Below are 72,089 nucleotides of genomic sequence, written 5' to 3'. Positions count from 1 at the left end.
GAGTGCGGGAGGAAAACTAAGTTCTCGGAGAAATTCCACGCAGGTCACGGGGAGAGCGTACAAACTCTGCACAGACAAGCACCCGTAGCCAGGATCAAACCTGGGTCTCTGGCGCTGTATGCGCCGTGAAGCAATAAGGCAGCAACTCTACCGCAATAAAACGTTCATTCAAATTTGAAGATGTTGCCAGATTCGGGGGCCCGAACTATAGCGAGATATTGGGCAGGCTAGGACTTTATTCCTCAGGGAGCAGGAGGCTGAGGGGTATATAAAACCATGATGGGAAATGGTAAGGGTAAATGCACAGTCTTTTACGCTGAGTAGGGGAATCAAGAACCAGGGGACATAGGTTTAAGGTGAGAGTCAAACATTTAATAGGAAACTGAGGGGGGACTATTTCACCCAGAGGGGGATGGGTATATAAAATGAGCTGCCAAAGGAGGCAATTGAGGCAGTTACAGTAACAACATTTAAAAGACACTTGGACAGGTATATGGTTAGGAAAGGTTTTGAGGAATATGGGCCAAATGTAGGCTAATGGGAGTAGTTTGGATGGGGCTTCTTGGTTAGCATGGGCAATTTGGACCGAAGGACCGGGTTCCCTGCTACATGACTCCACAACTACAAAAATGGACAAATGAAACACCTCTCAAATTTTTCAAACATTATTTCACAGTTTATATAAGTAAAAGTCTCTTTAAATGGGCAAAGTTGGTTCAGGCTGGGTTCTGACATTTGATTTTGATTGCTTTCACACTTTCTCTTGGCTTTGAAAGGCCAAATGTATTTGCTATATAGAAATGTGAGTGATTGCTGTTCGTATGTGACTAAGCCCTACGAGTCAATGTTGTTTTAGACTGAAACCAAATTTCATGAAGTAACACAGGAGATGTTACAGAAACTCTGCAAGTACTACAATGTGAATTTAGTCAAAAGTATATTTGTTTGCTCACTTCACCTTTACCAACAACTAAACAAGGCAGATTCTTGAAAAGGGATAGAATAACCTTACTTTGCTGATAAATAGACTATTTGGAGCTTAGTTTAGTTTAGAGATACAGCCTGGAAACAGGCCCTTCGGCCCAACGGGTCCGCGCCAACCAATGATTACCCGTACGCTAGTGCTATCCTACCCACATATGTGCAATTGTACCAGAGGCCAATTAACCTACAATCCTGCACGTTTTTGGAATGTGGGAGGAAACCGGAGCACCCGGAGAAAACCCACGTGGTCACAGGGGAGACGTACAAACTCGACATTGGCAGCACCCGTAGTCAGGATCGAACCCGGGTCTTTGGAGATGTGAGGCAGCAACTCTACTGCTGTGCTACCGTGTCACCAGTGATGAACCAGATTAATATTCATGCTCTAGAACACATGTTGTGGCTCAGAAAACAAAAGAGGATGTGAATAGGAGGCGAGAGGGGAGGGGAGAGTTGGCTATTCCATATTGTTCTACAGAAAATGAAAACAACATCAATGATTGAAAACCTCTTAATATTAGGAAAATACCTGCCAATTTAGGCACTGCTAAGCTCTAAAAACGATATGATAAACTCCTGTTTTAGTAGTTGTCTGATGGATAAGTATAAATCTATTACATCCACTCGAGACTGCAGAAGTAACTTTAATTTAATGTTTTAGCATGAAGATGGTACCTCTAGCTTGGAAACATCCAATAGTACTGTCTTGGAATGTTAGTCTGGATCTATGTACTGTACTCCCTGTACACACATGACTGTGGGGCCAGGTTCAGCTCCAACTCCATCATCAAGTTTGCTGACGACACTGTGGTGGTGGGCCTGATCTCCGATAACGAGGAGAAGGCCTACCGGGAGGAGGTGGCTGATCTGGCACTCTGGTGTCAGGACAACAGCCTCCTCTTGAATGTCACAAAAACTAAGGAGTTGATTGTAGACTTTAGAAGGGCTCAACATCCGAGGACGTACACGCCACTGGAGGTAAATGGGATTACTGTGGATAGGGTGAGCAGCTTTAAATACCTGGGAGTCCACATCACAGAGGATCTGACATGGTCAACACACATTGCCGCACTGGTGAGTAAGGCAAGGCAGCGCCTTTACCACCTCAGACAGTTGAGGAAATTCAGAGTCTCTCTGAGGATCCTTCAGTGCTTCTACTCTGGGGCTGTAGAAAGCATCTTGTCCGGAAACATCACAATCTGGTTTGAGAATAGCTCTGCCCAGGACAGGAAGGCTCTGCGGAGAGTAGTGCGTTCGGCTGAACGCACTATGGGAACTACACTCGCCCCCCTGCAGGACCTATACATCAGGAGGTGCAGATCCAGAGCCAGCAACATTATGGGGGACCCCTACCACCCCAGCAATGGACTGTTCCAGCTGCTACGGTCAGGCAAACGCCTCCGCTGTCACGCTGTGAAAACAGAGAGGATGAGACGGAGTTTCTTCCCACAGGCCATCAGGGCTGTTAACTCTCATATCACCAGGGACTAATTTAATTTACTGTATTAATTTATTTTTTGTGTTCTATTCTGTTTTGTAGTTTTAGCACAATCCGCAGGCATTGCCACTTTCATTTCACCGCACATCTTGTATGTGTATGTGACAAATAAACTTGACTTGACTTGATGGAAATATAAATCAGGTGATTTCTGTAGCTGGCAGCTCAATAACAATTCTGCATGATGCGTGTTTTCATAACATGATTCTTCATAACAAGCAAGTGATGAATTAGGAAACGTTATCTACGTTCAGCAGGTCAAATTAGTTATAATACATTGCATGTTGCAAAACATGGCTAATAAAGTATGATTGTGACTGTGATTGTGATTGTGATAATACTATTTTGATCAGGAACTAGAAAACCATTTAAAAGTTACTTTGGAAATTGACAAGCAGAAAGAAAAGTGTCTTGAATTTAAACAGCATAGAGTGAAAAAAAAGATTCCATGTAACGTCCTTGCAGTAATCGGACACCATTGTCTCTTAAGAAATCAGATGCTACTTTAACCGTGGGTGGCCATAGAAATTGACAAGCAATCGCTTCTGTGGTTACCTTCGCAATGATAATCAACATACAATTAGTTCAAGTTCAAGCTCAAGATCAAGTGTATTGTCATGTGCACAAGTTTGGTGAGGTTCAGTGCAATGAAAAATCTTTCTTGCAGCAGCAACACTGACACATGGACTCAGGCAAACATACCAAATACAAATTACAGATAAAGTATACATAAATTACATATAAGATTCTACAAGAAAGAAGGCTGTGCAAAAAGCCAGATGTTAGTGTAAGAACGTAATTAGAAATAAATACAAGTCCATAGTAATGCAAGATGTGGGCTACAGTTTTCCCATTGTCGAGCTGGGATTTGGGTTGTGTTGAAGAAGCTGATATACGTAGGAAAGTGGCTGTTCCTGAACCTGGTGGTGTGGGACTCGGCAGGCTCGTGCACCTCCTGGGCGGGAAGGACCGTGGGCGGCACGGTAGCGCAGTGGTAGAGTTGCTGCCTTACAGCGAATGCAGCGCCGGAGACTCAGGTTCGATCCTGACTACGGGCGCCGTCTGTACGGGGTTTGTACGGTCTCCCCGTGACCTGCGTGGGTTTTCTCCGAGATCTTCGGTTTCCTCCCACACTCCAAAGACGTACAGGTATGTAGGTTAATTGGCTGGGCAAATGTTTTTTTTTTAATTGTCCCTAGTGTGTGTAGGATAGTGTTAATGTGCGGGGATCGCTGGTCGGCGCGGACCCGGTGGGCTGAAGGGCCTGTTTCCGCGCGGTTTCTCTAGATCTAGAAAAAAATCCTGCCCAATGGATGGTGGGATCCTTGATAGATGCAGCCTTCTGGAGGCATTGATTCAGGTAGATACTTTCAGTAGTGGAGAAGGCTGTACCCATGATGAATCGGGTTGGCCACCACTTTCTGCAACCTCAGGTGTTTCTGTACATTGAAATTGTCAAACCCAGGCCATGAGACAACCAGTCAGGATGCTTTCTACAGTACATCTGTAACAGTCTGTTAGAGTATTTTCAATGCAACATTTCCAATTAAGTTCAGTTAATGAAAATGTCCTGTACTTTGTTCCTATTTTTAAAAATTAAAATTAATACTCAGTCATAGGCATTAGTGGGAAGAGTAGATTGTTGTGTAAAGTTCTGAAAATTACTAGGCAATAAAATTACTAGGCTAATTACTAGCAGGGTCTCGACCTGAAACGTCACCCATTCCTTTTCTCCAGAGTTGCTGCCTGACCCGCTGAGTTACTCCAACTTTTTGCGTCTATCTTCAGTATTAACCAGCATCAGCAGTTCCTTCCCACACAGGCTAATATTTATAGATGAAGAACTCTATCTTTCCAGACAGGTGAAGAACGCAAGTTTTTTGTTTACATTTCCTAATTTAACAATTAAGCAAGTTTTTTTTTTTAACAATCCCCAAACTTTCTTCAGTCTTGTGGGGCTTGAGTGGCAATGAATTCCACAGATTCACCAACCTCAGACTAAATAAATTCCTCCCCATCTCCTGTCTAAAGATACATCCTTTTATTCTGAGGCGATCCAATGAGAGCTAGATAGAGCTCTTAAGGATAGCGGAGTCAGGGGGTATGGGGAGAAGGCAGGAACGGGGTACTGATTGAGAATGATCAGCCATGATCATATTGAATGGCGGTGCTGGCTTGAAGGGCCAAATGGCCTCCTCCTGCACCTATAGTCTATTGTCTATTGCCTCTGGTCTTTGACTCTCCCACTGGTGAAAACCCTTTCCACATTCACTCTTTCCATGTGTTTGGTGAATTTCAATGAGGTCCCCCCCCTCATCCTTCTAAACTCCAGCAAGTACAGGCCCAGTGCCTTCAGACGCTCATCTTATGTTAAACCAATCATCCCTGCGATCATGCTTGTAAACAAGGAGAGAGACGTAAATTAAGAAAGGAAAAAAAAGACGATCCTCAGCTTTGACGTGTTGCCACAATGATGTCTCAAGGTTGCACCTGTTGGGAGAAGCACAGATAATGAAAGAAAATTAGTGGTGAGGAATCAATCTTGAATCTTCTGGTTGGAATTTCAAGGCCTGTCTTCAGAAATCTATTGTAATTCTGATTTAACGCTTGATATCCATTAACTCACATTAGACCCTCCATATGTTGTTTTCCAGCCAAACTGCATGGATGATATTCACATCCGTTTTAAGTGAAATCGATGTCAACCTTTAATTAATACGAATGAATTAAAGCCCGCACCAAAATTAACCTTGACTCCTGCACATCTTCTTAAACTTAAATATATTGCTTGCAATAAACTTTTAACTGACCTTATTTGGGTGCTAAACAGGTTTCAACTAGCACTCCTCTTACCTTGTTAGTCTCTGTAGTTTGTTGTTGTCAAGACAACCCAGAGGTTTGAACATCAAGATTTCTCCTCTTGACATCTCATTTTCTCAGAAAATCTGTTTTAGTCAAGGAATGAAGTGGTAATTATGTGGTCACAGTCAGTTATTGGGTTTTCAGCAATGCCATTAAGTATTAATCTGTTAAAGGTATTTATCTCTTTTCTTTAAAAAGAAATAGAAAAGTGTCAACCTCCGTTTAAGACCTGCCAGCGCCAGATTAAAGTGAACACAACGAGTTTCTCTGATTTAAACTAAAGCTGACAAAAGCAAATCAATTGTCAAATGGAGATACTTAACACTAGATTAGAATGCAACAGTTAGCACCAACTGTAGATTGCACAGAACACAAAAGTTGGAAAATAATGAAAATGGCAGGCAGAAACAAATTAGCTGATAATAGTGGGAGAGTGTAGGACATAGCCAGGAGGTCATAGCCTCAGAATTAAAGAACGTTCTTTTAGGAAGGAGATGAGAAGGAATTTCTTTAGTCAGAGGGTGGTGAATCTATGGAATTCTTTGCCTCAGAAGGCTGTGGAGGCAAAGTCAGCGGATAGACTTAAGGCAGAGATAGATAGATTCTTGATTAGTATGGGTATCAGAGGTTATGGGGAGAAGGCAGGAGAATGGGGTTAGGAGGGAGAGATAGATCAGCCATGATTGAATGGCACCCTTACCAATCACGTATTTATCAATCTCCACTTTAAAATACCCAATGACTTGGCCTCCATTGCCAACTGCAGCATAATGTCCTGGTGAGATGCTGTGTAGTTGATTACCATCTACCATTTTTATATAGACTATAATTATTATTCCTGTCAATTGGAAGGTGGCTATGTGAGTCCACCTTTGTAGAACAGAAAATGCTGGAAATAGTCAACTGGTCAAGCAGAATCTGTGGATGGAGTTAATGATTCTGATCCGGTTCTCTGCGCAAGAAATCCACCTGCAGCTTTTTGATTTTTTTCCCCTCTACTTTTGTATTCAATACCATTTGCACTAAAAAAAAAAAATCAATTTGTTTTCCCAATTAATTACCGAAGCCGCATTCGAGTGATTTGCTAAACATGCACTGGATCCCACTCCGTCTCTCAGCTCTGCACATCGAGGTAATACGCCTCTCTATTTGTTCTTACCAAAATGGATAATTCCACATTTTTTCTCATTGCGCTCGAGCTTCCAGTTCTTTGGCTGTTCAGAACCCTTTATAACCTCCTCATGCCTGCTTCACAAGTCACTGCCGTCCGTGCCTTTGTGATATCGGAAAAATTAGCAACAGGGCCTTTGAAGTCTTCATGAAATCATTGATATAAATGACAAAATATTGAGGCCCACGCACTGATTTCCCAGCTTAACTACCTCTCAGTTTCAAAGCGGAACTACAAAGGCAAAAGTCTAAAAGTCCTGCAGCAATAACATTTGATTGTTAGAGTTTTTGAAGTCGTTCTTCAGAATTTGATGGATAGAATAGACATGCTGTTTCCTGCATCAAGGCAGATGCATCCATATTTTCCAGGGTGTCATCGCAAAGACAAAACAAACCAATCTATCCTGTCTCTCCTCATAGCTGAACTGCTGCTGCCCCGGCAACATCCTGGTAATCTCCCTCTGCATCCTCTCCCATTCAATCATGTTCTTCCCTTATTCTGGGAATCAGAACTGATACTTTATATAGTTGTACCATTACCTCTCTGCTCTTATGTTTGCACCAAAAAAAATGTGCCTTGGCCAACGGAGACAATTAATTCCACATTTAGCAGCGTATCTACCTGTTCTGTCTCAAAACATTCGTTGATATGCTCATGAAGAAGGTGCCCGTGTTCCTCAGCAAGACTTGAGGGCATAGCTTTACGGTCAGAGGGGGAAAGTTTAAACAAAATTGGGGCAGCACGGTAGCACAGTGGTAGATTTGCTGCCTTTCAGCCTCAGACTGATTACAGGTGCTGTCTGTATGGGGTTTGTACGTTCTCCCTGTGATCACCTAGGTTTTCTCCGGGTGCTCTGGTTTCCTCCTCACATTCCAAAGACGAACAGGTATGTCGGTTAATTGGCTTCGGTAAGTTGTAAAATTGTCCGTAGTGTGTGTGGGATAGTGTTGGTATACGGGATGGTTGTGGGTTGGCACAGGCACAGTGGGCCAAAGGGTCTGTTTCCACGCTGTATCTCTAAAGTCTAAAGAAATGAGCAGGGCGTTTTTTACACCGAGAATGGTGAGTGCCTGGCATGCATTGCCAGGGCTTGTGCTGTAGATAGGTATGATAGTGGTATTTAAAAGGCTTTTAGATGGAGGGAAATGGATCCCATACAGGTAGAGCAGCTTGGTTTAACATAGCGTAGACATTGTGGGCTGAAGGGCCTATTCCTGTGCTGTCCTGTTCTATGTTCTATCTTCTATGTTCTGACCCGTGTTAAGGATTTCTGATTTTTGCATTATTTGAATTTGTTTTTTTGTAATAAACAAAGTTGAGTGCTATTTGAAGGCTCCCTCATTTTAGGAAAATCCCATCTTCATTTATGCAGAGGTAAGTGCCACTGATGTGGCAGCTGCTGTCATCGATGCCTTCCCTGTCCGGCCTCACCTGAAGAGGTTACTCATGGATTGCAACTAATACTGTCACCACAGGGGCCACCACACATCAGATGCTGGGTGATGGAGGACGCGCTCCCTGTTAGTTTAGAGCACACTTTTAGTTTTCGCTAAGTTTCAGAGAACCTGCCGCCGAGTTCCTGATTTCAGCAGAGTGTCCAATCAAACAACAAAACAGTACAATGTGTTCCGAATTCTAACAAGGCCCTGTCATGCCAATTGTACGTTGCACCTTTGAGCATCACTTTATATCAGTAAGGGTGGAAACAAACATTACACAAAGCATGAGAGATGAGTCTGATCTCAAAGACACTACGGGATACCCTAACATGAAAAGTGCATGGGAGCTGGTCTATTTTCATGATGGGACAAGTTACCCAGGAAACAATTTCCAGTGCAAACTATTTCAGAGCATTGGGTCTGTAACTCGGTTCACTGACCTCTGCCTGTCTTCATGTATTATTCCAATGAGATCTCATGATAATTACTGCAGACTTTAGTTCAGGGAAAGAATAAATAACAGCAGCTCTGACGGTCTGAAGGTAAAGTACAGAAATGTCTACATTTTATTGAATTATTGTTAAAAGCTGATGCAGAACATTCAAAGTCAAAGCCAATTTTAACAGTACTCAGTTATTACCCTCAGGGCCAAGAGCTAGTTTTCTGCTCGAATAACCCTTTAAAAAGTTGGTGACAAAATATGTTTTTTTCATCTCACTTCTCGCTGCGACAATTACTTCCATTCCCTTTGAGGTTTGCTGTGTCCAGTCACCTCTGACTTTTGTCAATTATTGTTCATTTCAGGCCTGGGGCTTTGGAGATTCTTACAGCATATGATTTATGATGAAGAAACACAGTTGGTGACCTTTTGTAAGTCAGTGCCACTCTCTCCCATGCAACAATGAGCTTTCTTGCAGCAATTTTGAAATGGAAAGTTGTAGGGGGTCACCTGGTGCCCGTTTATGGATGCGCTTAAGTGAGCAGTGATTTTTGTTTTCTGTGGTTAGGTTATTCTTGCTGTTGGGTTGTTTATTGTTTATGAATTTCTCTTTACTATGAAATAAGATGGCTGAAAATGGCGGCGCTGCCCTAGCAGCTGCGGCTTACCTGCGGTCCGTTTGTCTTATAAGAAAATAACTGCAGATGCTGGTACAAATCGATTTATTCACAAAATGCTGGAGTAACTCAGCAGGTCAGGCAACATCTCGGGAGAGAAGGAATGGGTGACGTTTCGGGTCGAGACCCTTCTTCAGACTGATTTGTGTTTGTCTTTGTGTTTTTATTGTTTTTTGTCTTAATTGTAGTGTTTAGATGTGATGTAATGTTTTTTGTGGTTGTGTACTATGTGTGTGTGGGGGGGGGGAACTGTAAAATTGTACATTTGTCTCTTCCGAACAGAGACCCGACCTTTTTTTTATGGGTCGTGTCTCCGTTCCCGCTGCGGCCTACCATCGGCCAAACACCTGGAGCTGGCGGCCTCCAGCTGGGACCACCTGGGCTCTGGTTTGCAGAGCCCGCGGACTGGACTTACCATCTGCGGAGCCGGCTGTCTTCGGAGGCTGTGGTGGCGCTGTGGGAGTGGCTGCGACTCGCCTTCGGAGGCTTCGGCGCGGGTCGTGTGGATGCCGACATCGGGAGCTCCGGCAGCGGCAGCGTGTTCGCCTGCCCCAGATTGCAGGGCTTAGGTTGGCCCGCTGCGGACCTTTCACCGTCCGGCGCGGCCTGGAACGTGGCAACTACAACAGCCTGACCGCGGGAGAAGATGGCAGGGAAAGAGAAATGACCTTCTGGCCTTCCATCACAGTGAGGAGGTGACTGGAGGAGACTCACTGTGATGGATGTTTCTTCTTTGTTTGTTTTGTGTTGGTTTGTGGTTGTGTAATTGCTTATTTTATTGCTCTTACTGTTGGACTGTGGGTGACGAAATCTCGTCCAAAAGACTTGTTTTTTGGATGACAATAAAGGTAATTCTGATTCTGATTCTGATAAGCTTTTCACTGTACCTTGGTAGAACAATCCTACCAACAATTAGAGAGCTGTCCTGAGCCTCTGAGCAACAATCTGCCTCATTGAAGACCCTCAGACTATCTTTAATTGAACTTTACTGTACGTTATCTTGCACTAAACGTTATTCTCTTTATCATGTGTCTGTACACTGTGGATGGCTCGAATGGAATCATAATCTTTCCACTGACTGGTTAGCATGCAAAAAAATGCTTTTCACTGTACCTCGGTACACTTGATAATAAACTACACTAAACTGACCACATGACAATAATCAACCTAGACCTGAACCAGGCAGGATTCCATGTGTTACTGGACATTGGAATAAGGATGTGACTGCAGCCCATTTTTAAAAGTCAGAATATTCATAAGAATTCTGTCCTAGGCTCTTCAAAAAAGATAACAAAAGCACAAGAACAAAATAAATAGAATGAGAAGTCAGCCACTGGGCTCCTCATATGTGGCCCAAACTCCAATATAATCACAAGTGGTCTATACTGGCATCAACTCCTCTTCATGGGTAGTTCCCCAGAACCTGTCATTCACTGGTCTTTTAAATATTCATCCATCTACACCTCAAATACGTCTAATGATTTCTCCACACTCAGGTGCAGGCAAGTGCTAGGAATGACCCTGATCTTGCAGTTACGTCCCGTAAAAAGAGGTGAGAGAGGGGCAGCTGGAACCAGGGGACATCGCAGGAACCAGGTGAAGTTGGGGATGAGTGGCAGAAAGTTCCACATCACCTTCCACCATCTGACCACAAACTCGCTCCCTTGCCTGGCTCTATGCACCCATCCTCCATCAAGACCAGAGGGAAAAGAGGCAACGTTTTCACGGAGATGGTGGTGCACACGCGGAACGAGCCGCCGGTGGAAGTAGTGGATGTAATTATGACATTTATAAGATACTTGGACAAGTACATGGACAGGAAAGGTTTGTTCGGATATGGAGCAGGCAGGGGCAAAGGAGACTAACTAGAACTTTCAGTGAGATACAGTTAATCCACTGTTGGCCAAAGCATCACTTTCCCCATCACTCCCCACACCCTTTGACTCCTGAATACAAAAAGATATTGATGGACATGCAGGCAGATTTGACAACAGTGCTTCCCATTAGACCTCAGCGATGGAACTAACTGTACTCACACAAACAACCAAACATCTTGAAGACAGAAGAAGTTGCAGTATTTCACAAGATCATCAATCCTTCAGGAGCTGATTGGAGCAAGGAGCAAATTAGTCACTTTCCAAACCTCATGGCAGTATTGTTATTGATTGGTTGATTGATTGATTGATTGATTGATTGATTGATTGGTTGATTGGTTGATTGATTATCATATCATATCATATCATCATATCATATATATACAGCCGGAAACAGGCCTTTTCGGCCCTCCAAGTCCGTGCCGCCCAGCGATCTCCGCACATTAACACTATCCTACACCCACTAGGGACAATTTTTTACATTTACCCAGCCAATTAACCTACATACCTGTACGTCTTTGGAGTGTGGGAGGAAACCGAAGATCTCGGAGAAAACCCACGCAGGTCACGGGGAGAACGTACAAACTCCTTACAGTGCAGCACCCATAGTCAGGATCGAACCTGAGTCTCCGGCGCTGCATTCGCTGTAAAGCAGCAACTCTACCGCTGCGCTACAGGCCCTTTGGCCCAACGAGTCCTTGCCTAGTTACTAGCACCAGTTCTATGCTCATATTAGTTCCATGTTATCCCACTTTTGCATCCACTCCCCACGCACTAGGGGCAATTTACAGAGGCCAATTAGCCCACAAACCTGCATGCCTTTGGGATACGGGTGGAAACCAGAGCACCTGGAGGAAAGCCACGTGGTCACTGAAAGAAAATGCAAATTCCACTCAAAGAGCACCTGTGGTCAGGACTAAACCAGAATCTCTGGCACTGTGAGGCAGCAGGTCTACCAGATGCATAGACTATGTGGGCTGAAGGACCTTTTCCCATGCTGTATCTCTAAACTAAACTAAACTAAAAATATTCAGATAGGAACTTGAAACACCAGACATAGAAGAGACTACTGGAAAATGGGATTAGTATAGATGGACACTTGGTGGTCAAATGGACCTGGTGGGCCTGTTTCTGTGCTATTTCACCCCAGGACTCCATGCCTTTATGTTCATTCAAAAGATGTTGTTTGTTGGACATCATTGACGCATTTGAAACCTATATTTGCTTTCTCTAACGGAGACACCATGCTGTGAGCAACAGATTGCAAACAAGTAAAGAGAGTGCAATGTTACATATTTCAATGAGATCACCTGGAATTCTTCCAAACTCTGGTGAGTATCAGATCAACCTCCTCCACCATACTCTTCATTTACTTAGGAAGCAACTTTGTGAACCTTCTCTGCCTACCGTTCAGTTAGAGGCACATCGAGGACCAGAGGACATAGGTTTAAGGTGAAGGGGAAAAGATTTAATAGGGATCTGAAGGGTAACCTTTTCACACAAAGGGTGGTGGGTGTATGGAACCAGCTGCCAAAGGAGGTAGTTGAGGCTGGGACTATCCCAACGTTTAAGTTACAGCTAGACCGGTACACGGATAGGACAGGTTTGGAGGGATATGGACCAAACGCGAGCGGGTGGGACTAGCGTAGATGGGGCATGTTGGCTGATGTGGGCAAATTGGGCCGAAGGGCCTATTTCCACGCTGTATCACTCGATGACACTATGACTCTATCCATCCTTGAATACAGAGACCAGGATTTCATGCAGCACTCCTGCTCTTGGAAAAATGTGTCAGAACTTCTTCCCACTAATACCACATGCCCTTTGCAATAAAGGTCAACATTTCATTTGCCTTTGCAATTTACTGGCTGGTTTTGCGTTCCGCCCTCTGTGCTTCATGTATTAGAACTCTTGCATCTCATGGGATGACATACGTTTTACTCCCTTTTTACTTAAATAACAATTTTCTTTCTCACTCTTCCTTCCAAAATGGACAGCCTCACATTTCCCCACATTATAATTCAATTGCTTTCCCACTTACTTCGTGAATGAATGAATGAATGAATGAATGAATGAATGAATACGTTTATTGGCCAAGTATGCATGTACAAGGAATGTGCCTTGGTGCTCCGCTCACAAATGACAACACAAACATAGTTAACAATTAAGAATAAAGCATAACCACATCAAAACAATAAGGATACAACATTACGGTCTAAACATGTGGGTGAAAATAAACCAAGCAAAAAAGAGACTACAGACTTTGGTTATTGAGTAGAACTACTACCCCTGGAAAAAAGAAAAAAGGATGGATAGAGTCATAGTGTCATCTATCTAAATCCTCATTCTCTGGGTCCTCCTCACAACTTACTAACTCACTTCCAATTGGCCATCCCACATCTGCAGCATAACACGCACTAACACCATCCATCCTGCAGATAGACATAAATTGCTGGAGTAACTCAACAGGTCAGACAGGAACTGTGGAGAAAATGGATAAGTGACATTTCGGGTCGGAACCCTTCTTCAGGCTTCTGACTTCAAACCCTTCTTCAGACTGAAGAAGGGTTCCAACCTAAAACATCACCCATCTGTTTTCTCCAGAGATGCAGCCTGACTCATTGAGTTACTCCAGCATTTTGTGTCTATCTTTGATGTAAACCAGCATCTGCAGTTGTCATTACATCGTTTCCTCTCTTTTTTTTAAGGTTCTGACAAAAGAACTTTGATCTGAAACAATAATATCTTATTTCACTTTCCACAGGTGCCGCCTGACTTATTGAGTGCTTCCTGCATTTTCTGTTTCTTATTACTGAACACAGCACCCAAACATGTTACAAATGTAAATTGTAGATAGTTGAAGTCTAGTATTGATCCCTTTGGATTATCCCTTCAGTTGCAGATTCCCAATCCAAAGAAATGACATATTTATCCCAACCCATAGTTTCCTGGAACAGCGTCTCATATTTTGCTTGGGCAGCGTACAGCCAAGTGGTATGATTATTGAATTTCTCTAACTTCTGCATTCCCTCTCTCTCTGTCCCTCCCCTACCCGTTACACCAGCTTCTCGTTTTCACCCAACAAACAGCTAACAATGGCCTGTTTCCTTTATCATTGTTACTTTTTTGCATATCTTTCATTCATTGTTTTTTAATCTCTCTACATCATCGTCAACGTCTCTAGTTTCTCTTTTGCCTGACTGAAGAAGGGTCTCGACCCGAAACATCACCCATTCCTTCTCTCCAGAGATGCTGCCTGTCCCGCTGAGTTACTCCAGCTTTTTGTGTCTATCTTCGGTTTAAACCAGCATCTGCAATTCCTTCCTACATTTTTTCTGTTGATTAATCACTTCCTTATCCATGCTTCCCCATCTTACCCACAGCTCCATGCATTCTTATCTTCCACAGTAAGCATTATATGGCATCTCATCAAATGCCATCTTGAAAGGCAAATATCCTACATCTACTGGTTCCATCTTCAAGGAGCTCACGACAATTCATCAACCCAGGTTTCCAGATGTGTTTCTCAGTGTAATTTAAACTAATAATGTGCCACATCCATCAGGTACCATGTGAGTATATGGTAGACACTGGATGATATTGACCCATATGACTCGCACTATGGACACCAGTAAATGGGCAGTGAGGTACAACGTTGGTACTTAAACTTAGGCTTTAGAGATGCAGCGCGGAAACAAGCCATTCGGCCCACCAAGTCTGTGCTGATCAATGAGCACCTCGTACACTAGCACTATCCCACACACTAGGGACAATTTAAATTTTATTCATCAATGTCAATTATAAACCTGTACGTCTTTGGAGTGTGGGAGGAAACCAGAGCACCCGGAGAAAATCCACATGGTCACAGGGGGAATGTACAAACTCCGTACAGACAGCACCCATCGTCTGTATCGATCCCAGGTCTCTGGCGCTGTAAGGCAGCTGCCCCACTGTGCCACCCCAACATTACAATGTTGACAAAAAAAGGCAGAGTTCCCAGCAATTTTTTCCCAATCACCATGCCTTAAATAGGTTATCTGATCATGCTGTATGCAACTTGGTTTCTGCATTCTGACACGACAGTGACTGCACTTAATTAACACATTTTGTTGCCTGGAAACGGCTTTATGATAACCTGGGGGGTTGTATCTTTCTCAGGGAGGGGATTGTACACTCATGTTTAGAGTTAATGCACAAGCTGTATGGTTACAAAACACGCAGCTAAATCTGTAATCTTTATTGACATCCTGCTTTGTAAAAAAACAATAAACTGCCGGAGGAACTCAGCAGGTCAGGCAGCATCTGTGGAGGGAAATGGACAGACAATGTTTTGGTTCAGGACACTTAGTGTCATAAAGTCACACAGCTCTAAAACAGGCCCTTCACCCAACTTGTCCATGCCGACCAAGATGCCACATCTAAGCTAGTCTCATTTAAAGTGTTTAGCGCATATTTCTCTAAACCTTTCATATCCATGTGTCTATCTGCATGTCTTTTAAACATTGTTATTGAACCTGCCCCAACTAATTCTTCTGGCAGCTCCTTCCAATTACCCACCATCTTTTGTACACCCTCAGATTCCAATGAACTCTTTCCCCTCTCAATTTAAACCTATGCCGTTTAGTTCTTGATTCCCAGACTCTGGGTAAAAGACTCTGTACATTCACCCTATCTATTCCCCTCATGATTTTATACACTTTTACCAGATCACCCTCAGCCCTCTAAAGAATAAAGTCCTAGTCTGCCCAACCTCTCCCTATAGCGCAGGCCCTTGAGTCCTGACAACATCCTCGTAAATCTTCTCTGCACACTTTCCAGCTTAATGGCATCCTTAAGGCTGACGGAGTAGAGGGGAGAAAGCTGGTAGAAAGAGGTGAGGGTAAGGGATGAGGCAGGTGCTGATAGGTAATATGTGGATCCACCTATCACTCACTAGATCTTGTCCTGCTTCTTCCCATTACGTCTTTGCGCCAGATATTTCCGATGAAGGGTATCAACCCAAAAGGTCGTCTGTCAATTTCTTTCCTTGCTTGACCCCCAAGTTCTACCAGCAATTTGGGCTTGTTTTTTTCCCTCAAGATTCCTGCATGTGGAGTTTATTGTGTCTTCAATTTAATTAGCTATGTGTAAGCAGTGAGTCACTGTTCTTGACAGCGATTTAAAATTTTAATGCAAGCCTGCCAAATGCGCAGATGACATCTAACAAGGTATTCCGAGGTAACTCAGAAATTAGTTGATTATTTTAACAAGGTATGTATGTGGATGAAACAATGGGAGATGAACCCTCAGAGCAGGTAAAACATTGAAGGCAAATGCCTCTCCTTACATGGGAGGAAGGTATGTGTTTCTGCTTCTGCAAATGTTGGAGTGTAACTACTTTCGGCCAGAACTATTAGAAAACTTTCACGACGACTCAAAGTTAGAAACTCAGTCAGACTGAGATCCTGAGGAGCTCTCTCATCATTTCTTTCTTTATTAGGGTGAATTTTAAAGATTTTTAAGAGTGAAATCATCAAAGCATCCAAGTTGGAGGTCGTGCATCCAAACTCCAACTTGCACGACCTCCAACTTGGATGCTTTGATGATTTCACTCTGAATCAGTGGTAACAGGAAATCAGGGCACAAAGACTGTAGAAGCAACAGCTGACAGGTTAATGCATTACCTACTGTTACTTCACCTGTACGTCAGGGATGTGAGGACTGGGGCAATTCAACGATTCAGGAAACATCTCTATTCTCCAGCAAATCACACAAAGTGAGCCAACTTCAAACTAGGCCTCTGTTTAAAGGGAGAAGTTACTTTTGTGTCCTTTAATGATTCGATGTCCTAAACGTGGGTTGGAGGTCTAAATCATTACATGGAAACTTATTTTATCACATGCTACATGTCACGTTCTCCTCACATTATGCCTACTTTGAAAAAGGTCTCCTCCATGAAGAAGTGATCTGACCTGGGTTTGCCAACTGTCCCGTATTAGCCGAGACATCCCATATTTTGGGCTAAATTGGTCTGTCCCATATGGGACTGTCCTTGTCCCAAATTAGGGCGGGGGGCACTGTAGGCCCGGACGGTGTAGGTCTGGAGGTCGCTGGTCCAGAGGCCGCTATAGGTCCGGACAGTGTGGGTCCGGACAGTGTGGGCCCAGACAGTGTGGGCCCGGAGGCCGCTATAGGTCCGGACAGTGTGGGTCCGGACAGTGTGGGTCCGAACGGTGTAGGTCCGGAGGCCCGGGCGCCGCCGAACAGAGGTTGCGTAGCAACCCACCTCCCGTTCCGGGTGGACGCCATTGGTGGAGCGGGAGCACGTGGCCGCTGCCTGCATGAGGTCACTTGGGGCGCGGGGTGGTGATGTCACCATGTCCCTTATTTGGGAGTGAGATAGTTGGCACCCCTAACCTGACCTGAAACGTCATTCAGAGATGGTGACTGCCCTCTGGAGCTGTATATTCTTGTTTCAAATTTGCAGCGAGCTGCAGTTTTCTGCTGATCAATTAGCCATCAGCTCCCTGACAGAAGGGCAAGGTGAAAATTGATCTGGTTTGAGGGATAAATATTTGCTAGGAAGTCAGGGAGAATGGTCGCTTGAATAGTACAGTTGTAGCAACCATAGAGAGTGGTCCTAGTCGTCGAACCCTCAGATTGGCCAGCAAGGTCACGTGTGGGTGCGACCGTAGGGATTGGTCCAGAGAGCGACATCGCTGATTGGACAGCGTTGTCATGTGCGCTTTTGGCGCCCGAAAAGAGTCAGTTGGGAGACGTCTTCGAAGAGGACAGTTAGTTTTAATTGTTGTCTGTAATCTTGTTAAGAAAACTTTGTAATCGAATATTGCTGTCGCAATAAACTTCTTCAACAAAGAACAAGTTTCCAGTCTCGCCATATTGGTGACCCCGACGTGATCTGGGCGATCACCGACCATGAATGAACACGACGCCCCGTTGTTGGCTGCTGCGCCTGGCACACCGGAGCTAAGCGCGGTCAGCGTTCACCTTCCGTCATTTTGGACACATCAACCACAATCTTGGTTTGTCCACACCGAAGCCCAGTTTCACTTAAGAAATATCTCGGCAGATGCGACGAAATACTACTACTTCGTCAGCGCTCTATCGCCGGAGACGACCACATGCGTGATGCGGTTCATCGTAAACCCTCCCGCGGAAGACAAGTACGAGGCCATGAAGGCACTGTTACTACGAACCTTCGGGTTCAATAGGCATGACCGAGCTAAGAAACTTCTGCACCTACCGGATCTTGGAGATCGGCTGCCGTCCGTTCTCATGGCTGAAATGTTAATGCTAGCAGGTGAACACACGGATTGCCTCATGTTCGAGCAGGCATTCCGAGAGAAGCTTCCCGAAGATGTCAAACTTATGCTCACGGATTGTTCTTTTAAGGACCCCGTGGCATATGCAGAAAAAGCTGATGCGCTCATGGTGTCCAAATCGAAAGGAAGCGTTTCGATCAACAAGGTCTCGACATCAGTGACCACGCCACAGCGACATCAAGATGGCGCCGCGTCTCCCGCCATTTCTCCAAAAGCCCGCCAAAAGGATCCGCACAAGCGCGGCTGGTGCTATTACCATCTACGATGGGGTGGAGAATCCCGCAACTGCCGCTCACCTTGTACCTTCTCGGGAAATGCATCGGCCGATCGTACATAGGGGCAGTTGCGATTGGCCAGAACCGACGCCTCTACGTCCGAGACCGATTCACGGACACAGAATTTTTGGTGGACACGGGAGCCATTGTCAGTATAGTACCGCCGACCGACCTTGAGACCAGATCGGGTAACAGGTCAACAACAGAGTTTTATTTGTCATTCGGTACCAAGGTACCGAACGAAACTACATAGCAGTCACACAAAAAAAAAGAACACAAGACACATGACCCCAACACAAACGTCCATCACAGTGACTCCAAACACCCCTTCACTGTGATGGAGGCAACAAAACTTCCACTCTCTTCCCCACGCCCACGGACAGACAGCTCGTCCCCGACCGACCCGCACAGTCCCCGCAAGGGGATGGAAGTCCCCGCGGCCGAGCCGCACCGGGCGCTGAAACGTCTCGCGGCCGAGCCGGGTGATGGAAGGCCCCGCGGCCGAGCCGTGCGCAGCTAAGTCCCGCGGCCGAGCCGCACCGGGCGATGGAAGGCCCTGCGGCCGAGCCGCACCGGGCGATGTTAAGTCCAGCGGCCGAGCCGCACCAGCGATGAAAAGTCCCGCGGCCGAGCCGCGCTGGGCGATGTTAGGCCCCGCGGCCGAGCCGCACCGGGCACTGTTAAGTCCAGCGGCCGAGCCGCACCGGGTGATGTAAAGTCTCGCGGCCGAGCCGCACCGGGCACTGTTAAGTCCAGCGGCCGAGCCGCACCGGGCGATGTTAGGTCCCGCGGCCGAGCCGCACCGGGCGATGGAAGGCCCCGCGGCCGAGCCGCACCGGGCGATGTTAGGCCCCGCGGCCGAGCCGCACCCCGCGCCGTGAGGAAGAGACCTAAAAGAGAAAGGTTTCCCCCACCCCCCCACCACCCCCCACACATACACAACCAAAAAAAAAAAAAACCATCCCAACACCGACACACAACAAAAAAAAAAGGAAAAAAGACGAACAGACTGCTAGCGAGCCGCAGCCGTTAGGCGCCGCCACTTCCACTTCAGGTCCTACCCTCATCGCGGTTAATGGCAGCCCCATCCGCACGTTTGGTACGCGGAAGATGTCCCTGGTTTTAGGCCTCCGCACATATGAATGGCCATTCATTATAGCAGACGTCAGCCAAGCGATCCTAGGCGCAGATTTTCTCTGGGCCTTTTCACTGGTCCCTGACGTCCGCAGTAACGACCTCCGACCCTCCGCCAGCGATGAGCCGGCAACTGAGTTCGGCTGAGCTGAAGTATAGCGCCTTTGACCGAGAGCTTCTGGCCCTCTATTTAGCTGTTCGTCATTTCAGGTATTTCCTTGAAGGCCGCCCATTTGTGGCCTTTACAGACCATAAACCATTAACTTTTGCTTTTTCCAAATTGTCCGACCCATGGTCGGCCCGCCAGCAGCGGCACCTGACTGCCATCTCCGAGTTTACCACCGATGTCCGTCATGTCGCTGGTAAGCTTAATGCCATTGCTGACGCCCTGTCTCGGCCTGCTTTTTCCCCCATTTCAGCGGTGGACTGCGAGGTGGATCCCCAGGAGCTTGCGGAGGCACAGCTTCTAGCGGATACTGCCTCGGCATACCAGTCCACCACTTTGGGGTTGAAGTTGGCTCAGGTAGCCTGCGGGCCGGAAGGCACAAAAGTCTGGTGTGATGTTTCCCTTCCCCGTCCCAGGCCGGTAGTGCCGCCCTCCCTTCAGCGCCGGGTTTTCGATGCCATTCACGGGCTGGCGCACCCGTCCATCCGCTCCACCTCTGCTTTAGTAGCCGCTCGGTTTGTGTGGCACGGCCTACGTAAACAGGTAGCTGTTTGGGCCCGTTCCTGCGTTCCCTGCCAGACCGCTAAAGTCCAACGCCATGTCCAGCCCCCGGTACAGGAGTTTGAGGTCCCAGCGGTCCATTTTTTCCACATTCACGTGGATTTAGTCGGGCCTTTGCCTTCCTCCCGGGGCTACACCCATCTCCTCACGGTGGTGGATCGGTTCACCCGGTGGCCAGAGGCTTTCCCATTGTCAGATACCTCTGCTGCCTCTTGTGCCAGGACTTTGGCCCTCCATTGGGTAGCACGTTTCGGGGTTCCGGCTGTTATTACCACCGACAGGGGGCCACAGTTCACTTCGACCCTCTGGGCCACGCTAGCAGAGCTGTACGGTTCCCGGTTACAAAACACTACAGCGTACCATCCCCAGGCTAATGGGCTTGTGGAGAGGTTCCACCGTCAACTCAAGGCGGCCCTCAGTGCGAGGCTAGAAGGCCCGGACTGGGTAGACCAACTTCCCTGGGTCCTTCTGGGCATCCGGACTGCTCCTAAGCAGGATCTCGGTGCTTCGTCCGCGGAGCTAGTATATGGCTCGCCACTTCGAGTACCCGGGGATTTGCTTCTGGACCCCTCCGGCCAGCTGCCTCCCGTCCCGTCGGTCTTGGCATCGCTCCGGGCACGCGTGGGTTCCCTGGCCCCAGTTCCGACTTCACGTCATGGGTGTCCCATGGTACACGAACCGCCTGCCCTGAAGGACTGTGAGTTTGTATTTCTGCGTAAGGATGCCCATCGTTCCCCGTTGCAGAGGGTCTATGAAGGGCCATTCCGGGTTTTGCGTAAGGGGACGGTTACCTTCACCTTAGACGTGGGCGGCAGGAGTGAGCTTGTCTCGGTGTCCAGGCTTAAACCTGCGCACTTGGATCCGGACCGCCCGGTCCTGGTCGGCCAACCACCTCGGAGAGGCAGGCCTCCGGCAGTTCCGATCAGTCCAGGACCCCCCGCACCGGCAGTTCCACCAAGTCTGGAAACGCCTGCTGTTTCAGGCTGCCCCTCTCCTTACTCGTTCTGGTCGCGAAATCCGGCTCCCTGCTAGGTACCGTACCTCGGGTTCTGGGGGGGGGGGGGGGGGGGGTCATGTAGCGACCATAGAGAGTGGTCCTAGTCGTCGAACCCTCAGATTGGCCAGCAATGTCACGTGTGGGTGCGACCGTAGGGATTGGTCCAGAGAGCGACACCGCTGATTGGACAGCGTTGTCATGTGCGCTTTTGGCGCCCGAAAAGAGTCAGTTGGGAGGACAGTTAGTTTTAATGGTTGTCTGTAATCTTGTTAAGAAACCTTTGTAATCGAATATTGCTGTCGCAATAAACTTCTTCAACAAAGAACAAGTTTCCAGTCTCGCCATACAGTGGATATTGTTACACCCATCGGTTGGGGCAATGTCTCAGTTTACCATCGACCATGAAAGGTGACACCTCCGACAATGTAGGACTCCCTTGTGCTGCACTGTAGGGTCAGTCTGGATTGCCTCTGGAATGGGGTTTGAGTGCTCGAATGCCTAACTCAGATGCAAGGGTGAGAAACTGAGCTGCAGCAAGATAAGCAGCGAAAAGTGGGTTCAATCCTGACTACGTGTGCTGTCTGTACAGAGTTTTGTATGTTCTCCCTGGGTCCACGTGGGTTTTCCCCGGGTGCTCCGGTTACCTCCCACACTCCATAGACGTACAGGAACTCCATGAACTTTCAGAATATTCAGGGAGGCAGCTTATTCCAACAAAGGTTTTTGAAACTTCAAACTGGCCTCATGTGTGTGAGTTAGTCAAACTACTTTTAAAAATAGCGCGAGATCAGAGATATCTGTAGTTTCTATGTTGTGGCGGTCAGACAACCTCAGCCACAACGTTACTGCGTTCAGCTGAGAGGAACTGTTCACTCATAGAAAAAAAACTTGGACTGGACCTACATAGAGGTAGAAGCAACCCTTTCAGACAGCCCAATCCATGCCGATCAACCACCCATTTACACTGTTGCCACCCATAGCAAATTTTATCCTACCCACACTCTCATCAATTACCCCCAGATTCAACCACTCACTTGCACGCAAGGGGCAATTTCAATGACATGGATTGGGTGAGCTGAAGGGGGAGTTTCCATCGACATGACTCAAAACAACCTAATAAAGCCACAGGTCTGGGATGTGGGAGGAAATTTGAGCACCTGGAGGTAAGGATTGAAGATTACCAGCTGCGCCAGTGAGCTTCGTAGAGACAGACAGGAGCTCGAATGGGACAGGAGTCGCAATCGGAGAAGTGAATTGGTCATTCGCTTCTCAGTGGGATTGCACTTGGATTGAGTCCTGAAACAGACATGAGTATAATGCAGATTTTAACTCACAGCAAGGAAGGGTGGAATGAAAAGAACCCAGATCCTTGTGTTCAGCTGCTCCATTAAGATTGTTGTAAGCTGTCAAATTGCAGTCACAAGTTATGGTTTTTTTTGTAAGTTACTCAGAATTCGGAGTCAACGCTCTACACAGTTGGTAATTAAAGTCCTGGCGGAGGACAGGAGCGATTCCGATCCTACACAGTCAGTTCACTTGCAAAAAGAAACCAAGTGTGGTTCTGGATGCAGATGAAAAATCCGCTACAGTATTCCGCTAACTTTTTTCCCTCCAGTTTTGTCGTGAATAATTATCCCTCATCAACATCACAAAACGCATCATCTAATCATTCTTACACAGCTGCTTGTGGTAGCTTGCTATCCACTAATCGGTTGCTGTATTTCCTACACATTTCTATCCTTTGATGCATCACTAATCAACAGTAGCTGATCACATTTCAGTGAGGCACAAGTTCATTTTCCCGCTGCGTGCTGCGTTCGTTACTCCAGCACTTTGTGTCTCTTTTTGTAAACCAGCATCTGCAGCTCCAAGTATTGCCTGTCATTTTCTGCTATAACAATGTCTACTGCACTTTTTGGTTATTACAGTGAAGGTGTTAACTCTGGAAACATTACTAATCAAACTTTCAAAAGTTTTAGAAGAAAACCCTTAAGTTTAGGTTTTACAGAGGGAATACCCAAATAGATTTATACAACTATTCTGTGCCTTCGTTCTGCCTCCTACCGTGGCTGCTGAGGATAGCAGTGAATTGTAACAATCCAAGTGGTTAATTCACCATGCTGCAAATGTACCGAGCACCACAATAATCTAACTATCCACACAAGTCATTTCAAATCAGCCTCAAAAGTATTTTCGGTGCACTAGTGTGATTGACAGCTGAAATGCAGGCAATCAGTAGTTATTAATTTAACCGAACAGGTTCAAAATCAAATCTGACATCCTATTAAGCTGCTGATGTAAGAGTATTGAGCAGAGAACTCGTCAACACTGGATGGCGAGTAGAATGAAAGAATATTAATGAGGAAGAACAAAGTTGTGTTGCCAAATATTAAAGAAAACAGTTTTAACTTGATGTTGTGAAACTTCTGTTTAGTTTTAAAAATGACCAGGGCTCTTTTTTTTTGTTGCTCCGTGATGATTAGGGCAGAGACAAAATATTTCCACTCTTCTCTGCATCTGGAAAGTTAATCAATTATTCCATGGCAGTGCCCAAGATTTGTTTTTGGAAAAACACGAAATGCCAGAGTAACTCAGTGGGTCAGGCAACATCACTGGAGGACCTGTGCCATAATCTGTACAATTTTGAAAGGTGGCATTCGATGCATGCACTATTCCCCAGGCTGCCAGCTGTAGTGCTCTGGGATATGATCATCAGGCCCTCCCTTCATGCCAGAGGATGAAGATAACCTCTTTGAAATCAAGAATCAAAAGAAACTGGGATAGGTGGAAGAATAGTGTTTCGACTGGATTTTGTGGTCAAGACGGTTCCCTGAGTTGAGCAGCAAGACTTTATGTGAGGTATGGGCTTTGAACAGTGTCCACAAAGCAAATATCAGTCATGAAAATACATTGCGAATCCTTGACAGGCCCTGATCTGCTGATAAACCTGATCTGCTACATGTTTAAACTATCAAGATATTTAAACTCTGATAAATCATTTAGAAACATAGAAAATAACTGCAGGAGTAGGCCATTCGGCCCTTCGAGCCTGCATCACCATTCAATATGATCATGGCTGATCATCCAGCTCAGTAACCTGTACCTGCCTTCTCTCCATAACCCCTGATCCCTTTAGCCACAAGGGCCACATCTAACTCCCTCTTAAATATAGCCAATGAACTGGCCTCAACTACCTTCTGTGGCAGAGAATTCCACAGACTCACCACTCTCTGTGTGAAGAAATGTTTTCTCATCTCGGTCCTAAAAGACTTCCCCCTTATCCTTAAGCTTTAACAGCAATCAATAAAACTGTAAATTATTACATTTAAAGGAAAATCAAAACTACCTACAAACAGTTTTAACTAATCTAAAGTATTAAAGCAAACACATACAATAGTTTCTTCAAGAATCAAGAGTACTTAATTGTCAGCACCAGGACAGGAGCAATACAATTCTTACTTGCTGCAGCTTTACAGACACGTTAAATACAACAACACAACAAATAATTTATTCCTAAATTTCTTCATGTCCTTTAAAATCAGCATTGGCACTGTATATGTAACTTTCAGTACAATGCCCAGAACTCATCAGTCGGTATGGAAGGAAATTTTAGCAGTTCTACATGAAACACAATGAAAATCCCAACAAAATACAGGCCAATAGTTCTATTTAAACAGAAGCTTTATTTTGGTTCAATGTAGACTATGGTAGTGCTGCCTCCCAGTGGTAAACCTGTGCCTTCCTTTAGCAGTCGATGAAGGCGAGACTTTACTTAGGTTGAAGCTGGAGCGAAGTATTGCGAAGGTCTTCCAGCTCTATTACGATTGTACTTAATCTTTGTCAATTATTTGTTTACCGTGGAATATGCCAGATCACCAATGATTAATAAACCAAATCAATTAATGCGAGATGTATTCTAAGCCACAATGCATTTTGTTTTCTTCCCTCCACGCGATGGATATTTCCTTCCGTTCTACACATTGCCTTACAGTAACAAATCTTACAACCTAGATTCCCGTTGCTGAATTTGTTCTCACGATCTCTTGGCACATCAAATAAATCTTTAATCAGAGGGTGGTGAATCTGTGGAATTCTTTACCACAGAAGGCTGTGGAGGCAGTCAGTGGATATATTCTTGTTTGGTATGGGTGTCAGAGGTTATGGGGAGAAGGCAGGAAAATGGGGTTAGGAGAGATAGATCAGCCATGATTGAATGGCAAAGTAGACTTGAGGGGCCAAATGGCCTAATTCTGCTCCTATCACTTATGATTTTAGAATAAATTAAATGTGTTTGCCCCTTCACCCTTAGCTTTATGTATTATCTACAGATTAATGTAACAAATTTAATTGTCAAAATTCTAGATTTTGCATAAAATGTAAGATTGCAGAGAATATAAAACAAATACAAAATCTCAAGCTCCCTACTTTAAGTCTGAAGGGTCCTGACCTGAAACGTCACCCATCCTTTTTCCCCCAGAGATGCCGCTTGATGGATTGAGTTGAATCAGCACATTGTGTCGATCTTAACAGTACTTGGGCACCAGCTATTCACAACAAATTTTTATTTTTATGAGGGAACTTGTTTACGTACAAGTTTGCAGACCACAAAAAGCTGGGACGAAGTGCGAGCTGTGGAGTGTGCAAAGTCTCCAATGTGATGTGGGCAAGTCGGGTGAATGAACAGATGGGTAAATTGATGGCAAATGAGGAGTTTAATGTGGATAAATGGGAGGTTATCCACTTTTATTCTAAAAATCAAAAGTTTATAAATTAAAGAGGTAAACTGGGAAAAGGCAGAGGCGCAAAAAGACCTTTATATGCCTGTGAGCTAGCGCACATACAATCAGATATAAAAATATAAATACACACATATACACACACATACATACTGGTAAATACACTTATACATACATATATACCCCTATATTTATTATATAGAGCAATAGATAGGGTAGATAGTCAGAACTATTTTTCCAGGGCGGAAGTATCCAACACAGGGGGCATAGCTCATAAGTTTAATGGAGCTGTTTGGGCAAGTTTTTTTTCTAGAGTAGTGGGGGCCTGGAACACCAGGGAGGCAGATATGATAATGGCGTTTAAGAGGCTTTTAGATAGGCACATGAAAGTGCAGGGAATAGAGGGATGTGGATCAAGTACAGGCAAATGGGATCAGATTAACGTGGCATCGTGTTCAGCACCAACATTGTGGGCAGCAGAGCTCGTTCCTGTGCTGCATTGCTCTATCCTCGGGTGCAGCAAGAGGCATCAGGATTGCAGATCTAGTATCTACTAAATGATCAGTTATTCTAGATAAACTAGATGATGATGTGCAAGTCAAAGTATAGTGCAACGGCACTAATACAAAGTCCACATTAGTTCAGTGCTGAGGGTGGGTTTGAGGAATGTTTCAAGAGCCTGATGGTTGATAGGGAAAACTGCTCTTGAAGCTGGAAGTAATGATCCTTAGGCTTGTACCTTCCTGACAGCAGCAGGGAGATGAGGGTGGTGTGGGTCTTTAATAATAGCAGCCTTCTTGAGGCAGCCCTTCTGTAGATCCCTTCAATGGTGGAGATGTCAATACCTGTGATGAATGGCAACGTCCACCACATTTGTTCTTGCTTCAATGATAACACATTAAAGAATGCTGAAAGAGCAGAGAATTGCAGCAGATGGGGGAAAGAAGACTAAGAGTGGGGCTGATCTGGAAATCCATCGCTTCCAATGGGTGCATGCAATAGTTGAGCACCGTGGAGCAGCTTGGTCTAACCTTTTGTCAGCTACGGCATAAGCTTATGCATTCCCCCATGGATGACATTGCCACATTGCTACATTGTCTGGGGTGTCAGGTGCAAAGTATATCAGGCTGCACGACATTACGAGTGAGAACTAATCTGGTTTTTAGCAGCAGGGGCTCCTTGCCCTTTTGGTAGCTTGAGTGGGAACAAAGCCACATAATTCAAAATGATCTACCTTGTACTCTTTTCAGAGTTACTGGCATTTGAAAGAGTAGTTATATATTGAGCAACATTGAGAATTATGTAATACTCCCATCTGCAGTTAGCACTTGTCAGTGATCATATTTCTTCAAACATTCAATGTGCATTACATTGTTTAATGTTCCTGATACACTCCTGCACCACAATAAATAAACAGTGTCTATAACTTTATTATGTGGGACAGAAAGGAAAACATCTCTCATGAGTGGCCTTGGGTGTGGAAGGGTCAATAGTACAAACTCAGTTTTAGGGCATATCAGTGAGTTTTCAACACCCAGTTTTTAGTTATCCAACTCGACAGCTTTACCCTGGAATTATAAATTTACAAAGTTCTTGCAATACTCAGGTCAGCATCCAGAGACCAGTCCAGTATCCAAAATAACATCTGTGCATTGCGAGAATGGATCAAAACCTACCTCCAATAACAAAAAGACCTGCGACTTCCTTCTGGTATCAATATCTTAATGTCATAATTGACCAGAAACCTAAATGAAATATAGAACCATGTCCTCAAGATCAAGCCAAGGCTAGATATTTTGCAACCGGCATTTCATTTCCCAACCTCTCAGTGCCTCGTCATATACGATAAAAGTCAGAATGTGATTTCTTCAGGAACTTACAAATCTCATAATTCTCATATTTCCTTTCTATCTTGAAGGCCAGTCTGCCCCATCAATAGGGTGCGAACTCAGAACATTTTATCCATCTCATTTCCCTGTAATCCATTCTCTAGATACTGCCTTAAAATACTCATTAAGCTGTTTACCATCAAAAATAAAGCAGCGCATGGTTAGTGCTACCACTGAATGTATGGTTACACGGCAGCGCAGCGGTAGAGTTGCTGCTTTACAGCGAATGCAGCGCCGGAGACTCAGGTTCGATCCTGACTACGGGTGCTGCACTGTAAGGAGTTTGTACGTTCTCCCCGTGACCTGCGTGGGTTTTCTCCGAGATCTTCGGTTTCCTCCCACACTCCAAAGACGTACAGGTATGTAGGTTAATTGGCTGGGTAAATGTAAAAAAAAATTGTCCCTAGTGGGTGTAGGATAGTGTTAATGTGCGGGGATCACTGGGCGGCACGGACTTGGTGGGCCGAAAAGGCCTGTTTCCGGCTGTATATATATGATATATGATATGATATGATACTACCACCGCAGGATGTACTGTACTTCCAACCATTAATGCACATCATTACAATTTATTTTGAAAAACTACTGTTGGCAAGCGTGATTTTAAAACATCTTCTAACCTTCTGATCGCTATTACCGAGGATGAGCAGTGATGGCCGAGAAATATTATCTCTAGTTATCCCTCCACGATTTTCTATTTCTTCTTATTATTATATTTTTTTCGACCATACTTGGCCCATTGAATCTATGCTGGCTTTCAGGGCATTTCCATTTCCTTCCCTGCAATCAATGCTCTCAACTCTTTTGTTACCTACCTGTTCTAAAAGTGTTTAACTTATGAACTTGCTCACTTTTGGGAAATTGGAGAAAATTGGAGCATGCAGAAGCGCATGGGGAGAATTTGCAACTCCACACCTTGCCTTTGAAAATGATCCACGTGGTAAGCTGCTCTGGAGGGTTAAATCACATGGGTGAGTGAATACAGAATTGGCTTAATGGTAAGAAACAGCAGATGGTGGTGGTGGAAGGTTGTTTTTTTGGACTGGACGCCCATGACAACCGGCGTATCAATTGCTGTCTGTCACCTACATCAGTGTTTTGGATGAGAATATACAGGGCATGATCAACGTTTGCAAATGACACTAAATAGATGGCATCATAGACAGTGAAGATGATTATCAAGAATTACAGCTTGATATAAATGGAGTTTAATTCAGGCAAGGTGTAAGGTAGTGCTTTTTGGGAGATGAAACCATGGCAAACTCTTCAGTGAATGGTAGGGCCCTGGGGAGTGCTGTAAAGCAGAGATCTAGAAGTATATAGTTCCCTGAAAATGACATCACTGGTAGATAGGTTTAAGGTGAGAGTGGGAAAAATGTAATTAGAACCAAAGGGGCAACATTTTCCACACAAATGGTGGTGGGTATATGGAAAGAGCTGCCGGAGAAAAGTTGAGTCAGCTTCAATAACATTTAAAGAAATATTTGGACAGGTACATGGACAGGAAAGGTTTTTCAGTATATGGACCAAACATGAGTAAATGGGGAGTTGGGCCAAAAGGTCTGTTTCCTTTTGAGGAACAAACCCAAGTTACTGAAGCAGTGATGCAGCAGCACTATCTACTGCATAATCAAGTGCTCCTTAGACACAGGTAACATTTGCAGTGGTTCAGTGATTGGAAATGTAGCATGTGTTAGAACATACACAAGTACAACAGGTATTGCAATGAGAAAAATAACAAAAGGTCAGTGGAGTGTTACCAGCATTACAGTTGGAGAAAAAAAAATCCAAAGTCCACAAATGAGGTAGGTTGGAAAATCGTACACATCTTAGTTTACAAGAGGACCATTCAGTATTCTAATAGCAGGAAAGATGCTGCTGAACCTGGTGGTAATGTGCTTTCATGCTTATATGGCCAAAAAGGTTCTTGAGAAAGTTTCAGAAGGAACTTCACTTGCTGGTTTACACCGAAGATAGACACAAAGTGCTGGAGTAGTTCAGCGGGACAGGCAGCATCTCTGGAGAGAAGGAATGGATGAGGTTTCGGGTCAGGATTAAAGGGCCTCAATCCGAAACATCACCCATTCCCTCTCTCCAGATATGCAGCCCGCCCTGCTGAGTTACTCCAGCATTTTGTGTCTATCCCAAGAATGTTGGCTGCTTTACTGAGGCAGCGCAGTGTAGATGGAGTCAAAGGTGGAGTGGATGGTTTGTGATGAACTAGACAACCACAACCCTCTGTAAGGGCTTGTGATCTTAAGAGGTGTTGTCACACCAAATTTGTGCTGCATGCATAGAATTTGCCTGTGACATGTGTTCACTATAATTGGGTGTATAATCATCTACCTAAATGGCATTTTCCTTAGCTATTGCCATACCCTGCAGTTCCCGTATGTAGAAATGATTGTTTTGAATGAACTTGACTGTCACAGCTCTCTCAAGTATAGGCAATTCAAAAAGCTCACAACTCTTGCAGTTAAGAAATTTCTCAGCTCATTTCTAATCATCCTCAATTAAGATCCTGGAACTAGAGCCCTCGCCCCATGGAAATAACCTCCCACTCTATCCGGCCTATCAAGCTTGTGTACACTTCTCATACATCTCAATTCTGAAGCACACATGCCCAGCCGACTTCTCTCCTTGGGCAACTAACGCACCATGGCTGCAATCTGCACATAAACTCCTGTAGTGCTACATCTATGGCAATTACATCTTATTCTTGGAGCCACATAACATGGAAACAGGCCCTGTGGCCCACCTTGCCTATGCTGACTAAGGTGCCCCATTAGTCCCACCTGGCCACATCCCTTTAACCCTTTCCTATTCATGTACCTGTCCAAATGTCCTTTAACATTGGCACAGCTTCTGCCTCAACCTCCTTCACAGCTCACCTCATATACCCACTGCCCTGTGTGGTCGCCCCTCATTCCATATACCTACCACCCTAAATGAAAAGTTCTTCTGCCCATATTTAGCACTTCCACAACTGAAGAATTGCAGGGCTTTGCCCTGACACATCTAATTGTAATGATATTCAATTAATTGGCTAAAGTCTGACAATTCAATTAACATCTCTACCCTGTGATGGCAGATCTCAGCAAGTAGTTATCAAATACCAGATTCACCCGAAGAGATTAATTCACGCCTCTTACTCGTGATGTTCTGCCGTCATAAGCTAATATTAGGCCAGTTTACTCCACATGATACTAAGAAACATTTGAAAGCACAAACTAAAAGCTACTGGACTATGCAGAATCCTGGCATTAGTGCTTAATATTAGTGCTCCAGAGCTTGCTTAAGTAAGGCTGTTCCAGTACATTTTTATTCTGGCATCTACCTGAAAATAGTTTGGATGTGCACAATTTACAAAAAAAAGACAAATCTAATTAACTAATTGTGTAATCAATCTACTCTTGGTCATCTGCAAAGTGCTGGTTTGTGGTATCAACTGCACAATTGAGGGGAACTTGGTAATAATCTACTCTCCGTACAAGTTTAGTGTCACTAGCACCACTCCACTTTGGACCTTGTCCCAGACCTGGTACAAATGTGAACCAAGTATCCAAATTCTAAAGGTGATGCAAGTGATTATTTATGTCAACAGTACACCACTGTGGTATCAAGATATCCTGGTAAACATTAAAGTAACCAGACATTGAAAACACAATGGATGGAGTCCTACCTGCAGCAAGGGAAGACGAGTGTGATTAGATGTCACTCCAGATTAAGTTCATATCTAATCAAAGTATAATCGCCTGATCATGAATTTCAGTGGTATTGCCAAGATTTAGGATCCCACTACCAATATGTTGAGGGTTGTCATGGACCAGGCAGATACAATAGATTGCTTCAAGAGTAGTTCACAAGCTCCATGTCTATGACAGCCCTAAACACATCCTTCTGCAGCAGAGAATACCAGATTTACTAACTTTGTCTTGAAGAAAACTCCTGATTACTTGTTCTAAATTATATTCTTCATGCCCAGACATTGACCCTTTGGTCTGGAGTTTCCAACAGGTACCACCACCTGCTTTTTAGTTCAGTAAATGTAGGCCTAACTGAACCAGCCCTCCTCATATATCAGTCCTCCCACCCCAGGAATCAGACTGTAATGGATAACCTCGGCATGTATTTGTGTTAAGTTGCCAATTTTGTCCATTTCATTAGAGCCAAATCATTATGGGGCCCCAAGCTGCAATACTTGCAACAGCCCACAAATTGCCCATAATTGCCTTATCTCAACATGTAATACATAATTAGTTCCATGAAGACCACTCATTGTAATCAGCAGCCTTTGCAAATAAAAACAATTGAAATACATGATGGGAAGAACTGTACATGAGATAGCATTGTAACTGTACAAAAAATGAGTATCTTTGTATTTATTTTGCAACGTGTAGATTTTATATTTAAATAAACTGGCACTTAAGACAAGTATTTGTTCCCTGGTGAGGGTACAAAATACTGAACACCTAATTTTAAAAACAAAGCTTAAAGCATGTTAGTTCGATTTACATTCATACGCAGTAAAAAAATCCTGAGACAAGTAGAACTATTCATGTCCTGGGAAAAAGGAATTTAAGGCCTAAAAATGGCCAATGGCAGCATTTGGGAACCAGGACCATAAACCACAAGGTCATTAATCATATTGGAGCTAATTAAAACCGCAAAGAAATGACGAGTAACACGAGCAGTCAATCACACCCTTTTTTCTAAACCAGAATAATATTTTCCTTACCACACTGAACTATGGTTTATTTCAGAGGGAAGTGCATTGTGTTAAAATAAATTTATTTAAACTTGTATATCGGTGCAGCAGGGATGATAAATTGGAAACAGATTCTGGCACGACAATTGTAATTAAAACGAGAAGGGATCATCTAATTACAATATAAAAATGAATTTTCCAACATGTTGGGAAATAAATACCAGACATTTTGCCATTGAATCTTTAATACTTTATAGATAACGGAATTCGGTTGTTTGTTGGTTCTGTTACATTTTACATTGAACAGTCAATTAAAAGTTAGCTGGAAAAGATATTCTGCAAGTGATACACATCCCAAATTGTGAGACTTTCAAATAATAAACTGCACAATTCTAGGATCTAAAGGTCAGTCACACAGAAAAACACACAAATAATGATTTCTCAAGATGCACAAGTGGGCAGACACCCATCCAACCGTCATTATGATGAATAAATCAAATGTATACACTAAATATCTTGATGACTGGGAAATAGAAATCTACTGACTTGAGAGGTATTTAAGTTAGTAGAAGAGCAATCAAGCCTTTAATCAAATTTTCACAGGACTTCAAGATTAAGAGCCAAACATAGCAAAGATCGATGCCAGTTCAGTAGTAAGATGATGAAAAATAGAATACATTCTGGTTGGGGTTTTGGTTTGCTACAAACGATTATTAATGTTTAATGACAATTACCCGTGACAGCAATATGGTCAGGTGATAGGTCATTGCTGAGGCAAGATCTGAAATCTAACATGCATGTTTACACATCTGAAGGATAATATGCAAGGGAATGGCCAGAATCATTAAATTAAGAAACAATTTGTACGTACATATCAGGAACAGGTCATCAGGTTCCAACCTGTCCAATTTGATAAAATCATGCCTGATTAGACTATTATCTCAACTCCACTCAGCTACCATGGTAACCTTTCACAACCTTGCATATTCACCTACGTTGTGAAGCTAGTTCTACATTGCATGCAAATTTAGATCACCATGAAATGGAAGTACATTTTAATTTACCTGAAGAGGAATAAGCCCAATGAAGCTTACCTTAAGTAGCCAAGGAAATGGTTGATCTTCAAGTTCTAAGTGGCAAATTCATCCACAAAGGCAGTGTAATAATTGCCCAGTGACTACAGCACAATTCTAAGCACTTGACCCATTATGATTAGCTGAAAAACAACTTTTTTGGGCCATGTGTGTTTAGGCAGTTTTAGAAGATTTTTTTAAAATCCCCATGAGAAAACTCTACAATAATGCATTTGAGCAATTAAGGAGTTGTTGCAAGCACTCTAGCTTTCCAAAGTTCATTTCAGATTGCGTAGAACAGAGACAATAGTCTGGATTTTGACGCACCGTTTCAATCTCTCTGGAGCCAGGGCAGGAATTGACCACAATTGGAAAACTAGCTGCAGAGAGTTGGAGTAGCCATCTTCACCCTAGAAGAAACATTATAGCAGAGAGCAAATTATCAATCCTTAAAATATTATTTATGGATGTTTCTTTATGTCCTTCTGCAGTAAATGACAATGCTGAGAAATAGTTACTTTTGCAAATCTCTGGTGGTTTAAAACAGAAATCCCCAGTAAGTTTTGTGATATTAAAGTGGAACTCTATTAAACATTTGAATCATATAGACAGCAGGAAAGTGATAATAGTGCAGGGATCTCAATTAATTCAGTTAAAAAATGCTTATCCTGCAGTGCAAACTATAATAGAAACAAAAATAAAGCAGTTAAAAAAGAACTTTCCAAATAACATTGCATTTATAAAATTATTGCAAAGATTTCTCCAGTACAGAATATCCTTTATCAATTACCCTGTGAGATGAACTGCAAAATACATGACAGGAATGTGCCAGCAACAAGGAAAATTAAGAAACCTTAGAAAAAAACCCCCAAAGTGCTGGAGTAACAGTGTGTCAGGATGCATCTCTGGAGAAGACAGATGCAATGTTTTGTGTTGGGACCCTTCCTTCAAACCTAAACACATTTATTTGTACATAAAAATCCTACATTCGAAAATATTTTTATTGTATTATCAGTATTGTAACTGATCTAACATCCCAAGAAAATAAAGATGGGAGAAATTTCAGTGCAAGAGACGAGAAATGTTGCATTTTAAATTAGATTTTTTTAAAATTAAGCCCCAAGCATCAGCGATTGGAGTACTAGAGGTTTTAATGGGGACAGGCTATGCAGCACATGCAATATACATAGATTAGTACTTGGATTCATTGCACGTGAGTACTTCAAGAGAATAAAGTTTTTAAATTATTTGACTTTTTCCACATTGGTTTTACTCTTAATGACATTGGTGGGGAATATTATGGAAGAGTGAATGAAAGATCAAACCCATATGTCGACATACAAGATTCCACAACTGCTATAGGTCAAGAATAGTCCATTCCTTTCAACATAAACATCTTAAAGAATTACCTCATAGGATGCACCAAGTCGTCAGAAAGTTTCAACTTCAGAGCCAATGAATCACTTCCAGTGTTGTTCCTGTACACAGGGAAACCCTAAAGCCAATCCCACAAATGAGATAAACAACCAGTTAAACCTATTATTTTGGCTGGTGTTGCATATCGATTATACGATGCCCAAAACTATTCAAAGAGTAACCAGAAAATAGACAACCCGGAGATCTATGGGTTGTTTGAACTCAATACTTACCCAATGTGGTAGTATACACATTTCCCTTTTCACTTCTACACATTCAAACCCCAGATCTAATCCACTATTAATATTGGAGATGATTATAGTTAATAAATAAAAAACCTCCAAAACCTAAACTTTCAAATGTGACAATTAAAACTGTAGAAATTTTTCAAACTTTGCTACGGATCTCCACTAATAGCTGAAATCTTCAAATAACTCACCTAAATCACTTTAAAACACTTGACAGAATTAGTGGCTTATGCCAGTTTGGGACCATGCTACCAAACCTACATAAGCAAAACATTTACGTTTTAGCAACTTTAGCAACAATGAAAACCAGTACAAATCTGCTATTTATTCAAGAGTACTCATACAATAACAACCCTACCTTTAAATGCCAACATTTTACCAGAACTCTGGCAAACCCCCTATGATTGAAAAAACAGGAAGTCTCAGGAAGAAAACATTCACCTGGTGCTGGGAATGGTAATCTCTCATATACAAAGTCAGAAAATTGAATTACAGCTTCCATGAAAATGAAGTAATTTGCCTCAGGAGATCTATAGTTGATGTGGATGGAAATTTTCCTCTATTTAAAAATCTACTCAATGAAAAACATTAACTTTAATCAAAATGATAGCGGAGTCAGGGGGTATGGGGAGAGGGCAGGAACGGGGTACTGATTTTGAATGATCAGCCATGATCACATTGAATGGCGGTGCTGGCTCGAAGGGCTGAATGGCCTACTCCTGCACCTATTGTCTATTAAAATCCAAGATAGGCTCCCACTGGGAATCCCCATATGACACTTCTACTTAAACTTAGAACAGCATCAACCAAAAGATAAATGATTACCATTTTAAGTAACCAAATGTTTAGACTTTAGATACACAAAAAAAAAAGATGAAAAATAAACAAAAGGATATCCCCGGTAAATAAGCATTAAGTACTTTGATAGGCCAAGCACAACATCCAGAATGCAAATATGTTTGCCTAGAATTTTGAATTAGTTGATGTTTTAAAGAGATCAGAATTAGTCTTAACTGTAATATAAAGTCCGAACTATCCAAGAGTCAAATACTCAGGAACTCACCAACCCAGTACCAGATTCCAAAAAAAGGATGCTCACTTGAAAGAGATACCAGTGGGCTATTCACGCCCATGGAAGCTATATCCCTCCATGAAGTTAAATTGTGACAATTTTAAAGGAGAAAATGAAAAGCCTTATTTATTTTTTTAGTGGAAACAAGATATGAAATGACATCTTCAAAGCAGTTGTCAATGTTTAAGTTTGGAGAATGAAACCAAGACCTGGAAAATATATAAAGACCTAAAAATGTTAACTTTTAATGTACTGGATACATCCTTTAGAACTTTGCATCATTTCTAAGTTTATTTTTCTGTCTTTTATCATGTCAGAATGCAGAGACGAGAATGTTCAGTCAAGTTAAATTTTTATTAAGAATTACCTACAATGACATTAAAAAAGGGGCTTCAAAACACACTTAACTCAAGCAGTCATTTATTATTCATTCACAATAAACTCGCAGAAAACACAAACGTACACTCTTGTTCAAGATTGACACTGAGCTCACCCAAGTCATCTCCGGCAGTCAACAATGTCACAATACACTCCCCAGAATATTGTTCCTTCACAACACCACATCATTTCACTTGTCCACACTTACAAATCAGTAATACAAAAATACATCACCAACCATTCGGCACACACGGATAACAGGAAGGGGAAAGATACAAAATATTCAGGGGTTGAAACTAGAGTAAAAACATTAGCAGTCCTCTTTGCGGTTTTAAGGACTGACTGAATAACATTTACTAATCAACCTGCAATTAATTCAAGCATAAAGCAAAATAATTTTCTTGTGCACTTTATAATTAGAAGAATGTTTGTTTCAGCTAGAAAATAAATATTTGCAAAGGGTTTAATTCTAACTCAAATTGCAACCTAATTTTCTGATTTTTTTTATTACTACTGAACTGAGATTTTCTTGGTTTCAACCCCTGGAGATATTCATTTCACCAAACACATTCAACATTTTCCAATTACTCAAGTTACAAGCAAATATCACCACTCCAAAGTTTTTTCTCCCTCATCAGCCACGGACGTCCTTTGTGAATACAAGAAAAACATTCGTACTGTATCCCACTTCTCCTCTGCATTCTCTCACCATGCCAAGGGATTGAGAGCCACATCTTTCCACGTTTAAAAATGCCATAAGGCACCACCAGGTCCGCATGCGCTCTCTCCTTCCTCGCTCATACTAGCCCTCTCATTCGTCGGCACCACCATGGCATCAATCCCACACCAGGCATCAACTTATGTCATTACAGCTCTGCACCACATCTTGTTTCACAGCGCTGATAAATGAATCGATGAAAAGTACAGTAGAGGACAAAAATGGAACACCCACCGTGGTCCCTTCGAATAGAACCTGAGACTCCGTGCAGCCTGTAGTTATGTGGCGAAATGGTTTAGAGAAAGCATTTTCTATACATATGTAGGTGCTCATGCTCGGAGATCCAGACCACTCCTTAAAAAAAATTTAAATTCATGAAAACTCTACATAATATTCTATTAAACATCAGATCAAGTTTTTGTACCCAAGTTAAAAGATTTTCTACACAATGTTGCTCATTTCCTATTTGCAGTTGCTTAAACGATACTTCCACAACCCTCCTTTGGCCAGCAGAGCTGGTAAAGACTACATTTATCAGGGAGTTCATTCTAAATTTTAAGATGGATAGTTCTGAATGAAACAGCAATATCCCAGTGCACATGGATTCACTACTGGACATTCAATGCAATGAATGATCTAATCTGGAACACCGGCAATTCAACAAGTTTATCAACTCAAGAGATTAACAAGATATCTTTAGCAAGGGTCTTTTCAAATTCGCCTATACTGCTCTCATGGGATGGTAACGTAACTTGATTGATGTCCAATGTGGAACTGAAGTGTTATTTGCTAGTACAAAGCCAAGAAAACATTTAAAAGAATTACGTAGATCTGGCAAAACTTAAAACAGTGATCCTGCAGAGGTTATACAATTATGAAAACATGGGTGCAATTTGCACATTTCAATTTTAAAATGCTTTGGATTCAAAAACATCCCAGCCTTTAACCGTAACTCAGTTTGTTTTCCAAAACTTTTAGCTCACCAATGTCCTTACAGATGTTTATGACATTTTCAAAATTGCAGAAAGCAAAGGGGATGTTACTCTTAAATGTAATAATATTTGAAAATAATACTCCTAATTGCATTGAAGGCATAGTGTCTATTCACTTATTAATGCAAAGAGAGGAACAGCACAGAAAAAGACTTGGAAGCAGCAGCCAGATTTGCAAAATCGAAGGCCAAATTATTAGAAGCCCAAAAAAGACGCAGGACAGAACACAAAAGATACGATTTTACAAGTCAATATTCATTTAAATATTTGCAATCCTTTGGCTGCTTAAACTCTACTCAAGACTTCAATGAATGCCCCATGCGAAAGGCATCCGTGTAAAGATCATTCTCCCCTTTAACACAAATTTGCATTCAATTCAGAAAAAATGGTTTCTAAGAAAGATGTAAATAATACCTCTAATGAGGTATAGACACAAGTGCACAATGGTCATTAAAGGTCCATTGTGCCCACTGTGGGGGGAAAAAAGTGAAGATAACCAGACCCAAATTGGTACTCAGGTCTGATTGTCCAAAGTAATGCCTTTTCACTAGCTCACTTTTTCATTTAATGAGACCATTTCAAATAAATTCTATGACCAGGCCGGGAAATTCACCCAACATAGTTCATAAACAAGAAAAGTGCCAGAAGGATTGCCAATGGAGACGATGCAAAGCCAATTTATTTGGGCGAACGTATTCACTGGTATCACGACAAAGAGATAATCGTGAGGTACTGGTGAAGTGGTTTGGTTTTTAGATATCTTTTGGAAATATTTTCTCTATACAGTTTAGAATTGTTTTGGGTACATTCAAAATATAACCTGGATTGGGAGAAGCCAATTTAACCAATTAAAAAAGGCTATCTTGGTATGATAGCATTCTTACAAAAAAAAAAAATGCAGTTTACTAGGTAATAAAAGGTAGAAACCTTTGTCTACCTTGCACATACAATTGGAGTTAAACTGCACCTCAGTCAGCTGAAGTTATAGCTTCATAATCTTCAATAGGAATGAAAGAGCCAAGTTACCCATGCTGTTCAACACTAACTTGGACATTGTGTCAAATGCTCAACACAACTGAGACTGGAGTTCATAGAAGAGTAACAACTGTGTGCACATAAATTACAGTTCATTAGTTTAAGAAATTAAACTCATGACAGAACTACATACCGCAGTATGAGTCAGCAACAGGTCGAAGCACTTTCAAAATTCACCTTATTGTCAGTGTCTTGAATGACATTGCAAGGCAACCACTTAAAATTTTTCTTCAATTATGTAGCAAGAAAAAGTTTGTGAAAACCCACTTTTGTGTTTACTTACCATTATTTAAATCTCTACACTCTTTCTTCACATTTGCTAAGCACGTACAAATCTTTTTACATTCCCCAACCCGATGATTTGGACTCCATGCTGGATCCAAAACCAGTACCGAAACCAGGACCACCTGAATTGGACGCTGACCCCCAACCTAATGCACCGGAATTTGAGCTATACGAATTATTATTTGTTCCAAATGGCTGATTCTGTTCCCTTGGTACATTCCCCTGACTTTGCTGTGGGTTTGCCCCTGCAGCACCAGATTGGTTCTGTTGACTAGCCAGCATTCCCATCATTCCCCAACTACTCTGTAGGGCTGCCTGGGCAGCAGCCATCATTGCTGGGTTAATGCTAAAAGCTCCAAAATTCATTCCTCCCCCACTCATGTTACTGTTGGGACTGCCACCCAATCCTCCTCCACCACCCCTGCTGTTTCCAAACCCACCCTGATTGCCAAAGCCTCCCTGGCTGTTTGTGAATCGTCCTCTATCTATCTGTTGTCTAGCATTCAGATGCTTAGGTTCTGCATTGGAAATGTGCACGCTGACCCCCTTAATGATCAGATCTTCACCACACAGAGACTGGGCAACCTGTGAAAGAAAGCAAACCACAATGAAATTATGTAAGATAATAAATTACTAATAAGTATTAACCACACAATGATGCTCAGCTCTCTGGGATGCAGAACCCCGCTTGGTTATTATATTAATTGCAATTTTAATAGCAGAACCAAATGAGAAAATATGCGATTCTAATACTTTATCAAAACAGCAAAATGGAATAAAACAAAAGCATTAATATGCTTCATACAATGTTTAAACCGAATTATTCCCAGTGCTTTAACAGGATTTATTGCAAATAATGATGCAGCTCAAAATTATGTTCGTAAACAAATAGCGACATCATCTCCCAATTCACTAGTTACCATAATTGTTTATGCTTATAACTATATAATATGCTCGACTTAAAATATCTTAATATACTGGCACCTATAGTACACAAAACAGAAGTATGGGTTTACAGCTATTTTTTACAATGTTTCTTCAAATGTCTCGATTATGTGACTAAACCAGAAAGTAAATTGCCTGATAACGCCTTCTGGTCAGAAGTATATAACACTTACTTGGGGGATGGAATATACAATGTAAAACAACAAAATAAGTTCAGATTTTAAACTTATTCCAATCTTAGAAAGCTAAAAGTTTAGTATTTTCACTTTTATAAAAACCTACCTGGTCATCAGCAAAAGTGACAAAAGCAAAAGCACGGAAAGGTTTTGGTATAAATACATCGGTGACATCTCCAAACTGGGAAAAGAACTGACGGAGTTCATCAGCACTCATGTCCTCAGTGCAGCGACCCACAAACACTTTCCTGCTTCTTAAAGGCTCATCTGCATTTTGCTGAAAAAATTAAATGATATATAGTATCAGGACATTTTCCTTCCTAGTGAACACAGATTTGCTGCTTTACCAGCAGGCTCAACACTTCAGTGGTGCTGGACAAACAGATTTCCAGACAATTAGTACTGTAATTCCCAATTTATTAAGTTACAGTAAAATGAGAAATGTACTGCTAAACCCAGTATATTTAAAGGGAGTGCAAGATCAGGGAGCCAGGCGAGTGGATAGTGACAATGGTAAACATCAACTGATGAGCTGAATGCCAAATCATAGAGATTTCAGAACAGTTCAATAGGGGACCATTGCAGTTTTATTGTGCTATCAGGGGAATGAACTGGACAAAGATCGAAAACTGCAGATGCTAGAACTGAAATGCATTAAAATTGGAAAATAAATGTCAGGTAGCATCTTTTGATAAAGAAACAGTTAACATTTTAAAGTAAAAAATAAAAATGCTGGTGGAACCTAAGCAGGCCAGGCATCATCTATGGAGAGAAATGGATAGTTGACGTTATAAGTTCCTTTAGGAGTTTGCTTTTTGCTCCAGATTCTAAAAGTTGCAGTTTTATATCCCCAATTAACATTTTAGGTTAAGACCCTTCGTCAGAAGAAAACAATTGAGAGAGATAGTCGTGGAGGCATGCAGAGAACAAAGGGTATATGAAATTGTGCTGATAAAGCAAAGGCAATATTACCACAGATTAAATTGGAAAATTCCTCTGGTTGATGGGTTAATACAGGAACTGAATGGCTTATGAATTGCTGGTTGAGAAAAAGTTATATTTTGATACAACCTATAGAAGGCTTATGTAGACTTACCCTTTTCTTGGTCTGATAATATGCACCCAGAGTTTAATGTGTTGTGTTTCCAGCTTCTTTTTTTATATCAAATTTCTAAAAGCTGCAGTTTTGATTTTTATCTACAGCAATTGCCCACCCATTCAATTTGATTTCAGAATGAGCTTCCAATCACAAATTGTTCCAACTGCAAGATCACATTTATAGCTCTCGCATTGATCTACCATTGAAAACCAAACCTGCATTATCTCTCGAACAGACTATTCAAAAGCAATTCCTAGCCATTTTACATCTAAAAATCAGCCCATACAAAACATGAGCCCACGTCCTATTTTGAAACAAGCCCCATTTACCCAAAAACTAAAAAAAGCAGATGTTAAAAATCTGCTGTCTGCAGAAGCGACTCCAAACTGTTGCCTGCAATTTTAATTCCCCATGCTACTACGACTCCGACCTGTTTGTGGCCTCCTGCACAGCAATAGATTGCGGGACTAATTCCGATAAAAGAGGGGCAAAGTTAACCCGCTGGATGGATTACAGTTCAAAAATATGCCCCATGTCCTCACATTGAATGAGCACAGGAAGGTAGACAAAAGGATAATGGACACAAAAAGGTCAGAGAAGGATGCATAACACCAGTGTTTAAAAATCAAGATTAAAAAATATTTCAAGGATTGAGATTACTTAGGTTCATACATTGTAAACTCGTGAATCATGTAAACTGCAAATTTACATTGGATTACCATTCTGCGCATAAGAAACAAATCACTTGAACCCGATACCTGCTCTGCTATTTAATAAGCTAATGGTTTATCCGATTTTAACTCAGTAGCAATACAGATTGTTGAGTTTAAAAAGAGAGCCTACTGTTCAGGCCACCAACAACTGTGAATGATATTGAAGATTAAATTTCAGGATAATTATAGATACAAATACAACAGTGAAACAGGAAGTCTACTACTATCCAAGTTTCAGAGCAAGACAAAGGAAAATTAGCACCAAAAGATGTGGAATTGATGCGGGATAGAATAGAGACCATTTCAAAGATTTTGACAAAGAAAAAAAAAAAACAATTTGACAAAAACAAATCTGCCCCATGTAAATTGAAGGCAAAGAAACAAATTTGGAATTGAATATTCTTTGAGCAAAAGTGTTTTGGCTAGAGTAAGTATACTACAATACAGGATAAGCAATCCAAGCCAAAGCTTCCTTGACAAAACCAAACCTTTATGACAGGTGCAGGTACTTGGCACGAGAAAGAACCTGGCAAATTCAAAGAAAAAAAGAGAAAGAAAGGTAGGTTTACATAGATATTTGCTTTCAGCTCTTTGTACTCAGCATTTTTCTTCTCAGAAAGATATTAGTACAAACTAACTACAACCTGGTGAAGAGAAAAATAAAAGCACATACCTTGGAATTGGGAAGTTTACAATCACACCATCGTCCATCAATCATGTGTCGTTGTGACATCACTTTCACTTGTGTTTCATATTCTGTGAACCTGACGAAGCCAAAGCCTTTTGAATTACCGGTTTTGGTATCTCTCTTCACCTGTAGATGTACGATTTTTTTTCAGAAGATTTATGCAATTACAAAAGCCTCCATGTAGAGCAAATTTCTATTACATCAAAATGTTTAACATCCAAACTTTAAAAACAAGATTGCAATCTCAACACATTTGACAAGTTAAGATTTAATCAACAGGAAAAATCGTCATTTTATATAATGAATTTGTATAAATTACAATTCATTTACATTAAATGGCAGCACTGCAGAGCACCAGTTTTTGCTGCAACCTCAGCTTCATAGACACAGATTCAGTAGACATTGATCCTGTGCCATCTTTATCAAGTTTGCAAGTTCTATCTGTGACTGCATTATGTTCTACGTGCTCTGGATACCTCCCACATTCCAAAGATGTGCTGATAGATTAACTAGCTACCCAACATTATCCCTCGTGTCAATGAATGTAAAAGTAATCTAAAGGGAAATGGTGGGCTGTGCAACATAGGGTGGCATAGTTGCTGCCTTGCAGTGCCAAAGACCCGGTTTCGACCAGACTACAGGTGCTGTCTGTACGGAGTTCGTACGTTCTCCCCATGATGGCATGGATTTTCTCAGAGATCTTCGGTTTCCTCCCACACTCCAAAGACGTCCAGGTTTGTAGGTTAAATGGCTTGGGTTTGTATACTTGGTTAAAGTATAAATTGGCCTTAGTGTGGGTAGGCTTGTGTCGGTGTGCGGTAATTGCTGGTCGGCATGGCTCGGTGGACCGAAGGGCCTGTTTCAGCACCGTATCTCTAAACTTAGAATAAGTTGCAGGGTTATAGAGCAATGAGAGGGGAAATGGTACCTATATCATTGTAGGTAAAAGGCAAAATGCTTCAAAAGCTGCAAACTCAGCACAAGAATGTGTACAAACTAATACATTTTAAAGTTTCAGCTGTGCGATACAAATTATTTCTGCAAAAAAGATTTAGAATCAACACAAAATTTAAGCATAGTTTGAGAATCTTAAATTCATCTGCACTACTCCACAACTACAGAGTTGTTTGTGTACAGCAAGATTTGGGATATTTTATGGCCAGAGTGTATTTAGATGTTACAATACAATGCCACCTGTGACATGAAGCTCACCTGCACCATAATGACTTCACCGAAAGTACTAAAATAATCTTTTAAATCCTGCTCTGTCGTCTTCCAGGGAAGGCCAAGAACGATGAGGTCCGATGTTTTCTGCACTGCTCTCTTCACTTTCACAGCTGAAGATGCATCCGTTTCATCCATTTTCCTTTTGTTGTCTAGATGCAATGACAAACAGATCTGGGTATGAAAGTGGTCCAGCACATTTGAATGCTACTGATCCCAAGCCCGCCCCCCCCCCCAACAGCTAGGATAATACAATACATAAACTATAATGTAAAATGGTCCAGCCTAAACCTGAACAGAAGGGTCTCGACCCGAAACGTCACTCGTTCCTTCTCTCCAGAGATGCTGCCTGTCCCGCTGAGTTACTCCAGCATTTTGTGTCGACCTCCGAATTAAACCAGCATCTGCAGTTTTTTCGTACACATTCACATTTTAAAGTTAACTAATCATAGACATGCAGAAGTACAGAAAAAATCAGAACCAATGGTATATACCCATTACACCGAGTTCCATATTCTTTTTACAACAAATTGTAATTTAAAAAATGGTGAAGTGGTACTTCCCATCAATACTGAATTATTTCCTGAATCTGCTAGGATACAGCACCCTTCACTGTTCCAGATGAGTTTAATCGATTTAATAGATTTTCATTACGTAGACTACTACATCCCAAAGAACACTGAAACCAAAACTAAACTTCAGGTGTGGCCAAAGAGAATCTTTGAAAGGCAACCTTACTTGTGTCTCTAATCCTTGCAATAAACACCAACATACCATTTGCCTTCAACATTTACTGGAACTGCAGGCCTACATCTTCTGAAAACAGAAAATTCAGATTCTTCTGATCAAGACATACTAAATTCCCTTCCCAGAGCCCAAAAATCCAAAAGATGCTGGAATCCTGGGTAAAAACCAACCTGGAGAGCCTTGACTGGCTTTCCAGCAACATTGTTTGTTGCCATGGAGATAGATGCAAGTTAGTTCTCAGGACGAGATATGGTGTAGAACAAAGTCTCAAAATGGTTTAATAACATTACACGTGCTGGACAGTGCAATGTCTCATTAATGTTACAGCTACGGGAAGGACAAGTTTGGAGGCAAGACATTACAGGTGTGGGAAATTTGGGTAAAATAAAAATTGCTGGAGGAACTCAGTGGTCAGGCAGCACCTGAGGAGTGAAATGGACAGACATTTCAGGTCGGGGCCCTTCTTCAGAATCAAAATATGCCCTGACCCAAAACGTAGTTTGTCTTTTCCCCATCACAGATCCTGCCTGACCACCAAGTTCCCCGACAGATTGTGTTTTTTTCCCAATTGGTGGAGGAGGGATTATACTCTCTCCAAATGTTTTGACTGATTTCTAGAGCATTCCCAATATTATTTTTAGATACTCATTATATTTTTTGAATAACATTTTCTGTCCCCTCTAACCATATCCCTCCTTCCAGCCTCACATCTGATTCCAATATTTCCTTCATTACCTGGCACCCTTTTTGTCTCCATTTCACCTCAGAACTGAGCAGAACTGAGTTCCTCCAGTACTTTGTTTTTCACTAGTATAAGAAAATAACTGCAGATGCTGGTACAAATCGATTTATTCACAAAATGTTGGAGTAACTCAGCAGGTCAGGAAACTTGGGTAAAATAAAAATTGCTGGAGCAACTCAGCAGGCCAGGCTTTGTTTTTCACTAATCGCTCCAACGTCTGAAGTCTCTTGTGCTGCCAGGATTTTTGTTTTACATTACTTTTTCCTCAGAGCAGTAACAAGCACGACTGTGCTAACGCCTGCACCACTCAGCACTACCAGACCAAACCGAGCCCCACTAACCTCCACCAGACGGGCCTGCCCCCTCTCCCCAACCAGGCCGACCCGATACCCCTTTCTCCACAACCAAGCCGACCTGCCGTCCCCACCATACGGTTACAGGTGTCAGAGGTTATGGCGAGAAGGCAGGAGAATGAGGTTATTATGAAGGAGGGATAGATCAGCCATGATTGAACGGTCGAGTAGACTTGATGGGCCGAACGGCCTAATTCTGCTCCTCTCACTCATGACCTTTCTCTCTCCCCCTACCCAAGACCATGACGACCTGTTCCCCCCACCCATATCCCATCCCCTCTCACGCCAGAGCAGGCCGCACCTTTCGGGTAGTTCACCACGTAGACCAGGTTGCCCCATCCGTTGTCGGGGGCGTGCAGGATGCCCTCCACCAGGCGCACCCCACGCATACACTGGTTGTCCGGGTTGCGGTAGCGCAGGCCGCACGCCCCCGGGAACTGCGCCGTCACGGTGGACAGCAGCACCGTGCCGTCGTCCTCCGACGGGATCTCCATCGGCTCCTCCGATTCCTCCTCGGCCACTCGGATGTACTCTGCCATGGCCAGGGTGGAAAAAACTAAACGCAAACGCGAAGCTACAACGACGAGAAAACAAAAGACGCGAAATGCCTGGGGAGAAGGTGAGCGCGGACCGTTGGTCGTTCAACGACGGAGCCCGGCAACAAGCTCACAAAATGGAGGCGGCTAGTGGCCGACACGCGCTTTCAACCGCTTCTCCGTGGCGCGTCATCAGTTCTTGGGCCGAACGTCGCCAGAACCGGCGCTGAACGTCGCCGCCTATTGCGTTTAACGTCATCACATGCAGCTGTTGTCACCCCTACCGCGGCGAAAACATGTCCGCCTTCGGAGAGTATGACTGTAAAATGCATTTTCAACTTTACCTAGCTACGGTGCGTGCTGAGTGTGCGTGGTAGGATTATAAGTTGGTAAATAGGTCACTGGTTTTTTTTCACTTATAAAATCGAGGGAAAGATTTGGATATATTTTATTTTCCTGCCGTGTTATTCACATCGGTATCTGGACGTATAATCACCATCACTGGTGTAGGAAGGAAATGCAGATGCTGACTTACACCGAAGATAGACACAGAATGTTGGAATAACTCAACAGGACAGGCACCATCTCTGGAGAGAAGGAATGAGCCCATTCCAGGCAGAGATGCTCCCTGTCCTGCTGAGTTACTCCAGCAATTTGCGTCTATATTTGGTATTCACATCACGTATTAGAATGGAAATGGACTGTTTGAGAGGAGGTGGAGGGAGGGGAAGATAGGAGGCGAGGGTTGAAATGGGAGACAACTGGGTCTAAGATGGGAGAACGTTTAGTTTATTGTCACGTGTACCGAGGTAGCTTTTGTTGTGTGCCAACCAGTCAGCGGAAAGACAATACATGATTATAATCGAGCCGTTTACAGTGTATAGATACATGATAAGGGAATAGAAGGTATTTATTCACAAAATGCTGGAGTAACTCAGCGGGACAGGCAGCATCTCAGGAGAGAAGGAATGGTTGACGTTTCGGGTCGAGACCTTTAGTATGTTTTATTGTCATATGTCCCAGATAGACCAATGAAATTCCTATTTGCAGCAGCACAACAGAATATGTAAACGTAATACACTGTAAAAAATATAATAAACAAAAAAAAAAGTTCAGTGTGTGTATACACATACTTGCATATATACAGATCATATATATATACACACACAGACACACACACACATACGCACACATAAAAAACAAACAACAATAGAACAATAATAGTCTATGTAGTTCAAAGCTTATTTTAGGTTGTAGTGTTTCATAGCCTAACGGCTGTAGGGAAGAAGCTGTTCCTGAGCCTGGACGTTACAGTTTTCAGGCTCCAGCATGGTGTGGGTCTCATGGTGCTGGCTGCCTTTTTGAGGCAGCGCGAAAGAGTTAATGGCTATTAACGTTGCATGATGGGATGCTTGACCATTATCTGCAAACCTGTTTGTATGTTTGTGGAGCTTTTATATTGTTGAAACTGGAGGAATGTTAATTGCTCATAAGGATGTGTCTGGTAGCTGAAACCTACAATCCCTGGAAACCACAGAAATAATAAAATGGTAGAATGAATGAACAGGATGAGCCTGAACTTTGGGTCCTGAATAGCTGATGTTTGCAAAATTACACCAGGCACGATATGACCATGTGATTCCTAAAGCTTGTTCCACGGTATATCCTGTTTTGCCTGGGAAGAATGTCTGGGAAAGACGATGGACAATGCTCTCGCTAAGATTAGGATGTGGTTAACTGTTGACTACTTGTGGGAATGTATAAACAAGACCTTCAGTGGTATGATAAGGATCATTACCTTCGACTAATGACTTATTGTGTGAAATATTTTGACTGAAGGGTGTCAAGTATATTGTGTTCGATACAGTTTGTGATTGATTTGAAGGAAATGTTGTGTTAAACAGTCTTGCTGCAAATTCTGTATAAAATGCTGCGAAAATGTTGTATCTTTGAGTGGAAGCAAGGGGAATGCTGAGTATGGTCATACACCCTTAGCACTGATCCCCCCACTCCCATCTGACGATAATGAAAGCTTTGCTTGGTTTACCTTTAACTGTTTGTGTTGTTGTCTGTTTTAAGAACCGAACTTTAACAAGCGACTGCAGTAAATCTCTTTGATGGTGGGGAGTTCAGAACCCAAGATGGACTGGGTAGTGTTCACTACTTTTTGCAGTCTTCGCTCCTGGGCATTCTGGTTGCCGAACCAGGACGTGATGCAACCAGTCAATATGCTCTCTACTGTACACCTGTAGAAGTTCAAGAGAATCCTCTGACACAGTGAATCTCTGTAATCTTCTCAAGAAATAGAGGTGTTGATGGACTTTCTTTATAATCAGTGTGCTGGGTCCAGGAAAGATCTTCAGAAATATGCACGCCCAGGAATTTGAAACTTTTGACTCTCTCCACCATTGTCCCGTCAATATAGACAGATTTGTGCATCCTCATCCTTCTACCAAATTCCACAATCTGTTCCTTGGTCTTACTGACATTAAGAGCCAGGTTGTTGTGCTGGCACCATTTATCAGTCAATCGATCTCACTTCCATAATCTGACTCATCACCATCTGTAATTCATCCAACAATCGTGGTGTCATCGGCGAACTTGAAGATGGAGCAAAGAATGAGTAGAGTGGTGGGCTGAGCACACAGCCAGGAGGTGCTCCCGTACTGATTGTTATTGAGGAAGACGTGTTTTTGCCAATTCGAACAGACTGTGGTCTGTTGAGGACGGTGAGGATCCTGTTGCAGAGAGATGCACAGAGACCCAGTTCCGTGAGCTTGGTTACCAGCTTTTTTTTAAACCAAAATTATTATTCAATTATTTACAATACCAAATGATTCAAAACAGCACCCACCACATAGTACAAGCAAAACAAATATTCTTGAATTACTATTTCCCCATCCTTCATATGGATTCCACCCCCCCCCCCCCCCCGCAGTGCCCATCGGTACTGGAAATCCCCCAGGGTGCCCGTGGTCAGCGCGTAGTCCCTCTCGAAAACCTCCCAGGCGTGGACATAACCTCGGAAAAGGGGCAGACAGCCGGCTCAAGCAGAGCCCTCTTCCGCCTGGCGATGGAGCCAGAAATATCAAGAAAGGAAAGAGGTGTCAGAGATAGTCCATGTGAATTTGAGGACAGGGTGGATGTTAATAGTGAAGTTAATGAAATCAGTGAGTTCTGCATGGGTGCAGGAGGAAACCCCAATGCAGTCAATGTAATGGAGAAAGAGTTGGGAGATGGTGCCAGTGTACACCTGGAACAAGGACTGTTCAATGTAATAAACAGAAATGCAGGTATAGCTGGGGCTCATGATCGATGGTCATTGTGAACTCAGTGGGCCAAAGGGCCTGTTTCCATGTTGTATTTTGGAATTCAATTAAAAAATGTATTCATTGTCTCTGTTCGTAATAGCCAAATGCAGATGCGCTGTGGAATGGAGAGCAATTTACTTTTGTAAGGTCTCAAAGGTGCAATACAACTGGGTTCATTGGGTTGCACCTGATGCTAGGAAACATCAGACATGGGAGTATGGAGTATGGATCTGGACTAGATATGCCTAGCCTAATTTGTGATCACCCCAATTTCCCACACAAATTATCATCAATGTGATTTACTCAAAATTTGGAAAGTATCGTATTGGGGAAATGAAAACTGCCTTTGCAATTCAGCCGTTAGTCATGTATAAGTTATCATAATTTCATTGTAGCAGTGTCCATCAGATGTAACAGGGGAATAGCAAGAGCTTTCATTTGGTTTATATTTAATATAGTACCAGATTTTATTAAACAAACTCTTCCCAATATTTACAAATCACTTTTGGTGGCCAGTAGGGATTGTATAGATGAATGTGCATGGTGAGGTATAGTATTTTACAGCTTAGCTTTCAGCTTAATATCAATGTTTCAATTTATTTTCGAGATTACAAAGTAAAACAATCAAATTATGATGTTGAAGCAGTCCTTTGAGGGGGGGAAATACCAATTTAGTTTTTATAATGTTTTTGTATTCCTATTAGGTGATATTGCTGTTGTTTCCAACTGGTACTTGCAAGCACGCAGTTGCAAATAAATGGGCTGTTCAAAACAAATATAAACAGGAAGCTCTTCCAGTGACTCAGATAGCAAATGGAGGCACAAAGAACTGCAGATGCTGGAATCTTGAGCAAAACACAAAGTGCTGGAGGAACTCAGTGGGTCAGGCAACATTTGCAGAGAGAGTGGACAAGCGATGTTGCAGTCTGAAGGTCCTGACCTAAAATGCTGCCCGTCTACTCCCCCCATAGATGTTGCTTAACCTTCTGAGTTCCTCCAACACCTAATGACTTGGGTAGCAGGTGCAGTATTCCTCAGGGTTCTGAATGTATCAAGCCTTGAACCTTGTGTGTGCTCCTGTAACTCATCTTAGTGTAAAGAGACAGGAGTGGAGGAAAAAGACTTAGTTGTGCCCTGGGAAGGGATAATAGTAGCTAACGTCTGAGCTTCCAAAGTTTTCAGTTGATAGGGTAGCTTGGAGTTAGCTTAAGCTCAGTTGGAGCACACTTAAGACTCAGTTGGAGCACACTCAGCCCTATTCTGAGATCGTCATTTCTTTTAGATTTTTTTATAGCACTTTGCTATGCATATTCTCTACTATATTTGTCTATATTGCAATCCCCCCACAGAATCTTAGCGTCTGCTTTCTCCTTTAGCTTAATGGATGAAGAGTGAAAGTAGAAATGTGTGCTGCTACATAACAATCAGTTGCCACAAGCATTGGGTTCTGTATCGTGATGTCAGCTTCAACTCTACCGCTGGGCTCTGAGGTGGATGTTTACTCCCCCCCCAACAGGCCATCCTCCCCTTCCCCAACATCCTGCCCCATTCTCCCCACCCACCCTTCAGGAAGCATGGTGGAGTACATGCCCCAATCAGCATCAACGGTGCCGAAGTGGAAATAGTTGAGAACTTCAAGTTCCGTGGTGTTAATTTTTTTTAAATGTTCTGTGGTGAACCAACAATATTGACGTGACAGCTAAGAAGGCACACTAATATCTCTACTTCCTTAGGAGACGGAGAAATTTTGACATTTTTCCAATGACGCTTAAAAAAAAACTCTGGATGCACCAAAGAAAGCATGCTGTCTGGTTGCATCACAGCTTGGTTTAGGAACAGCTCTGCCCTAGACCGCAAGAAATTGCAGAGTTGTTGTTGTTCGTCCTTCGGGTTCGAAGATGACCATGACTTCACTTTCAGTTGGAGGATTGGTGACCGTGGGTCCGGAAGTGACGGGTGAGGCCAATCCGGGCCCAGAAGGCACGCCCACACGCAGGACACAAGTGGATGGGTGCTGCAGTGGAAGTGGAAGTAGCCAGGGCCTTGCGCGCGGTGCGTTTCCTCTGGGCCTCTGCAGTGCGTCTATCTGTCTTGATATCCAGCAGGGTTCGCACGTTCCACGTGCCGAGGTCGAGCACCTTCAACTTGTTTTTTATTATTATTTCGACCGCTGATTGGGATCCCCGCCAGCCGCGGTATGCTGGCCAAGGTGAAGTGAAGCAGGCTATATTTGAGGCACCTTTTCTAGCCCCTTCCTCCATGGAGGTGAGCAGAGCGATTCCTAAAGAGGGCTGCTCAGACACCCGGGGGGGCTGCCGAACTCCACTGCTGCTTCGGTCCAGTAGAGAGCGACCTTCTGCCCTGGGCCGCCTGTGTGCAGGTTTGTGACTAGAGCTTCCAGTGTATCCACACCTGCTGCTTCGCCACTTTCCCATCGCCACAGGACTTGAGGTTGCACGGTATGGGGTTGAAGTCATGACTTGCGCTTGACTTGAATTTAAGTGAGGGGGACTTGCGCAGATCGTCGGCCTCACTCTCTCATCCTGGCCTATCGGGTTCCAGCAGCAAGACATAGTCGGGACGGCTGGGGACAGGTCAGGATGCAGTGGATGGTCAGAAGTGTCCTACGTATCTCACTCTGCCCTGTTTGTGCTCCACGACGCTTTGCTGGGGTTGTCCTTCTGCCCATTGAACCTTCTGGTGGTTTCCTCCGCGCAATCCGCCGAACCCAGGCTTCACAAGCTAGGTAGACAAGCCCTAAAGCCGCTGGAACCAACGACTTGCCGACTGTACATGTTGCATGCACACAAGACAGTGGAGACATCGTGGGGCGGGGTCATCCAACTGCCTAAGTCCCATTTAGGACTTGCCCACTGCCCACTGCAGAGTAGATGTTGGTCAATTTATCACACAGACCAAACTTCTCACCATTGACTCCATGTACAATTCATGCTGCCTCAGAAGAGCAGCCAACATAATCAAAGACCTGTCCCACCCAGGTCATTCCTTCTTCTGCATGCTCCCGTCCATCAGAAGGTACAGAAGCTTGAAAGCACACACCACCAGAATCAGGAACATGCCCTTTCCCTCTGTTATAAGACTTCTGAACAGTCCTTCCATGAGCTTGGGTACTATTGAATAAGCCATTGAGGATATTGGACTTTGTCCATGCAACTGATGTGTTATAATGCTGAGAACTATATTCTGCACACCGTATCTTCCTATGGCCCTCTCTCTGACTCGATTTGTATCTTCCTATTTGTTTTATCTATTGCACTCGAGTCTGTACCGATTGTATCTACTTATGGTATATTTGATCTGTTTGGACTGTCTGCAAGACAAAGCTTTTCACTGTTCCTTGGTACATGTGACAATAATAAACCAAAACCTAGATATTGCTGCCACTGACTGAAGTCCTTCATAAAGTTGGAGGGAATGTGACTATAAAGAGTTTTCTGCCTCACTGAATTAACCTCAGCATGCCTGCTTTATTCAGAACAACAATGCGAAACATACAATTGTTACATCCTTTTCAAACTACAGTTGTCTTGGAGTAGCAGATGAAATAAAGAAATCTCCAGAGCAGACATAGCCATCAAACAAAACATTTCACAGCTTACTATTCTTTCAATCAAAACTGCCCTCTGTTACAATCTAATTTCTAGCCTCAAATTAGGATTTTGTGTTTCGTTGTGTTCATCTCTTTGTGTTACTTCCCAGGTCCTCTGAACAGCTTGATATAGAGCTAGTTTTTTAAAGTGTAACTGCAGCATTTAAAAACTATAATCAACCTGCAGTCTGTTTATAATTCTTTTTGATGAGCTCGTCTCATAAACTAAGAAAATTCTGTTTATATAGAGTCTCAGAATCATGCAACACAGAAGCAAGCTCATCAGCCCATAATGCCCATGCCAACCATCAAGTTGGAAAGTAGTTTTCTAGATACTTCAGTATTGTACGCCTTTCACCATCCACTCAGGCAGCATGTTACAGAATCCAATAACCCTTTCCATTCACATGAGGGTTGACTGATAAGTCTCCAATCTAGCCACAAAATGCTGGAGTAATTGAGCAGGTAAGGCAGCATCTCTGGAGAGAATAGGTAGGTGACATATCCAAGAGTTAAACAGCATTTTGTGCCTATCTTTGGTATAAACCAGCATCTGCAGTTCCTTTTTATTTCATTTCAGTCTCCAATGTGGGCATTTGAGTACATATCCAAAGTCCATTGAACGTTATAAACAAAGAGGTTCTACTCACTAAACATCTAGCTTATCCGCTATTGTCCGAGTGGAGTAAATACCTGATTTTGCAGCAACTTCCTAAGGATGGTTAAAATCAGCAGTTACGCCCTTATCTGAGGAATAAAAGAGATGATAGAGGCTCCCCAAGAGGATATAGGTTCCCCGGCCCAAGAACACATTTACACTAACCCCATTTTTACTCTTTTATCCCCACTAATCCTTTAAATCTTTGGCCCTGGTTTTTAATTCCTCTATTCTATCTGAACTCCTCATAATTTTAAATGCCATAGTTTTGTCTCTCCTGGGTCTCCACTGTTACAAGGAAAGCAACCTTAGTGAATCCAGTTATTCCTCGTTTTCAGTGCGATAGCATCTTTGTAAATTTAATTTGCACTCTGCACTGCAATCTCTCCTGAGAATAAGAAACCTGCTGCAGAAACATTAGTAGCTAACAGTAAGGTTGATGGGCAATACAATACTATACAATACAATATATCTTTATTGTCATTGTACAGGGGTACAACGAGATTGGGAATGCGCCTTCCATACGATGCAATAAATTAATTAGCAAATCAGTATAAATTTATACAACCCAGTGAAACAAAATTAGAAACAGATTTAAAACAGTATAAAGTTCAAGTAGGTCTGTGCCGGTTCACTGTGCGATGTGACCATCCGGCTCAACAGGACCGGTTCATAGTACCTATGGCCCTGGGGATGAAGCTGTTCCTGAGTCTGGAGGTGCGGGCGTAGAAGGCCTTGTAGCGTCTGCCCGATGGTAGAATTTTGAACAGACTATTGCAGGGGTGTGAGGAGCCTTTGTGAATGCTGGTGGCTTTTCTGAGGCATCGTGCGTTGTAGATGTCCTCCAAGGCTGGTAGCTGTGTTCCGATAGTCTTCTGAGCTCTATGGACTACCCACTGAAGAGCTCTCCTCTTTGCCTCCGTGCAGCTGAGGTACCACACAGGAATGCCATGCGTTAGGATGCTCTCTATGGTGCAGCGGTAGAAGGTCGTCAGCAGCTGTTGGGGCAGACCAGACCTTTTCAGTGTTCTCAGGTAGAACAGTCATTGCTGTGTACATTCAGCTGTGTGACCTATCATTTTAAACAGCTCCCTCTCTGCATGTTCCAAAGAAACTGACCCAAACCTTTGATCAATGCTTTTCTTGTCCACCAATTTTCAGCTCTCCTCAGTCTTCTTTGGCTCATGTTCATCCCTCTATAACTCATTTGTCAAAGGGGTGTGACATCTTCCCTTTCACCTTTAGGTTGCTATCCTTTGACTACGAATATGTTATTATAATACAGAAAAAACGCTTATTTTAATTTTTCCTCGTTTTAAAAATACTTTACTTTTACATTAATCCTAGAATCAAGTATTTATTTAGAAGGGAGCTTTCAATATATTTTTATAACTAGGAGGTTATCCCTAGACTCTATTCACTTTTCTCCGAACATCCTGACGAGTTTTGACTTCACTTCACTGTTTTCTGTGTAATCAGGCTCCTACCACACCATTCCAAATTTCGTTCAATAACCTTCCATAGGGTTATTAATAATTGTGAAATGTGTGTGGGAAAGAGAAGCATAGCAGGGCTGATGCAGTTTGTTTACCCCTGGAAGCAAAACTAAGCCTGGTAATACTGCATGGTTCCATCACACCCCTGCTAAGATTCTGGTGATTGCCTGGGGTTGTATATTACTAAGCTTAATAATACCTGAGACAGGATGGCTCCTGGCATTACTTTCTGTTCTTGGACTTAGTGCACCAGCAGGTTGTTTTGGGTTTCCAGGGAAATTGAGGTGCAAGGTTGGTGTCCAGCTGAGGAGAGTAACCATCTGTTGTGACTTGGAGGCACTTGGAGGCTGAAACTGTGTAGGAAGGAACTGCGGATGCTGGTTTACACCGAGGAAAATGCTGGGGTAACTCAGCAGGACAGGCAGCATATCTGGGCCTTCTATCCAGAGATGCTGCCTGTCCCGCTGAGTTACCCCAGCATTTTGTGTATCTGGAGGCTGAAACTGCTTGATATAAAAGTCTTCTTTCAACAGACGAAGCAGATATTCTCTTGGAGACCCCCTCAGTAGAATCCCTAAATTCAGAATACATCGAGTTTTTAAAGATGTTTTTAAACAAAGATAACAATAAACTACAGTTTCAATTGGTATAATTACCCACTTAGCTTTAACACTTTGTAGAATTACAAAGTGAGATTACTGTAAATACCAGGACACCTCTGAAAGGTCAAACACCTTTGCTGGAACAGAGTAAGTCAAATAGATGCAGTGTTGAAGGTTGTCTCCCTGAATACACAATCAGAAGAATATTAAGTGAAAAGACTGCAAAGAGTGGCAGGGATACAATTTCAAATACACGCATATATGCATTCAATTGCATATTTCTCGCATGTATTCAAAATACATGAGAAGGCCACTAAAAATGTCCTGATCTCATCATGTAGGTTTCAATGAGGGCCAATTAACCAGAAAATGGATCAATTGTGTTATATGGTACTGGTCAGATTGTTCCACACCTGGTGATTGGTTTCAATTCCCTTAAAATATCCTTGCAAGTTAAATTGTGAACAAATTGTTTTAAAGTATTGAAGATTGGTTTCATCTTTTAATAAATATCTCCTATCCACATGATTATATAATTCCTGAATATTCCCATACACCATGTCTGAAGAAGGGTCTCGATCTGAAATGTCACCTATCCGTGTTCTCCTGAGGTGCTGCCTGACCGGAAGAGTTACTCCAGCACTTAATGTCGTTTTGTGTACAAACCAACATCTGCAGTTCTTTGTATCTACCATCAGTCGGAAGTTTGTAGAAACTCGTCTCTCACACCAACTTTCCCATGCACAATTTGATTATTACTTCTCTGCTTTTTGCTTTCTAATTCAGGTGTTATTTTAGTGTCATGGGAAATTTGTTGTGAGAGGCCAGTTTGTACATTGCAGGGTCAGCAATGCATTCGTTTTTAGCAGACTCACTTCTGAATGAGACGTTTCTAGATTCTTGCTCCTCTTTGGATATTTGAACACCTAAAGCTAGCTGACTGCCCTGTCGCCAAAGGAGCATTGTATTACTACAGCTATTGTCTTTTGGAAGGATATTAACCTAAACTTTGCCTTCTCTCCAGGATGTACATGAAGGATCCTAAGCATTATCTTAAAGAAGAATACCATTATTGGACAAATAATGGGTAATGGTGAATGGGTAGTGCCCGATCCATCACAGGTATTCACCTCTCCATTATCGAAGGAATTTATAGATATCTGCAATATCATCAAACACCAACACTACCATGGCCACACACTATCTTGATGCTACCATCAGAAAGAAGGAACAGGCTTAAGAACCATTATCCCTAGGTTCAATAGCCTGATCATCTGTTCATTAACCATCAGGTTCTTGTACAATCCTCATCACAGCCCTACCCCAGTTCCGAACCGCTATGTTCTGCTTATTCCCCCGCAAATGCTGCTTGACCTGCTGAGCTCCTTCAACACGATGTTTTACAATGGACATTGTTAACTGGTGCTCAACGTACTTTGGTTTGCACTATTGAAGGTAGTGTCTGGTTATTGTTTGTTGTATATTTATTTGTTGCATTGTTCTGTTGATGGGCCTATAACGCTGCAACATTGAAGAATTTCATTGTTCTGTTCTCGGTACATCACAATCAATCACAATCACAATAATACTTTATTAGCCAAGTATGTTTTGCAATGTACGAGGAACTTCATTTGCCACACAGTCATGTGATAATTAAACATTCTTGACATTCTTGAGATATCACTGATGGCCCAATCAGCACCACAGTTAAAATGTAGAAGCAAGGAACTAAAGATGCTGGCTTACACAAAAGAACGCAAGTGCTGGAGTAACTCAGTGAATCAAGCAGCATCTCTGGAGAATGTGGATAGGTGATATTTTGGGTTGGGGCCCGTCCCTTCTTCAGATTGATTTGGGAGGGGGGAGGGGGGGAGGGGGGAGGGAGGGGGGGAGGGAGGGGGGGGAAGGGCGAATGAGAGCTGGAAGAGAGGTGAGGCAGGAGCCTCTGTTTTTTGCCTGTGTCTGTTTTTTTTTATCATGGTGCTGTATCTGAGAGGCTGCTGCACACCAAATGCCCGAGGTGTTTTTTGACAACACAACAATGATTATGCTCCATCGGCTGTAAAAGTGCTTTTGAAAATGTGATATAAATGCACACCTGACTTTTTGCTTTGCTGAATGAGCTCCTAATTGTCAGTAATAGCCAACTTAGATAACATACTGTTGCTCGCTTTTCCAGTCAGTTTTATTTTATTTAGTGGGAAACACCCCCATAATTCTACTTGCAGAATGAAAATAGCGTTGCTTCGGGAAGAGGTTCTGAAGGATGCAGTGTTGGAATGGAATAAGAGATATGATCACTAACAGTGGGATTAAGTTAGCATTGATATTTACACAGTTAAGATGTTGCCAGGTTGATGACACAGTGGAGCAGAATGTATTAAAGGCTTCTTAAAGAAACAGCTTCATGTTATGACTAGGTGCAGTTTGCCATCTGCTTGCAGTGGTAGAAGGCACGATACATACTCTTAAGTGCAAAAGCAATTGAAAAACTTGAGTCTGCTGTGTAAATGGCCATCTTAATGTAGCTGTGGGCATATTCAGAGTGTGAGTTGGAGCTCCATTCTAAAACCATCCACTAAATCTAAGCTGTCATTCCAATTAAGTACTGTGGTTCTGCTACACTTGGATCTTTCCACATCCCAAAGACATTTGGGTTTGAAGGTTAATTGGCCTCTGTAAATTGTCCCGAGTGTGAAGGGAGTGGATAAATGGGATAGCATATTACGACTATGAATGGGTGATCGATTGTTGGCGTGGAGTCAGTGGGTCGAAGGGCCTGTTTCCATGCTGTATCTCTAAACTAAACTAAACTAAACTGGAAAGAGTCTTTTATTAGGTTGGCTGCTTTTCCAAGGCAGCGTGAGGTGTAGATGGAGTCAATGGTGGAAAGTCTAATATGTGTGATGGACTGGGCTACATCTACAACTCTCTACAATTTCCTGCGGTCTTGGGCAGAACTGTTCTCAAACCAAGCTGTGATTGACAGATCATTTGTAATATTAACGCCAAAAAACGAAGCTGTTAACCATATTTGTTTCTGCACCATTGATGCTGATTGGGGCATATACTCCATCATACTTCCTGAAATCAATAACCAGCCCCTTCATCCTGCTGACATTAAAGGAGAAGTTATTGCCCTTATGCCATGTTACTAAATTCTCTATCTCCTTCCTGTACTCCATCTCCTCATCGTTCGTGATCAGCCCACCACAATGGTGATCTCTGCAAAATTGTAGATGGTGTTAGAGCCGAAATTAGCCAAACAGTTAAGAGTGTAAAGGGAGTAGAGTAGAAGACTGAGAATGCATCCTTGTGTGGTATCGGTGTTGAGAGTTATTGTGGAGGAGGTGCTATCACTTCTCCTCACTGCGATCTATGAGTCAGAAAGTTGAGAATCCAGTGGTAGAGGGATTGGTGATTCCTAAATCCAGGAGTTTGGATGTGAGTTTTCATGGGATTATAGTGTTGAAGGTGGAGCTATATTTGATAAATGGGAGTCCTTGTTCTGTATGTGTTCCAGAGATGAGTTTAGGGCCAGAGTGATTGTGTCTGCTGTGGACCTGTTCCAATGGTAAGCAAACTGATTAATGTATACTATCATTATAAATATCTAAAAATCCCTTGGCTGTGTTCTAGAACTACTGTGAATGATGGTCGGCATGGACTCTGTGGCCCGAAGGACCTATTTCCATGCTGTATCTCTAAAAGAAATAGGAAAGGAGCTCCCTGTGAGCGCTGCGCCAGCACAAAGGGAGCTCCCAACGAGTGGTGTGCAGCCGCACTGGACTGTCCAGCCGCTGGCATGGAGCCGACAGACTGGGCCTGGCCACCAGTAGAGCGAGGAGAGGCCACGTGGTAGGAGTATCCCAGGGAGTGCCGCGGTCCGTAGACCGAAGACCTGCCCGGAAGGTCCAGCTCACCTGCCAGAGACTGGGGACTCACCCGCCATGGATGAAGGAACCACGCCGCGGACTGGAACCTGCCCGGAAGGCCCGGCTCGCCCGCTGCGGATTGAGGACTCACAGGAACCCACCTGGAGGGCCGGTAAGCAGACTGGCGGCAGGAGGGAGTGCAGTGCCTCGACGGGGGAGTGGGCTGCTGGAGGCCCTGCAGCTGCCTGGGGCTCAGCTGGACCGGGCGCCGCTCCAAGAGGCCGAGCACGTGGGCCGCACGTCACCTACAGTGATGGAACAGAGGAAGGGTGCACCATGGCCATGCTTGGTCAGGCCAACCCTGCGATGCCGTCAGGACAACGGACCTTCATGGTCAGAGCAAGCTCCCTGCACTTACGACAAATGGGACTTGAAAATGGCGCCAAACTGGCGACTCTGTATACTCTCAGTGTACTACTGCAACACACTTGTAGTGTATCTGAGATGCTTATCAAATATGTATCTAAATGCTTTTGTATAGTGGTACTTGTACTGAACTATATACAAAAATAAATTTCACTCTACCTCGGTTCACACTCGAAAGGATGAATGCTCACCAAAGTGACCTATATTACGCACCCTTGTTGGTAACTGTAAAGAGACGTCCTTTGCACACAGAGTCTTTTACTGGATATTGTTTATTAATTTCACTACACACATGTTGTGCCCTAGCTGTCCGTGGTCATCACTGGAACTAGAGAGCGAGCTGGAGGTGGGGAAGCTACAATTATACAAGAGACAATGGGGAGTGGTTAGTAGTGGTGAGGTCACTATGTTAAAGGAACATGCACTGATCTACATCCTTCCTCTTGGAAACAAAAGTGACCACGGCTCATGCGCTAGGCTCAAATTACAAGCAGGGAGCAGATAGAATGCAGCACAACACAGACTACTCGTACACACCGTACCGGACAGGCGGCCTGACCACTCTCCCAGAGCGGGTGCGCAACGCACCATCCCCTCCGGTCGAAGGAACAGCATGGACGGGTGCGGGTACAGAGGCTGGGGAACCAGGGGAAGGAGGAGGACTGGGAAGCTATACACGCGCAGGCGAGGGAGGGGAAGGGGGCTGGGGCGACTGCGGATGTACCGGAGCAGGAGGCACATCAGGCACCGGGGACTGGACGGGAGGTGAATACGGGACCGCGGGAGGCGGTGCAGGCTCGTTTACCAGCATCAGGTGCTGGCGGGTACGACGATACACGGTGCCCTCGTAGTTGACCAGGTACGACCGTGGAGAGTCAGCATTGCCGACGACCACGGCCAGCCGGTGGTGACCGGAGGTGGACTCCATCCGGACAACCTGGCCAGCGAACAGAGGTGGAAGGGGACGGGACGATTTGTCAAAGGAGCGCTTCTGAATGAGCTGCTTTTCAGTGAAGCGCTCCCTGACAGCGGCAGGGCTCCGAGCCGTGGGTTGCAGGGATTGCTGGGAGACGGGGATAGGGGGTCTAGTGGTGCGGGACATGAGGCGCTGGGCAGGGGAACCGAGCGCGGGGTCCCGGGAGATGTTGCGGAGGTTGAGGAGGGCAAGGTACAAGTCCGAATTGTCAAGCCGGCAACGTTCCATCAGTTCCTTAGCGCTGCGGACAGCGCGCTCTGCAAGTCCATTGCTTTGCGGGTACTCGGGGCTGCTGGTGATGTGGCGAAAGTTCCACCGGGTGGCGAAAGCAGCAAACTCCGCGCTGGTAAACTGGCTGCCGTTGTCGGACTGGAGGGATGCCGGGGAACCAAAGGTAGAGAAGTGGCGGCGAAGCTTCCCGATGACGGCAGCAGACGTGAGGGACGGCAGCAGGTCCACCTCGAACCAGCTGGAGTAGGAGTCCACCAGGACCAGGTAGTGTTTGCCACGCCACTCGAAAATATCAGCGGCAACAGCCATCCACGGCAACTCGGGAGCCGGCTGCTGCAGGAGAGGCTGGCGCTGCTGATGAGGTAATAGGCTGTTGCAGGCAGCGCAGGCGGAGACCCTGTCCCGGATGTCCTTGACCATGCCAGGCCAGTAAAACTGTGCTTGGGCCTGGGATAACGTGGCCTCCACCCCTGGGTGTCCGTTGTGGGCAGTCTGGAAGTAGTGATCTCGCAGCGCAGCCGGCACCACAACCTTGTGACCCTTCACCACCACGCCCGCGTGCAGCACCAGTTCATCCCGAACCAGGAAGTAGGGCACGGCACCAGCCGGCAGGGAAGACCGTCGTTCAGGCCAGCCACGGCGGATGACGCCCTCAAGCTGTTGAAGGTTCGGATACCGGAGCAGCTTGTCGTTCTCGTGGGAGACCTGTCCCTGCTCCTAGAAGGAGTCTAAACAACCTTGCGACCGATGATAGCGCAACCGGTTCCCGGTACCAACATGAGGAACTCCATGGCTCAGATACGACTTCCTCCCATGGAGACTCTATGCTGTTTTCGCTTTTGGGTGCACCTGCATTGATAACGGATCCATCCGTGCATGTTACAGTCAATGGACACTCCTTCCCTGCCAAGGTCGATACTGGGGCTTTTGCAAATGTTATGTCTGTGGGCCTCTTCGAGCAGATAAGCTCGGGGGAGAGGGTTACTCCTGACAACTCCCGCCTCCATGCCTATGGGGGAGGTGTTCTGATTGCCGTGGGAAAGGCAACGGTTATCTGTACTGTTCTGGAGACCTCTCGGCCCCTCACGTTCCTCCTGCTAGCATCCGACAACGTCACCCTGCTGGGCGCCCGTGCATGCCAGGACTTTGGTTTGGTCTCATTCCACCGCGACATCCACCTGGTGCAGGCCCCCATGGACCCCCTGATCGAGTACCCTGACCGATTTGATGACGTCCTGGGGAAGCTGCCCTGTGCCTACAAGATCGTTGTGGACCCGGGGGTCGACCCAGTGGTCAGACCGGCCCACCGTGTGTCTTTTGCCATGAAGGGCCGCGTGGAGTCCACACTACGTGGCATGGTGGACATGGGCATCCTCAAGGAGGTGAGTGCCCCCACCCAGTGGGTCTCCACCATGGTGGTCGCTGCCAAAAAGGACGCGAGCGAGATCAGGATCTGCATCAACCCCAAGGACCTGAACCTGGCTATTAAACGCCCGCACTACCCCATGCGGACGGTGGAGGACGTCGCGGCACAGGTCGGTCCAGCCACAGTTTTCTCGGTCCTGGATGCCAAGAGCTCCTTTTGGCAGATCCCACTTCTGACACCATGTAAAGAGACGTCCTTTGCACACAGAGTCTTTTACTGGATATTGTTTATTAATTTCACTACACACATGTTGTGCCCTAGCTGTCCGTGGTCATCACTGGAACTAGAGAGCGAGCTGGAGGTGGGGAAGCTACAATTATACAAGAGACAATGGGGAGTGGTTAGTAGTGGTGAGGTCACTATGTTAAAGGAACATGCACTGATCTACAGTAACCCATGCAAATTTGTCTATTGAGAGTGTCGTGGAGAAATGGGTTGTGAATCAGTGGAAACGCAGGATTCCAAATCTGCCCCAGGCTCCACCTTCGATGTGGCATTGACCGTGGAAGTGCTCACAGCTCTGTGTGCAATAAAGCAACAGTGTGGAAGCTATTTAATTATAACTAGACCAAGTGGACCCATTGGGCCCAAACCTCTCCGGCATTGGTGCAGCACCCTCTCCTCTCCCTTCCCCCATCCCTCTCAACCCCCCTTATCCCTCCTCCCTCCACTCCCCTCCCTCCCTCCCTCGGAGATAGATTTAAACTTTAAAATGTGAATAACTAAAAATATAACACCGATTTCAATGAAACTTCTTCCATTAGCACCAAAGAGACGACGGTGAGTAAGGTGGGCCTAAAATTGTTGCGCTATCGTGTACCGTTTTGGCTGTAGTTCAGGAACAAACAAACAAACGAGTTTTAGTATATAGATAGCTGTAGAGTAAGTGGCCAGTAGAGAGCAGCAGAGCCCACGTTTTTGATCCAGTGTTGGAAAAGGAATACAATTGCAGAATTCTGCTTTTTCCATGTCATGCAATTGAAAATCAATTGGTTTTTTTCATGATAGAAAAGTGGGTTATTTTGTGTCACTTAGAAATGCAATAGGCCTCCATCCTAGCCACAAGCCGATATAGTTGCATTGGAACGAGTGCAGTGAAGGTGTCCAGATTAATTCCTGGGTTCATTCACAAAATGCTGGAGTAACTCAGCAGGTCAGGCAGCATCTCGGGAGAGAAGGAATGGGTGATGTTTCGGGTCGAGACCCTTCTTCAGACTGATGTCAGGGGGGCGGGACAAAGGAAGGATATAGGTGGAGACAGGAAGATAGAGGGAGATCTGGGAAGGAGGAGGGGAAGGGAGGGACAGATGAGCTATCTGAAGTTGGAGAAGTCGACATTCATACCACCGGGCTGCAAACTGCCCAGGCAAAATATGAGGTGCTGCTCCTCCAACTTCCGGCGGGCCTCACTATGGCACTGGAGGAGGCCCATGACAGAAAGGTCAGACTGGGAATGGGAGGGGGAGTTAAAGTGCTCGGCCACCGGGAGATCAGTTTTGTTAATGCGGACCGAGCGCAGGTGTTCAGCGAAGCGATCGCCGAGCCTGCGCTTGGTTTCGCCGATATAAATAAGTTGACACCTAGAGCAGCGGATGCAATAGATGAGGTTGGAGGAGGTGCAGGTGAACCTTTGTCTCACCTGGAAAGACTGTTTGGGTCCTTGGATGGAGTTGAGGGGGGAGGTAAAGGGACAGGTGTTGCATCTCGTGCAGGGGAAAGTGCCCGGGGTTGGGGTGGTTTGGGTAGGAAGGGACGAGTGGACCAGGGAGTTACGGAGGGAACGGTCTCTGCGGAACGCAGAGAGGGGAGGGGATGGGAAGATATGGCCAGTGGTGGGGTCCCGTTGTAGGTGACGGAAATGTTGGTGGATGATATGTTGGATCCGCTGGCTGGTGGGGTGGAAGGTGAGAACGAGGGGGATTCTGTCCTTGTTGCGAGTGAGGGGAGGGGGAGCAAGAGCGGAGCTGCGGGATGTAGAAGAGACCCTAGAGAGAGACTCATCTATAATGGAGATGGGGAAGCCCCGTTTTCTGAAGAACGAGGACATCTCGGAAGCCCTAGTGTGAAACACCTCATCCCGGGCACAGATGCGGGGTAGATGGAGGAATTGGGAGTAGGGGATAGACTTTTTGCAGGGGACCGGGTGGGAAGAAGTGTAGTCCAGATAGCTGTGCGAGTCGGTGGGTTTGTAGTAAATGTCCATCACTAGTATGTCTCCTGTGATGGAGATGGTGAGGTCCAGAAACGGGAGGTTTCTGGGTTTAATTCCTGGGTTTGCAGGTTTGTCACGTGAGAAGAGAATAAGCAGGCTAGCCCCATGGTTTGTGGAGTTTAGAAAACTGTGAGGTATTGAAGCATTGAACATTCTTCTGGGCTTCACAGGGTAAATGCAAGGATGATGTTTACCCTACTATGAGTGTCCAGAACCAGGAATCAGTCTCAAAACGTTAGTATTTCAAGACATTTCTTCACCCAATGGGTAGTGAATCTTTGGTATTTGTGACCCAAGAGTACTATAAAGGTTCAACCACTGAGGATATTGAAGGAGGCGGTGGAATTATGAGTTCTGAGGAAAATGAAGGAAAGTAGGAACTGCAGATGCTGGTTTACAACTCAGCAGGTTAGCCAGAGATGCTGCCTGACCTGTTGAGTTACTCCAGCAGTCTTTTGAAAGACTGTAAAAGATCAACCATACTTTTGAATCAGAGGGGCCAAATCACCCACTCCTGCTTCCTATCATCCTTCACTACTCAGATGCTGGGCTCCAAGGCTGTCCCCTTTTCCATCACGTTTCTCGCCTTACATAAGGAGGATCAGAATGTAAACTTTCATCCCTTTTAGGGTGCACTGGAATTTCTTGGGAATTAGTGGAGCTTTGAGGTCCACATCTGGTGGTCCTGGCATGGACAAAGCAAACGTCACCCATTCCTTTTCTCCAGAGATGCTGCCTGTCCCGCTGAGTTACTCCAGCATTTTGTGTCCATCCAAGCAAATGGAGGCAAGTAAATGAAGATCTCACCAGTATCTCATTTGATGTGTGGAGAATCTGGATTTTTCATTGGGGAGAATGACTGCAAACTAATCAGCTGTACAAAAGGCACTGATCATCCTTGAGGCCTGCAAATATAGACAAGTGACTTCAAAGCATATGGGTGTACTCACCAGTGTTCATCATGTAGCTTGTACCAAGCATATTTAAAATGTTTGCAAAATAAAATGTTATTGTCCCATCCTCAAGGTGCCCCACAGTGTTTACGGCTGAATATCAGTGTTATGAAGGCATGGTCTATTGCTGATGAAGATTCCAAGGCCCAGAAAAATCAGTTCTTTCACTTTCCCCAAATGCTGCCTAAATCTGCTGAGTGTTTCTAGCACTTTTTTAAACCTGGATTTCACGTAACTGCTTCTGTTTTCGTGGATTTAAGTCTTGTGTGTTTATAATGGTCGAGGGGATCTGCTCAGTAACTCAACAAGATGTGATTAAATGACAAAAAGGGCAAATATGCAAGGCAAAGGAAGGATTAAGTGTTTTGATTACAAATATACAAAACCAGTAGAAATTACAAACCCCCAAACATGTTAAGCTATCAAAAGGCAGTTGTTAGAAGTCCATTAGTTAGTCACAGGGGTCGGAATAAACATGACGTGTGCATATTTCCTACTCCCTCCCATTAAATAAAACAATCTGGGCTTAATTCATAAAGCCAAACAGCACAGAAACAGGCCCTTCGGCCCAACTCATCAATGTCGATCAAGAAGCGGCGGACTGCTAGTGCAGACGGGGCCTCCAGACTATGGAACATCTCCTGAGCTGTGACATGCTGCATGACACATGCACTGTAAAGGATCTTGCAGAAGCCAACGACGTGGCACTAAAATTTGCTCTCTATTGGCAAACAGTTGTGTGATGACACGAAAAAAAAAAGATGCCCCATCTCAGCAAGTCCCAGTTACAATTACAATCCCAACATTGCACAAGGCTGAGGTTCAGAGGACTGTTTTTGTCAGCTGTATCTCATAACGCAATGGCAAAAAAATCACATTCAGTTTTTATTTTTAACCATGCTGCTGGGCAGTGGTGAACCACATGAAATTAGTGCAATCTGATAATTGTGACAACGAATTCCACCAGGAACACTGCTGCATTAGGTTTTTGCTATTGCACCCCACAGCTATTGCGGCATGAAATCATTTGGGCGAATGTGGATTATTGCTGCTCTAAGGAACTAGTAAATGTCTGCAAAATATGAAACTTGTCCAACTCTATAAATGCCTACACGAAGCTAACACCAAACACAATTTTTAAGATTTGGGAGCCAGACAGTTAATTTTTTCCACAATTTTCTGGGCAGTTCCATTTTCTATTTATTGTTGCCTTTAGCAGATTGTAAACTCATAGTCTTTTATGAAAAGATTCATGCATTGTTCATAACCCAGCAGCCCGGATGAGAAAAATCCACCATTAATCAGAAACATTGGTTCGAGGAAAAAAATGTAATTCATTTCCTGAGGGCAAATTAATAAAAATGTGCCGCCTCATTCTGTTAGTATTTTATAGATTTCTATGAGATTCCTCTCATTCATCTGAACCTCAGGGATTATAGGACTCACTGACCCAATCTTTCTTCGTACTTCAGTCCTGCCATACCAGGAATTATCTGGAGATTTTTAGTTTAAATTTAGTGTTGAAATAACTGCTACTTCACTTCCAGGAATGCCAAACTTAAAGTTCTGCTCTGGTCTCCAATACCATATCTGTTCGTCTCTTTGCCTGATTTCTTTTCCCTTCCCTTCTTTGATAAGGTTTTGACCAAACGTCATTCCCACAGCCACATGTCTGCATGGCTTCCGACTTTGCCTTAATCACAAACCTTCCCTTTATCTTTTGATCCCTCTTCCAACCCCCTCTGCAAATTAAAACCAACTTGTTTTCACTTTCCAAGTTTTAACGAAGAATCTTCAGCATAAATGTTAACTGTTTCTCCTTCCACAGATGCTGCTGATCGGATGAGAGTTTCCAACATTTTCTGTTTCTATTTGACATCCAAATCATTGATTATATATTGTGAATAGCTGGGATTTAAGATCTGATCCCAGTGCCACCTGGAAAACGATCTGTTCATTCCTGCTTTGTTTCATTCCTGCTTTATTTCTGTTTTGGCTCATTTATTGCATTGTTACCTTTCATAACATTCTGTATCAATCTTCAGAGTTTAGTTTAGTTTAGAGATACAGCGCGGAAACAGGCCCTTCGGCCCATCGAGTCCACACCGACTAGTGATCCCCACACATCAACACTATCCTACACCCACTAGGGACATTTTACACTAATACCAAGCCAAATAACCTACAAACCTGTACGTCTTTGGAGTGTGGGAGGAAACAATAGATCTCGGAGAAAACCCACGCGGTCACGGGGAGAACATACAAACTCCGTACAGACATCACCTGTGTTAGGGATCGAACTCCAGTCTCTGGTGCTGCAAGCACTATAAGGCAGCAACTCTACCGCTGTGCCACTGTGCCTGAAATGCCATAGCCCATTTTTATAATCTTTCCACCATAGCACTTGGAATGAGAGAATTATTAACGAAAATGTTTTTCTCCAGTGAAAACCAATGGGAGTGAAAATGACTGGATAAAGATGTATATTTCATTGCTGATTCTGCCTTCACTATGTTTGTGCAGATGTGTTAGATTGTTTGCTCCAGCACATTAACCTTGTCATCGCCACATTTGGAATAAAATGATAATTTAACTGTGTTTTGACAAATTGCAATGTATGTCTTTATTAGTTTACTCGTTTTATTATTGAAACATCTTTTTCATTGGGGGAAAAATAATTCATTTTTAATGCTTCTTCGAATTTTGTTTTTTACCAATTTCTACCTGTGTTTGTCAGAGTCATTTCACTAGTGCAGTGATGTAATGATTTTAACGGAGGTGCTTCACAGCAGAGTTTTCAAAGCATGAGACTTGAGCTTAGATAAGAGATGTTAGGACAAGCAATTGATACCTTGGCCAAGGTGTTATATTTCGAGAATAAGTGAGAGAAGCAGCAAATTTGAATAATAGAACCTATGCAACTGAAGGCATAGAATGTTGTAATTGTTGATAATCGTCTTCGCTATCAATAAAACCACCCACTTCAGTGTTATCTGCCAACTTGCTAATCATGCCTTGTACATTCTCATCCAAACCACAAACAGCAATGCGCTCACCAATGATGCATACCACTGATCACAGGCCTCCAGTCCGGAAAACACATTCTGAAGGGTCCCAACCAGAAAAGTCACTTATCCATGTTTTCTAGAGATGCTGCCTGACCTGCTAAGTCATTCCAGCAAAGTATCCTGGATGACCTGAGACCCTAAATTATGCGAATAAATGCAAGTCTTTCTTCATCATTTATTGCTGTTTTGAACTTCAGAGAAGACAGCAGTGATCTGTTAGGTGGAAGGAAAGTCTTGGACCTGAATTATTTACTGTTTCTCTTTCCACAGCTGCTACCTTGCATGTTTACGGAATTTTCTGTTTTTATTGGGTAGACTGATGGGACTGAAGGCTGATAAATCCCCAGGGCCTGATGGTCTGCATCCCAGAGTACTCACAAAGGTGGCTCTAGAAATCATGGACGCATTGGTGATAATTTTCCAATGTTCAATAGTTTCAGGATCAGTTCCTGTGGATTGGAGGGTAGCTAATGTTATCCCACTTTTCAAGAAAGGAGCGAGAGAGAGAAAACGGGGAATTATAGACCAGTTAGCCTGAGATTGGTGGTGGGGAAGATGCTGGAGTCAATTATTAAAGGGGTAATAATGGCGCATTTGGATAGCAGTAAAAGGATTGGTCCAAGTCAGCATGGATTTATGAAGGGGAAATCCTGTTTGACTAATCTTCTGGAATTTTTTGAGGATGTGTAAAATGGATGAAGGAGAGCCAGTGGATGTCGTGTATCTAGACTTTCAGAAAGCCTTTGATAAGGTTCCACACGGGAGATTGGTGAGCAAAATTAGAGCACATGGTATTGGGGGTAGGGTATTGACATGGATAGAGAATTGGTTGGCATCAGGAAGCAAAGAGTAGGAATAAACGGGTCCTTTGCAGAATGGCAGGCAGTGCCGAGTGAAGTGCTGCAAAGCTCGGTGCTGGGGCAGCAACTATTTACAATACATATTAATGATTTGGATGATGGAATTAGAAGTAACACGAGCAAGTTGGCAGATGACACAAAGCTGGATGGCAGTGTGAACTGCGGAGGATGCTAGGAGTTTGCAGGGTGACTGGGACAGGTTGAGTGAGTGGGCAGATGCGTGGCAGATGCAGTATAATGTAGATAAATGTGAGGTTATCCACTTTGGCAGCAAAAACAATGAGGCAGATTATTATCTCAATGGTGTCAGATTAAGTAAAGGGGAAGTGCAACGAGACCTGGGTGTCCTTGTACAACAGTCACTGAAAGTAAGCGTACAGGTACAACAGGCAGTGAACAAAGCTAATGGCATGTTGGCCTTCATAACGCGAGGATTTGAGTATTGGAGTAAAGAGGTCCTTCTGCAGTTGTATAGGGCCCTGGTGAGACCGCATCTGGAGTATTGTGTGCAAATTTGAGGAAGGACATCCTTGCTATTGAGGCAGTGCAGTATCGGTTCACAAGGTTAATCCCTGGGATGGCTGGACTGTCATATGAGGAAAGACTGGAAAGACTGGGCCGGTATTCACTGGAGTTTAGAAGGATGAGAGGGGATCTTATAGAGACGTATAAAATTATAAAAGGACTCGGCAAGCTAGATGCAGGAAAATTGTTCCCAATGTTGGGGGAGTCCAGAACCAGGGACCACAGACTAAGAATTAAAGGGGAGGCTATTTAAAACTGAGATGAGAAGAAACTTTTTCACCCAGAGAGTTGTGAATTTGTGGAATTCTCTGCCACAGAAGGCAGTGGAGGCCAATTCACTGGATGAATTTAAAAGATAGAGCTCTAGGGGCTAGTGGAATTAAGGGATATGTGGAGAAGGCAGGCACAGGTTACTGATTGTGGATGATCAGCCATGATCACAATGAATGGTGGTGCTGGCTCGAAGGGCCAAATGGCCTCCTCCTGCCTATGTTTCTATGTATTGTGGCAAAACAGGCATTGTGCTTTATTTGTTTCAGTGGCCATTGTGATGGTGACTGTTTGATCCATATTGGTGAATTAAACCATGTGCATAAGTGATTATGCGACTGATATTCCAAATTCATTATCCATGTGAGCAAAGTATCACAGCGTTAACATGCTTGCTTTTAAGTTGGTATAAAATTAA

The 72,089-nt window shown here is 43.7% G+C and overlaps 1 protein-coding gene across 3 annotated transcripts; it reads right to left on the bottom strand.

Moving 5' to 3' along the window:
• Positions 1-32,942: 32,942 nt before the first annotated feature.
• Positions 32,943-47,367, bottom strand: LOC144608149 (TAR DNA-binding protein 43-like). Of its 3 annotated transcripts, XR_013549173.1 has the most exons (7): positions 46,938-47,367; positions 44,783-44,946; positions 43,556-43,696; positions 41,177-41,347; positions 37,872-40,534; positions 35,215-35,300; positions 32,948-34,215 (listed from the first exon to the last, which is right to left on the bottom strand). XR_013549173.1 is itself a non-coding variant. In XM_078425573.1 (5 exons), the coding sequence occupies exons 1-5, from the start codon at positions 47,173-47,175 to the stop codon at positions 40,004-40,006; spliced, it is 1,245 nt and encodes a 414-aa protein (XP_078281699.1). In that variant the 5' UTR covers positions 47,176-47,367; the 3' UTR covers positions 36,877-40,003. The 3 variants fall into 3 exon arrangements, 1 of the variants encoding a protein (XP_078281699.1); XR_013549172.1 differs by having other exon boundaries at positions 32,943-35,300; XM_078425573.1 differs by lacking the exons at positions 32,948-34,215; positions 35,215-35,300 and having other exon boundaries at positions 36,877-40,534.
• Positions 47,368-72,089: the final 24,722 nt, after the last annotated feature.

Source organism: Rhinoraja longicauda, chromosome 30 (assembly GCF_053455715.1).
Source record: "Rhinoraja longicauda isolate Sanriku21f chromosome 30, sRhiLon1.1, whole genome shotgun sequence".
Taxonomy (NCBI): Eukaryota; Metazoa; Chordata; class Chondrichthyes; order Rajiformes; family Arhynchobatidae; genus Rhinoraja; species Rhinoraja longicauda.
Note: the sequence above shows the minus strand (reverse complement) of the source record. Positions and strands in the feature narration are given on the sequence as shown.

Coding starts and splice junctions, on each gene's coding strand:
- LOC144608149 (XM_078425573.1), bottom strand. CDS start 47,175: ATGGCAGAGTACATCCGAGTGGCCGAGGAGGAATCGGAGGAGCCGATG. Junction 44,947..46,937: donor CGTGGTGAACTACCCGAAAG/GTGCGGCCTGCT, acceptor CATTGCATCTAG/ACAACAAAAGGAAAATGGAT. Junction 41,348..43,555: donor GTAAACTTCCCAATTCCAAG/GTATGTGCTTTT, acceptor TAATTTTTTCAG/CAAAATGCAGATGAGCCTTT.